General features: G+C 42.2%; 1 protein-coding gene across 1 annotated transcript; it reads left to right on the top strand.

Annotated features, from left to right (window-relative positions):
* Positions 1-19,810: 19,810 nt before the first annotated feature.
* LOC141052183 (uncharacterized) lies at positions 19,811-63,790 on the top strand. Its single transcript, XM_073549406.1, has 6 exons — positions 19,811-19,877; positions 33,331-43,782; positions 43,902-43,967; positions 46,383-46,459; positions 63,507-63,572; positions 63,665-63,790. Exons 1-6 carry the CDS (start codon positions 19,811-19,813, stop codon positions 63,788-63,790), a joined length of 10,854 nt encoding a protein of 3,617 aa, XP_073405507.1.
* The last annotated feature ends 8,299 nt before the right edge of the window (positions 63,791-72,089 follow it).

The following is a 72,089-nucleotide window of genomic DNA, read 5'->3' as shown; positions in this document are numbered from 1 at the left end:
GGGATTGAACACATCCTCCTGACACCAAGGATTGCGGACCCTACGTCAGTCAGAGTTGCCCCCCATAATCTACAGCTCCGGCACCTCTTCCTCCTCCTCCTCCTCTTTAGCCTCCATCTCCAAAATGACCACATCAGTCACAAGTTGGAAGCACTGTATCACTGCCTCAGCTAAGCGGCAACAGGCTGTACTGAAGCTCATATGCTTAGATGACAAACCACGCAAAGCTGAAGAGTTATGGACTGCTCTGAAAGAGCAGACAGATCAGTGGCTGACACTGCTGACCCTACAGCCAGGCAAGGTCGTGTGTGACAATGGCTGGAACCTGGTGGTGGCTTTGAAGCAATGTGAGCTCACACACATACCATGCCTGGCCCATGTGCTTAACCTCATTGTTCATTGGTTTCTCATAAGCTACCCGGAGCTGCCGGATCTGCTTGTGAAAGTACGCCACCTTTGTGCCCATTTTAGAAAGTCAGCTACAGCTTCCGCCACCATTGCCGTGCTTCAGCAGGATTTGCCCACTTATATATGTTTTCAAATGCTCTCTGCTCACAATCAAAGAGTATACATTGCAGGCGGAGCATAAGGAGACGGAGCAAGGAACCATACAAGGTGATTACACACAGCCCAGCCTCATCTCATCCCAACATGGATTGGGTGACAATGAGGAAAAGGAGGAGGAGGAAGAACAGGAGCTAGTTTCATGCACTATGGATGGTACTACCAGCACAACTGTCATACCATCTGTTCAGCGTGGATGGCCTGAGGACAGGGAGGAGGAAGAGGAGGAGAGCATGGTCAGTTGTCCTCTTGGTGATGACACAGAAGTCTTAACTGTTAGCAGTCTGACACGCATGGCTGAGTTTATGTTACGCTGCCTTGACCGTGACCGTCGCATTCTCAAAATTTTGAGTGACAGTTAAAACTGATTGGTGACACTTCTAGACCCATGCTACAAGGAGAACTTTCAATCTCTTATTCCAGAGGCAGACAGGTGTACTAAAATGGTGCAATACCAGAGGGCACTTATGGGGGAATTATTAAAAAAATTCCCATCTGAAAATGCTGTTAGCAGAGGTCACAGTTTATTGGAAAACCAAGGAGTACAGGTGAGAGAGACACAACTCCAATCCAGCAGAAGCAGGGTAGCACTGGCATAGTTCTGGGAAACTTTTCTCGGACCCTCCCATCATACAGGCCCTGAGGCGTGCGGGGTACTCTCACAAGGAGTGCAAAGTTTTGGAAGATGCTGAGGGAGTACCTTGCTGACCGTACCAATGTCCTCCATGATTCCTCTGTGCCTTATAATTATTGGGTATCCATGCTGGACACGTGGCATGAACTGGCTCTCTATGCCTTGGAGGTCCTGGTCTGCCCTGTTGCTAGTGTTTTGTCAGAGCGGGTATTTAGTGCCGCTGGTGGAATTATGACTGATAAGCGCATCCGCCTGTCAACTGAAAATGCTAACACACTGACTCTTATAAAAATGAACAAGGGCTGTATTGGGCCAGACTTCTCTACGCCACCGCATGATAGCAGCGTGTCATAAACTTAAATCCAGTGCCTTTTTTTGGGAGGTCTATTCCCATGCACCTCTTCACACCCACACAGGGGAATATGCTTCCTGATTTTGCCTATTTGCTGTTGTCCTCCTCCTTCTCCTCATCCTCATCATCCACCACCACAATACCATGAGGGTGACCATCGTCCGTGATGCAACACCCATATAATGTTGTTAAAAGGTTGTTTATGATGCCCGTAACCCAAATTTTTATACAGTATGTTGATGTATAGCCCCCGGGGAAAATGTTTTTCAGCACATATACTTACTGCTGGGCATTACAAGTATAGGAGACCCACTCCTTTGTAATGGGAAGGAACAGATGTTTATGAGGCCCTTCTCCACGTCTCTTCATCTACCATCACTATACCACAAGAGTGACTGTGGTCCATGATGCAATACCCACATAATGTTGTTAAAAGGGTGTTTATGATGCCCGCAACACAAATTTTTATACAGTATGTTGATGTATACCCTTCAGGTGGAAATGTTTGTCATCCCATACACTTACCGCATGGGCATTACAAGTATAGGAGACTCGCTCCTTTGTAATGGGAAGGAACAGATGTTTATGAGGCTCTCCTCGATTTCACTTCCAAGGGGTATTGGGGTGTGTCCAAATTTGGGGCAGGTCTTGCATTCACTGCAAAGGCAAACAGTATGGGAGACCCACTTCCTAATAATGTGAACTTTGTTGGTTGATCAGCTTCAACAATGCAATTCTCCACTGCCAGTTCTTAAGCCTCAACACTTCAATGCTCCACTGCGGTGGGTTCAGCCTCAACACTGCAATACTCCACTGTCGGGCCTTCAAACTCAACACTGCAATTCTCTACTGCCGGGTCTTCAGTCTCAACACTGCAAATCTTCACTGCTGGTTCTTCAACCTCAACACTGAAATGCTCAACTGCCGGGTGTTCTTCCACAACACTGCATTGCTACAATGCAGGTTCTTCAGGCTCAACAATGCAATTCTCCACTGCTGGGTGTTCAGCCTCAACACTGCAATGCTCCACTGTCAGGTCTTCATCCTCAGCAATCCAATTTTCCAGTGCTGGGTCTTCAGCCTCAACACTGCAATCGTCCACTGCAATTGTCCACTGCAGTTTCTTCAGGCTCACCACTGCAATTCACCAATGCAGGTTCTTCAGCCTCAGCACTGCAATTCTCCACTGCTGGTTCTTCAGGCTCAACACTGAAATGCTCCACTGCCGGGTGTTCTTCCTAAACACAGCAATGCTACAATGCAGGTTCTTCGGGCTAAACACTGCAATGCTCCACTGACGGGTGTTCAACCTCAACATTGCAATGCTTCACAGTCGTGTCTTCATCCTTCAACACTGCAGTTCTCCACTGCTGGATCTTCAGCCTCGACACTGCAAATGTCAACTGCAGGTTCTTCAGGCTCACCACAGCAATTCACCACTGCATGTTCTTCAACCTCAACACTGCAATTCTCCACTGCTGGTTCTTCAGGCTCAACACTGAAATGCTCCACTGTTGGGTGTTCTTGCTCAACACTGCAATTCTCCACTGCAGTTTCTTCAGCCTCAACACTGAATTTCTCCACTGCAGGTTTTTCAGCCTCAACACTGACATGCTCCACTGCCGGGTTTTCATCCTCAACACTGCAATTCTCCACTGCTCGCTCTTCAGGCTCAACACTGAAATGCTCCACTGCTGGGTATTCAGCCTCAGCACTGTAATGCTCCAATGCAGGTTATTGAGCCTCAACACTGCAATGCTTCACTGCCGGGTCTTCATCCTCAAGACTGCAACTCTCCACTGCTGGTTCTTCAGGCTCAACACTGAATTGCTCCACTGCCGGGTGGTCAGCCCCAACACTGTAATGCTCCAATGCAGGTTCTTCAGCCTCAACCCTACAATTCTCCACTGCTGGTCCTGCATCCTCAACACGGACATTCTCTAATGCAAGTTCTTCAGGCTCAAAACTGCAATTCACTCCATAGGAAAACAGTATGGGAGTACCAAATGAGTAACAATTGGAGCTTTGGTTTTATGTTGCCATCCAGGATATCTGTTCAATGGGTTACTGGGGTGCATCCAAATTTGGAGCAGGCCTTGCATTCACTTCATGGGCAAACAGTATGGGAGTACCAAATGAGTAATAATGGGAGCTTTGGTTTCAGGTGTCCATCCAAGATATCTGTTCAATGCGTTATTAGGGTGCATCCAAATTTGGAGCTAGGCCTTGCATTCACTTCATGGGCAAACATTATGGGAGTACCAAATGAGTAATAATGGGAACTTTGGTTTCAGGTGGCTATCCAGGATGTCTGTTGAAAGGGTTATTGGGGTGATGTGTTACTTTGTTTCAGGGCAGGCTTTGCATTCCAGTCATAGGCAAACAGTATGGGAGTACCAAATGAGTAATAATGGGAACTTTGGTTTCATGTGGCCATCCAGGATGCCTGTTCAAAGGGTTATTTGGGTGCTGTCATGAACTGGGGGTGTGAGGTTGCCCCCAGTTGTCAGGTATTTATTATATCCCACCAATTTTCACAAATGTACTATTTATTAGTGGTCGTGGGCCATGTAACCACCCACAACTTTTGTTTCCACCTTTAGTTCCGATTTAGAAATTTGCAGCTCTCTTGCCCCTCCCTTACCCTCAGGTCAGTCAGGGAGCTACACCTAGGATAAGTAGTCACCAGAAAGGCTGCCTTGCCATGTACTGGCTATTGGGCACTCTGCAGTGAGGGTCATATTAATGCTCCCAGATCCTGGGCATGTAATACACACATAAAACCTCTGCTCCGTTACTGCCAGAGGCTCCCAAATCATGAGAACACTTTGCTGCCACCAGCTCCTTGTTCTACATAAAAATCAATATCGGGTCAGGAGCCAACCCACTAGGTAGCGTAACTTTAGCACGGAGGATGTGGCGGTACATTATAAAGCAAGGAAAACAAAACTAGTACATTTTTATAGATTTACTCCAGAAAATATAAGCAGTGTTATAAAAATATAAAAAATGTTACAAACAAGACAAGATAGAGTATATACAGACAGCTACAAAATAAAATGGAATAAAGTATGAAACTTACATATCTCAGTCAATGGCATGCCATGTGGAGGAGGGGGAGAGGTGCCTTCCCCAAGGGAAAATGGTCTATCAACACAGCTTTTCTAGCTGGCACCCCGTGTAAATGACCCCTTCCTAATTGGGCATCATAGCCTTCTACTTTCTGTTCGCTGACCTCACTGGGTGGGTGGAGCTAGGGAGCGTACTCCCCGTTTGAAAAGTACTAGAAAACTCATAAGTGCCATAAGTCTGGCCTAGAGGCTCACAGAGTGAGGGCAGGACTATAATTTTCCATATTATGAAATTACCGTTCTTTTGATACCAAGTATCATATACCTATGCATTACACTGAGGCATATACCCTTTTCTTGGGTTCCGGTGGCCGCCCAATCTCCAAAACGCTTCTGTGAATAGCTTTTATGATGTAGATTCCAAAAATATAGGTTTCCTGCATTTATGACCATTCTGTGTTATTATATTCACGTTGGAATAGACAAAGAAGACATGTGCTCTAAGAACTGCTTTTAGCTAGTTAGGGTCATAAATGGCTCCTTGTGTTGCTGGCATACCACAGTCTCACATTACACCAGCTCATATAGCAGGAGGGAGGGGTGAAGAGAGTGCAGCTGCGAGGTGGGGGATGAGGCAGCATGTCAAACCCAGTAGATGCAGCAGAAAGTTCTAGAGCTGTAGTCAAAACCATGGAAAATGGTTCGTATTTCCTGACAGGTGCATCCAAATTTGGGGCAGGGCTTGCATTCAATGCATTGGCAATAACAGTATAGGAGACCCACTGTTTAATAATGGGAACAACAAAGCATAGCCGGTTGAGGCTCTCTAAGAATAGTGAGGACCGACTGCTGGACCTTTAAGAATAGTAAAGGCTGCCTGATGGCCCTATAAAAATAGGCTTTCTGACTTTCAGAGTCCCTCCTTCATAAATGAAACAGGATGTGTCAGATGATGTGTCACCAACTACATGATCATATAAGGTTGTAAAATGTTAAATTGACATTTCCCAGTGACTGGTTTTGTCTTGGTTGAAAGCGATGCTAAAGTTGAAAAACGCATCAAAAACGCTATATGTGAACTTAGCTCAAGTGGAGGAGGAACATTTTTGTTTTGGGTTATTTATTTTGCCTTACATACAAAATCATTACTCTGAAAAGGATGTTCCTTAACATATTTCCCAGGAAAATCCATTTTGGTTTCATTTTTGTATGTGCGCCTGTAAAAGTGGCGTAAGACTTTGACAACTTTGTTCACAGCAGTGACCTGGGAGTCAGAAATGCTTCCGGGGGTCTTGCCCATGATCTTGCCATGTCATTTGAGCACTGTTCCCATCGACTTCTGCCGGGGGGGGCTGCAAAAATGGTTGAGTTTCCCATAGACTTACATTGGGGTCTTTGCTCAGGAAGAGTACCCGAGTAGAGCATTCCAATTTGCTCGACCTGAGCAACGAGCACCCGAGCATTTTAGTGCTCGCCCATCACTAGTAATAAGTCTACAAAAAACTCTTTAGAAAAGACCCTTCCGAACACTTCAAAAACCATTTCAGATGAAATCTTCTAAAACTCCCCTAAGAAGGAGCATTTCCTGAAGTGATATTCAATAGAAGACTTGTCATTTTTGACTGCCTCAAAAATACTCCATGCGCCATAGCCATAAGGATTTTGAATGCTTTAACCCAGCAGCACTGAGTCCCTAAAAAATTTAATTGCTGGAGGTGTGGATTTTTTTTTGGCATAGAAATAAGTACAAGACTTAGATAATCTTTCTTACATAGTTTACAAGTGGTTGGTTAGGTAAGCCAAGACTGTGCAGATTTACGGCACTTCCTACTTGGATTGCAGCCAGAGATATGATATCTACAGACACTCATTCTGTCCTTGGCATTATTTTTTACGTAAGGGAGAGTTCAACCATAATTCAGGGTTTCCCAAGCAACTGAAGATGTTAACTATTGAAAGATGTAAACTATTGAAAAAGGTATGAACTGCTGTGCGAAAAGAGCCAAACCTTCTCTTCTCATGTTTTTACGTGCCGTGGTGGGGCTTCTACATTTCTTGGCTTGGGTCTTTTTCTCTACCCAATATGCTTTTCTAGTCTTTGTGCACTTGTTGAGCTATGGAGACATCAAGATCAAGTACCAGAACTCTCTTGAAATAAATAAACCTCTCTTAAATGTACGGTCCCTTGAAATGGTGGAGCTCATCGAATCACATGTCCAGATCTGCCAGGTAAAGTATATATATATAGATCCATACATTTTCAAAACTAATAATACAGTTATGGGATTGTCCACTGCTTTAAAACATGTTCTAAATGGACCTAGATTGGTAGGAGAATAAAAAATCAATATACATCTCTTGCACCAGTGCCACTTGTCTGTACTCTGCACTATGTCCCCTGCTGTTCTGCTGGCTTCTTTTTCTAGCAGGGGTTGTCCCTTGATGGCTACAGTCAATCAGAGGTCTGATCTGCTGCAGCCTTTATACTCATTCCATGTCAGAAGAAAGAATCTTGGAAAAATTATGAAGGCCGTGGATAAGAAGCGGACGCTAATTGGCTGCAGCTGTCATTTTATACTTCCCCACTGGAAGAAGTGAGGAGACTGTCAAGGGACACAATGATGCAGGGCAGGTAGATGTGCATTGTTTTTTTGTATCCAACCACCCTTTAATGTGTTTTAAAGTAGTGGGCACAGTTTTTACTTACCATAATGCCGCTTATAATGTCTATATATATATATATATATATATACTGTATATATAATGTATATGAGTGTATGTTTCAGTATTTGCATCTACGAGTGATTAAGTTTGTATAAAGTTAATTTTAAAAAGACCTTTCATTGGCTTTTTCTTTAATATAAACTGAGTATAATTTCCAATTGCAGCTGATCCTGAAACAGTTTTCCTTTTTTTTTTCTGTGCCCCTCCATTCCAAGGAAATAAAAATACAAACTTACCCTTCAACTAACTGGGTATATACCACAGAACTTTTCTGTGGCTTTTTGCTTCTTTTCCTCTATAACGCTGGACAATCATAAAACAGAAGTTCTGTTGTGTACGTCCAATTAGTTGATGGGAAAGTTTGCACCTTTATTAAGGTGGGGGCATGGCTTTGGGACAGTGTACTTTGTCTTTGGCTTTTATGTGGGCATGATGCAGAGACATTTAAGGATTATGCATTGGTATTATTTGAGGTCTCTATATGGCAGTATGGTCATTGTACTGTATAGAGAGTGGTGACAATATACACACGTGGTCAAAATTGTTGGTACCCTCGTTTAATGACAGAAAAACCCACAATGGTGACAGAAATAACTTGAATCTGGCAAAAGTAATAATAAATCAAAAATCTATGAAAATGAACAAATGAAAGTCAGACATTGCTTTTCAACCATGTTTCCACAGAATTTAAAAAAAATAAAACTCATGAAATAGGCCTGGACAGAAATGATGGCACCCTTAACTTAATATTATGTTGCACAACCTTTTGAGGCAATCACTGCAATCAAACGATTCCTGTAACTGTCAATGAGACTTCTCCACCTCTCCACAGGTAATTTGGCCCACTCCTCAAGAGCAAACTGCTCCAGTTGTCTTGTATTTGAAGGTTGCCTTTTCCAGATATCATGTTTCAGCTCTTTCCAAAGATGCTCAATATCAGGGCTCATAGAAAGCCACTTCAGAATAGTCAAATGTTTTCCTCTTAGCCATTCTTGGGTGTTTTTAGCTGTGTGTTTTGGGCCATTGTCCTGTTGCAAGACCCATGATCTGTGACTGAGACCAATCATTCTGACACTGGGCAGCACATTTCTCTCTAGAATCCGTTGATAGTCTTGAGATTTCACTGTACCCTGCACAGATTTTACACACCATGTGCCAGATGCAGCAAAGCAACCCCATAACATAACAGAGCCTCCTTCATGTTTCACAGTAGTGACAGTGTTCTTTTCTTGATATGCTTCATTTTTCCATCTGTGAACATAAAGCTGATGGGCCTTGCTAAAAAAATGTTCAATTTTTGTCTCATCTGTCCATAGAACATTCTCCCAGAAGGTTTGTGGCTTGTCAACATGTAGTTTGGCAAATTCCAATTTGGCTTTTTAATGATTTTTTTCAACAATGGTGTCCTCCTTGGTCATCTCCTATGACGTCCACTTTGGCTCATATAACAACAGATGGTGCGATCTGACATTGATGTTCCTTGAACTTGAAGTTTACCTTTATCCTGTTTAGAAGTTTTTCTGGACTCTTTAGCTACCATTCGTATTATCCGTCTCTTTGACTTGTCATCAATTTTCCTCCTGCTGCCACGTCCAGGGAGGTTGGCTACAGTCCCATGGAGCTTAAATTTCTGAATAATATGTGCAACTGTAGTCACAGAACACCAAGCTGCTTGGAGATAGTCTTATAATCTTTAACATGTTTGTCAATAATTTTCTTTCTAATCTCCTGAGACAACTCTTTCCTTAGCTTCCTCTGGTCCATGTTGAGTGTGATACACACCATGTCACCAAACAGCACAGTGAGTATCTGTAGCCCTCTATACAGGCCCACTCACTGATTCCAAGTTTGTAGACACCTGTTATGCTAATAAGTGGACACACCTTGAAATAACATGTCCCTTTTGTCACATTATTTTCAGGGGTAGCATCATTTCTGTCCAGGCCTATTTCATAAGTTTTATTTTTTGTTAAATTCTGTGGAAGCATGGTTGAAAAGCAATGTCTGACTTTCATTTGTTCATTTTCATTGATTTTTTATTTATTATTACTTTTGTTAGATTCAAGTTATTTCTGTGACCATTGTGGGTTTTCTGTCATTAAATGAGAGGTACCAATAATTTTGACCAAGTGTGTTTGTACTGTATGTTAAAGCATCTTTCTCTATCTTGTGGTGAGAACAGTAGTGATATTGAAGAGCTGGGAGTTATTTATAAACTACTTTACTTCCTTAAAGCCAGATTCTGTGTACATTAGGTATTAAGACTTTGACGTAACTGCTTTTTTAGGAATTCAAATGTTTTCTCATACTAAAGAACGGCTTAGATGAAGAAGGTTACAAAAACAAAACCATGAGTTTTGCAACACTTGTAAAATTAGGACAGCTTAGGCTAATTTTGATGGGCTTATGTCAGGGAATGGTACGATTGCTCTGCCTCTGAACAGCTTTGTGCTATCGGTAGCACATCTTCTGTGCCAGACACTTGATTTTATGCCGGCTTAAAGATGTGTTTCCACAAACTTGTTGAGTGAATGGTGATATATTTACCTTGGTCAATAATAGGCACAAACCTGTTGAGTGAATGGTGATATACAGTATTTACCTTGGTCAATAATAGGCAAAAACATTTATTAGAACTCATTAGTCCATATAAAAGGGCCTTGAGGAAGCTGATAAAGAAAAGAAGAAATCCTTTTTGAATGGCCCAGTTAGCGTCATGAGGTTATGTAACGATTATATCTAAAGACATCCTCTACATTGAGACTTGTTGAATGTCTACCACTGGAACTTCTTCTTGGCTTTGTGATAGCTGGCCCATCCCATGTCAAAATTAAAAATCTTGCTTAAATACTACTAATTTTAGCACTTACTGTCAAACGTTTCTCTCCAGCTGTAACTCCAACAAGCTGAGGTGCTTCACCATTGAGTTTACCTATAGAACTTGAGGCACACCCTCTAGATCAGTGTTTTCCAACTCCAATCCCCATGAGACACCAACAGATCATGTTTTCAGGATTTGCATAGTATTGCATAGGGGATGGAATTTTTACTTGTGTGATACTAAGGACAATTGCATAACATAATCTGTTGGTGGCTCTTGAAGACTGGAGTTGGGAAACACTAGTCTAGATATTCACATAAAGGTAAAAGATTTGTCATATTTGAAACACATAGGAACTCAACATTATTCCACTTGATGTCTTCTACATATACAGTAGCTACCATATGACACATCCAAAATGAACAAGCCACCTCTAACACTAAACACTAAAACCTCAATACACTACAACTTCATGATCCAAAACATTTACTACTTTTTATGCCTTCAATCATATTTTTTTCACATGGAAGGAAATCTGTTTTTTCACACCAGGTAGAATTAACTCATGGGTTAATCAGTGTCTTTATCATGGGGAAGGTCCACTTATTGAACTGATCAGAAATAGAACTGAGAAAAAAGCGTTCCAATGGCCTCAGAAGATAAAACAAGATAGACTTTTAGGCCATATTCTTGGGACTGTGCCATCACTGACCTTACAGGAGTAAGCCTTTGTTGTTAGTTATATGTATCAATAGATATGGAAACGCCTGTTCCTTTCAAACAAGACATGGGAAGCGTTCCAGTGGTCAATCCACAGTCATAGTCCATCATTGTGTATGGTGCTAAAACCCTAAGGGTATGTGCACACAACAGTTGTCAGACACTAGTGCATCAACTACGATTTTCCTGCACAAGATGCTTTAGGAAAATGTTGGTGGAGTTTTCCTGAATGGTCTTTTTTAATTTTTTTTTTTCAGTGGCTTTGCTCCCGGCATCATTTTTAAATATTGTATGTATTAATAGTGAGTAATGATGAGCGAACGTTCTCGACACTACTCGTTACTCTCCCGAGTATCATGGTACTCGGCGAGCACCGAGCATTTCCGGGATTACTCGGCGGGAACTCGGGTCTCCACCCAGCTTTTTTGGCGGACTTTACAGACCCAATCACGATGCAGGGATTGTCTGCCAGGACAGGAGTATAAGAGACCGGACGCCGCCCTGCTCGGCGCATTCAGCTCTGGATTTAGATAGTGTAGGGAGAGCTGCTGCCGAAATAGGGTCAGAATTGGGGATTTATTAGTTAGTGTGGGGTCTACCACCGTAAACTACTCAAATCCAGGTAAACCAACAGTCCTTCTAAGGACTAATTATGGAGTATATAGGTTCCAGTGTTAGGTAGGCAGGGTAGTGTACGTCGCTCTATACACATCAGTGCAAGACCTGCAGGCACTGTATGTGTGTATATAGATCATTGCATACATCAAAAGGGTCCATTCCCTTCCTGTGTTCTGGTGCTGCTGCTACCTGTGGGATATATTAGCCGTATATACCTAGCCCCAGGTGTAATTGGCTTAAAAAAAATTTTTGGCTGGGGCTAATAAAGCTTTTTTTTATTGCAAAGCAATCCAGAGCCTTTTTTCCCCTCCATTTGCTTTTTGACAGTGCACAATACAGCCAGATCTTTTTCCTAGCACAGTGTGAAAATCTAGCAATTTTAAAAGGGTCCCAAACATCCCTTTTAAGTGCGCAGAGAAATATTTAATTTTTATGTGGTACGGTTGAGTAGATTTTTTTGAGTGTCTTACATAATTTCTTAACACTATTTTGCTGAACCCCCCCAAAAAAACATACAGGCCACATATTTTACAGTGTGGTATATCTGTAACACGCCTCATCCATCTGTCTGCTAAACATTTTGGTCTTTTTAGCACATCCAGTATCTGGGTTCAAAAGCATATTGGGTGCATATGACTTTGTAGCAGGGCAGGCAAAAAAACTGCTTTATCATCATGCCGCCGAATAAAAAGTGGAATAACACGCAATCAAAAGGATGGATATAAATAGACAAAAATGAGCCACCATAGAGCATCATCAGCAAAAAAATAAAAAAGTTATAGCTAGGGTTAGGGTTGGGATTAGGGTTAGGGCTAGGTTTAGGGCTAGGGTTAAGGTTGGGATTAGGGTTAGGGGTGTGTTGGGGCTAGGGTTGGAGTTAGAATTGGGGGGTTTCCACTGTTTAGGCACATCAGGGGCTCTACAAACGTCACATGGCGTCTGATCTGAATTCCAACCAGTTCTGCGTTGAAAAAGTCAAACGTTGCTTCTTCTCTTCCGAGCTCTGCCATGTGCCAAAACAGTGGTTTACCCCCACATATGGGGTATCAGCGTACTCAAGACAATTTGCATAATAACTCTTGGGGTCCAATTTCTTCTGTTACCCTTTGGAAAATAAATAATTGGGGTTCAAAGTGCTCACCACACATCTCGATAAGTTCCTTGGGGGGTCTAGTTTCCAAAATGGGGTCACTTGTGGGGGTTTTCACTGTTTAGGCACATCAGGGGCTCTCCAAATGCGACATGGTGTCTGATCTCAATTCCAGCCAATTTTGCGTTGGAAAAAGTCAAACGGCGCTCCTCCCCTTCCATGCTCTGCCATGCGCTGAAACAGCGGTTCCCCCCACATATGGGGTATCAGCGTACTCATAACAAATTGCAAAAAAACTTTTGTGGACCATTTTCTCCTGTTACCCTTGGGAAAATAAAAAAAATTGGACCTGAAATAATTTTTTTGTGAAAAAAAGTTAAATGTTCATTTTTTTTAAACATTCAAAATATTCCTGTGAAGCACCTGAAGGGTTAATAAACTTCTTGAATGTGGTTTTGAGCACCTTGAGGCGTGCAGATTTTAGAATGGTATCTCTTTTGGGTATTTTCTATCAAGCATGTGGTGGATTTTAGTTGCAATAGGGTCCTACCTACCCATAAATTTTGGCTTTGAAGAGAGGTATTCACATCTACCCTGGAATTCAGACTTCAGTCTTAGGCCGGAGTCACACTAGCGAGAAAGACGGACGAGTGCTATGTGACAAAAAATCGCTTAGCACTCGGACCAATGTTAATCTATGGGGCAGCTCCCATCATCCGTTTTTTTTCTCGCCCGTATTATACGTGCGGAGGAAATCGCAGCATGCTGCGATATGCACCATATTATGCCAGAGTCGCCAATGCAAGTCTATGGGTGCAAGAAAATAAACGGATTACACACGGACCATACATGTGACTTGCGAGAAATATGCACCGGTGTCCTTTAGAAAAGCCGGCAATTCAGATCCCTATACTGTAAAATCACACTGGTTAATAAAGAATAGATAGAATACATGTACTCACATAGTGTTTATATATATATATATATATATATCTATATGTCATTGACACACACACACACACACATATATATATTTATTATTGTGCATTTATATAGTGCCATTTATTCCATGGCGCTTTACATGTGAAAAGGAGAAATATAGACAAGTATAATAAACATTGTAAGACAAGGGACACACAAGTACATAAGGAGAGGGGACCCTTCCCGCGAGGGCTCACAGTCTACAGTCTATTTCAGAGAGAGGGATTTCTGTAAAAATCATAAAAGAACCCGACATGACACATGGTTTACATACAGTAAACCATTTCATTTCATTTAGATTTATATATATATTTGACCACTAATTAGATTAATGTACAGTATGTGTGTAAAATTTGGGACATGTAAGTGTTAATTTAACGTGTACATTCATTGAAAAAATTTGTGTGGGCTCCCGCTCAATTTTCTCCACCAGAAAGGGAAAGCCAGTGACTGAGGGCAGATATTAATAGCTTAGGGAGGGACCATGGTTATTGCCCCCCTCCTCTAGCTACAAACATATGCCCCCAGCCGCCCCAGAAAAGGCGCATCTGTAGCCTCTCTATTACCACTGCCTTTAGCGGTGACATGTGGGTTAATAAGGGGTTAATGTCACCTTGCAATTGAAAGGTGACTTTAAGCAGGGTTAATAATGGAGATGTGTCAATAAGACACCTATCCATTATTAATCAAATAGTATTAAAGGGTTAAAAAATACACACAGACATTAATTAGAAAGTATTTTAATGAAATAATGACAGTTTTTTACCAAATTTATTACACAGTCAATCCAACTGAAGCCATCATTCTCCTGTAATAAAATTTTTTAAAAAAGCAACAATATCCATAACTCTCCGCTGTTCAGTCATGTCCCCCGCTGCAATCCATCTGAAGAGGTTAAATAGTTTACAACCGGGAGCATAAGCTAATGCTACTGGCCCAGCTGTAAACCTATGAGAAATGAATGGAAACTTGTCTGCGCAGACGACCCAGCTGACCGGAAATTAACTGATTAGCGTGGGAAAGTTTCAGAACTTTTTCCAAGAAGTATCATTTCTCCTTGCGGAGAATGACGTGCTAAGCATGTCGAGATGAGGAGACTTAAAGGGGTTGTCCAGGCTTTTAACATAATCTCAGTGCATATCTGGGCTGCAGAATGCTGACAATAAGTAATTTACCTTCTGTGGCCAGTTTGCAGCATTTGCTAGATATCATCTCTTGCTTGTAAGAAAAACGTCCAGGGGGGTGTGTTCTGGCATTGAAATGAGAACTGGTCATTTCCTCCTCAATAGTTTCACTTTCCATAGATCACTGTTCAGCGTGTGTCTGGGGGAGGAGCAGCTGGGTGGTTCTGCTCTCTGCACTGAGGCTGCTAGAGGGGGAGGATTTGTTACTGTGTGAGGAGGGATAGGCTTGTTCATGTGGTCGGGGAGGGCCTGTTGCTATGGATGGTGGAGTGGTTGCTATAGAGGGCATGTTTTTAGTAGCGTAGGAGGAAATGACCAGTTCTCATTTCAATACCAGAACACACCACCCCTGGACGTTTTTATTACAAGCAAGAGCTGATATCTAGCAAACCCTGCAAACTGGCCACAGAAAGTAAATTACTTATTGTCACCATTCTGCAGCCCAGATATGCACTAAGATTATGTGAAAAGCCCGGACAACCCCTCCTTTGGGAATTATGCAAATTGTCTCTTCAGAGCTTTGGCTTTTATCCTAAGTCATGTAACAAGGCTCGTTAAAGGGTTGACATTGACTTTTAGGATTTCTACTTCCAATAGGTGGCACTAGAGTTCTAGTCCTCTTCCTCTCTGAAGAGACAATTTGCAGAGAATTTTCACATGCTCCTGATGCCATACGGACATAGCTCTCAACCGTCTATTCTTGCCACACTGCACTGAGCCGCCACCCCCCATGCACCGACCCCATCCTCGCCCTCCCAGCGTAGCCTGCAATGACATCCTAGGCTGTTCTGTGGCTCTGCGCATAGGACCTGTGATGAGGTCACAGGAAGGGAGGAGTTAGGGGTCACATGTTCAGGGGCCTCCGTGTCTGCACTCTGCAGGACTCCGCTGTGCTGGTTGTCATGGTGCTGGATGAGGTGACGTTTCTGTGTTGGGTCAGGCGAGGTTTACAGTGTGGATGTAGCAGAGCTATGTGTATGAGGTGTACGGAGCAGAGCCATGTGTGTACGAGGTGTACAGAGCGGAGCCGTATATGTATTAGGTGTACAGAGTGGAGCCGCGTGTGTACGAGGTGTATGGAACCAGGTGTATATGAAGTGTACGGAGCAGAGCCACGTGTGTACGGAGTGGAGCCATGTGTGTAAGGGATGTACAGAGTGGAACCAAGTGTGTACGAGGCATACAAAGCGGGTTTTTCTCGTGGACCCAGGAGTACACGGCGGAGCCCCGGGGAGCACTTTAAAATTTGCACGTGACATCTCACCGGAAGTGACGTGCTGGAAGCTGACCGGAAATGAGGTAATTTCATGAGGAGATTGTGACAGAATCGTGGAGGCACTTCAGGGAATGCTTCAGATCCATCACCGTGTCCTCTGACAGCGCGGACGGCGGGACCGCCTTGGAATCAGGGATGCCGGCCATGTGAGCGGATCATGATATGTCCTGCAACGGGAGGCTCAGGTGGGCATTACAATGGGAACTGGGCTGCTATAGTATCTTTATAGAATCTTTCTTTCTCTCTCTGTTTCTTTCTCTGTTCTTTCCTTCTCTCTATCTGTTCTTTCTTTCCCTCTCTTTTTCTCTCTCTCTGTTCATTCTTTCCCCGCTTTCTTTCTTTCTTTCTTTCTTATTTTCTTTCTTTCTTTCTTTCTTTTTCTTTCCCACCTTTCTTTCTTTCTTTCTTTCTTTCTCTCTGTTCTTTCTCTTTCTTTAGTTCTTTCTTTCTCTCTCTCTCTTTCCCTCTCATTTTCTCTCTCTCTGTTCTTTCTCTATAATCTTTCTTTTTTTCTCTCTCTCTGTTCTTTCTCTCTCTGTTCTTTCTTTCACCGCTTTCTTCCTTTCTTTCTTTTTCTTTCCCCTCTTTCTTTCTTTCTTTTTTTCTGTTCTTTCTCTTTCTTTCTTTACTTCTTCCTTTCTTTCTCTCTCTCTGTTCTTTGTCTCTCTGTTCTTTCTCCTCTTTCTTTCTCTTTATCTCTCTGTTCTTTCTTTCCCCTCTTTCTTTCTTTCTTTCTTTCTTTCTTTCTCTCTGTTCTTTTTTCCCCTTTCTTTCTCTCTATCACTCTTTTCTTTCTTTCTTTCTTTCTCTCTGTTCTTTCTTTCTCTTTCTTTCTTTCTCTCTCTCTATTCTTCCTTTCTCTCTCTCTATTCTTCCTTTCTTTCCCCTTTCTCTCTCTGTTCTTTCTTTCCCCTCTTTCTTTTTTTGCTCTCCCTCTGTTCTTTTTTTCTGTCCCCTTTCTTTCTCTCTCTGTTCTTTCGTTCCCCTCTCTTTCTTTCTCTCTCTCTGTTCTTTCTTTCTAACTGTTCTCTCTCTCTGTTCTTTCTTTCCCCTCTTTCTTTCTTTCTTTCCTTCTCTCTCTCTGTTCTTTCTAACTGTTCTCTCTCTGTTCTTTCTTTCCCCTCTTTCTTTCTCTCTCTGTTCTTTCTTTCTCTTTCTTACTTTTTCTTTGTTCTTTCTTTCTTTCCTCTCGTTCTCTCTGTTCTTTCTTTCCCCTTTCTTTCTCTCTCTCTGTTCTTTCTTTCCCTCTCTATCTTTCTTTCTCTCTCTAATCTTTCTTTTTTTCATTCTCTCTCTGGTCTTTCTTTCTCTCTCTGTTCTTTCTTTCTCTCTGTTCATTCTTCCCCTCTTTCTTTACCCTCTTTCTTTCTATTTCTTTCCCCTCTTTCTTTCTTTCTTTCTTTCTCTCTGTTTTTTCTCTTTCTTTCTTTACTTCTTTCTCTCTCTTCTTTCTTTCCCCTCTTTCTTTCTTTTGCTCTCACTCTGTTCTTTTTTTTCTGCCCCTCTTTCTTTCTCTCTCTGTTTTTTCTTTCTCTCTGTTTTTTTTTCTTTCCCCTCTTTCTTTCTCTCTGTTCTTTCTTTCCCCTTTCTTTCTCTCTGTTTCTTTCTTCCCCTCTTTCTTTCTTTCTCTCTCTCTGTTCTTCCTTTCTCTTTCTCTCTCTGTTCTTTCTTTCTCTCTCTGTTCTTTCTTTGTATCTGTTCTCTCTCTGTTCTTTCTTTCCCCTCTTTCTTTCTCTCTCTGTTCTTTCTTTCTCTCTCTCTGTTCTCTGTTCCCTCTTTCTTTCTCTCTGTGTTCTTTCTTTTGTTCTTTCTCTTTCTTTATTTTTCTCTGTTCTTTCTTTCCCCTCTTTCTTTCTCTCTGTTCTTTCTTTCTTTCCTCTTTCTTTTCTTTCTTTCACTGTTCTTTTTTTCTTTCCCCTCTTTCTTTCTCTCTCTCTGTTTGTTCTTTCACTCTCTGTTCTTTCTTTCTTTCCCCTCTTTCTTTCTCTCTATTCTTTCTTTTGCTCCCAGTTCTTTCTTTCTTTCTTTCTTTCTTTCTTTCTTTCTTTCTTTCTTTCTTTCTTTCTTTCTTCTTTCTCTCTCTATCCTTTCTTCTCTCTCTGTTCTTCCTCTCTCTGCTCTTTCTTTCTCTCTTGCTCTTCTTTCTTTCTCTTTCTCTGTTTTCTTTTCTCTCTCTCTGTTTTCTTTTTTTCTTTTCCTCAGTACATGTCAGTGTGCCCACATTACCAGCCACTGTGCCCATAATGCTAGCCACTGTGCCCTCAGTACCAGTCAGTGTGATCAGCAGTGCTAAATGGGTGCAGTTGGGCGTGGACATGGGTGTGACTAGTTGTGAAATGGGTGTGGTTGGGGCATGGCCTAAATTTTGCCGCTGCCTTTATCCCTCTTTCCCTTCTTCATAAGTTGAGAGGTATGCATATGGATGTTACACGGATGTCTCACGGATGCTTAGATACGAGAAAATCGCATCCTCGCAATGCACACAGATGACTTATGGACCACTGTTCATAAAACATTTGTGCGATTTTCATCCATGAAAAATGGACCAATTTTTTATACGTTGTGTGTGACTCCAACCTTAGAGAGCTATTCACACTAGACACATAGGACCCAGCAGATCTGAGACCGCCTTGTTGTTGCTGAGCATGCATGAATAAGCCAAATTATGTGCTAAGCGTCTCAGTTTTTCCTATTATCCAGAAGCAGTATTGCTATTCATATTTCATATTGACTTGCTTTAGTACTGCACAGTGCAACTTTTTTTGTTTACGTGGTCACTATGGGGCCTCTGAGTCTGGGGTGGCTCAGTGCCAGCACCTGTTCCCATCTGTATCCGCATCCTGGATACAGTTGAAACCAATGTTGGAAAAGGGAGCCATTAGCTGGCGCACCTTCCTCCATCATTCTCCCTGTGCATCTGATGTCTCAGTCCAGCGGGCATGATGACATCATTACATTGCAACCGCTGTACCTAGCAATGCAGACCAATGCTGCAGAGACCGGAGCAGCAAGGGAATGAGGAAAGGTGAGTTTTGGGGGGCATCATACTTTGCAGGTGGTACTGTATGATCATCATGCTTTGTGCCTGTGGCAGAATTCACTGTGGAGATATCTTACAGTGTTTGGGTTGCATATTTGTTGGCATCATACTTTATGGGGGGCCATGAAAGGGGTTTATAGTGTGTGAGAACACTAAGGGTCTTCAGTAGAGTGAAAATTATTTTGTAAGGGCTGCAATTTTCTAGGATATGCTCTTCCGTGACCCTGCTATGGAACCCCATGATTTCTAGACCCCTGCCTTAAAAAAAAATAACACTAAAGGGATGAGAATAGAAAATCAATTTTCTATTTTTTGCATAATCATCCCCTTGTTCCTGTTTTGTGTAACATTTTTGCACCTGAGTTTTCTTCTTTTAGTGACGATGGTCACACCCTGTCTCCATCTCATCTGTTTGACATGAGACATCTTCCTCGGATCACCACGTAACCTCTCAGCTCTCTGCGCACATTTACTTGGCGGAAAGGCCATAAATATGTGATGTGTCAGAGAATGTCTAAACTTCTAGAAGTAATCATAAATATTTAGCGGAAAGAACAATTGATATAGAAGTAACAAAGGGTGTCGACGCTGAACAATGACACAGATGGGTTGTCACCAGTCCAACACACCCTGACATAAAACCCACCGGCATCAATCCACCTTCAGTAGATCTCTACAGCCAATATGTGCCTGGAGATTAGCACCTGATACTGAAGGACCATGATACGGGCCATCATGAAGACTTCCCTACTTTGTCTCGTGGCCACATTTGTGGTTCTTGTAGCGTTTGCCGGCAGTGCAGGTAAGTCGTGGAGACTTGACATTAGATTTTTAAGGCTATCCTAAGCATGGCTCTTAAATATGAAAAATTAAATTCGCTCAAACAAGGCAATATTGGAACATCTGCCCACCATTTAGAAGACTCCTGACTGTCCCTTAACAGATGAAATGGCCGATCCTTTGGTTTCTGGCAGTCTCTTTCTCTCTCTGGCCAATGAAAACATAAGAATGCTTGACCGAGGCGAGCATGCTCGTGTATGCGAGAGTCAGGAGGACTAGCTGATGGCAGAACAATGGTTTGTCTGACAGGTATCCAAGGTGTGTCTGAGGGTAGGAGCCTCCTGGATTCTCCAAGGGACTTCTAGAAGATCCAATAAGGAAAGATGACAGACCAGTTACGGTATATTATAAGGAGCTGCACAAACTTAAGAAAAAAACAATACATATAGTATCACATAAAAATTTATTGGACAAATGCTGTACTCAGTTTATGTAATGTAGCTCCTAGACAATTACTGTAGAAATGGGATACATGTATGACTCTGTAATCAACAGGAAAATATATTAGTGCTGTGACTAATTCTACATTACATATGAATGAAAATATTATTGCTAATAAATACTGAACATAAAAAGAATAGTACTACTTCTGCTACTAATAATACAGAGTAATAATAATAAGACCATGCGAAAACTACTTGCATAAAAGCGTTATGTGAACATGCTCTAACCTGGACAAAGATATTGTACAGGAGGAGGAGGTGAGCTGTGACATCGTCCATTGTCAAAGGCGAATCCTGTGCTATCAGTCATTATACAGGAGGAGGTGAGCTGTGACATCACCTATTGTGAATAGTTGATCCTGTGTTATCTGCTGTATATAGAGGTGTTACAATTGTACAGGAGGAGGATGTGAGCTGTGACATCATCTACTGTGAATGGTGGATCCTGTGTTATTTACTGTATATAGAGGTGTTATCAGTCATTGTGCAGGAGGAGGAAGTGAGCTGTGACATCACCTTTTGTGAGTGGAGGATCCTGTGTTATCTACTGTATATAGAGGTGTTATCAGTCATTGCACAGGAGGAGGAGGTGAGCTGTGACATCACCTATTGTGAATGGTGGATAATGTGTTATCTACTGTATAGAGAGGTGTTATCAGTCATTGTACAGGAGGAGGAGGAGGTGAGCTGTGATGCCACCTGTGTTATCTGCTGTATATAGAGGTGTTCTAATTGTACAGGAAGAGGACTTGAGCTGTGATATCACCTATTGTGAATAGTGGATCCTGTGTTATCTGCTGTATATAGAGGTGTTATCAGTCATTGTACAGGAGGTGGAGGAGGTGAGCTGTTACATCACCTATTGTGTATGGTGGATCCTATGATATCTACTGTATATAGAGGTGTTATCAGTCATTGTGCAGGAAGAGGAGGTGAGCTGTGACGCCACCTATGGTAAATAGTAGATCCTGTTTTATCTACTGTACATAGAGTGATCAGTCATTGTTCAGGAGGAGGAGGTGATCTGTGACATCCCCTATTGTGAATGGTGGATTCTGTGTTATCTACTGTATATAGAAGTGTTATCATTCATTGTACAGGATGGGAAGGAGGTGAGCTATGACATCACCTATTGTGAATGGTGGATCCTGTGTTACCTACTGTATAGAGAGGTGTTATCAGTCATTGCACTGGAGGAAGAGGAGGTGAGCTGTGATGCCACCTATTGTTAATAGTGGATCCTGTGTTATCTGCTGTATATAAGGTGCTATATAATTGTACAGGAAGAGGACGAGAGCTGTGACATCACCTATAGTGAATGGAAGATCCTGTGTTATTTACTGTATATAGAGGTGTTATCAGTCATTGCACAGGAGGAGGAGGTGAGCTGTGACATCACCTATTGTGAATGGAGGATCCTGTGCTATCTACTGTATATAGAGTGATCAGTCATTGTGCAGGAGGAGGTGAGCTGTGATATCACCTATTGTGAATGGTGGATCCTGTGTTATCTACTGTATATAGAGGTGTTATCAGACATTGTAGAGGAGGAGGTGGTGAGCTGTGACATCACCTATTGTGAATGGTGGATCCTGTGTTATCCACTGTATAGAGAGGTGTTATCAGTCATTTTACAGGAGGAGGAGGAGGTGAGCTGTGATGCCACCTATTGTTAATAGTGGATCCTGTGTTATCTGCTGTATATAGAGGTGTTATAATTGTACAGGAAGAGGACATGAGCTGTGACATCACCTATTGTGAATAGTGGATCCTGTGTTATCTGCTATATACAGAGGTGTTATCACTCTTTGTACAGGAAGAGGAGGTGAGCTGTGACGCCACCTATTGTGAATAGTAGATCCTGTTTTATCTACTGTATATAGAGTGATCAGTCATTGTGCAGGAGGAGGAGGTGAGCTGTGACATCACCTATTGTGAATGGTGGATTCTGTTATCTACTGTATATAGAAGTGTTATCATTCATTGTACAGGATGAGGAGGAGGTGAGCTATGACATCTATTGTGAATGGTGGATCCTGTGTTATCTACTGTATATAGACGTGTTATCAGCCATTGTACAGGAGGAGGAGGGGATGAGCTGTGACATCACCTATTATGAATGGAGGATCCTGTGTTATCTACTTTATATAGAGGTGTTATCAGTCATTTTACAGGAGGAGGTGAGCTGTGACATCACCTATTATGAATGGAGGATCCTGTTATCTACTCTATACAGAGGTGTTATCAGTCATTGTACAGGAGGAGGAGGTGAGTTGTGACATCACCTATTATGAATGGAGAATCGTGTGTTATCTACTCTATATAGAGGTGTTATCGGTCATTGTACAGGAGGAGGAGGTGAGTTGTGACATCACCTATTATGAATGGAGAATCCTGTGTTATCTACTCTATATAGAGGTGTTATCAGTCATTGTACAGGAGGAGGAGGTGAGTTGTGACATCACCTATTATGAATGGAGAATCCTGTGTTATCTACTCTATATAGAGGTGTTATCAGTCATTGTACAGTGTAAACAGACATCTAACAATATAAGAATATTTGGTAAAATTTTAAAATATTTTTGACAAATTTTGACACTTTTGATCTACTTATCTTCTTGGTGCACAGGTGACAACAGGTACAGTAGATGTTTCATTCATTTATTACTGATCTCATTCTTTCCTTTTGCAGGTTCCTTTGTTCCCTGTATATTTTTCCGTCATTTTCTTTTGCACAGAACATAACCTTTTGCTCTAATGTTTGGACAGAAACCAAAGCCGCACCTTCTGTTCTAAGCATGCGCCAAACTCACCGTCTCTCCCAGCTGTTCAGTTTCTGTGAACCAGAAGGAATTAGTAGTGGGTTTAATCTGCAAAATATTATAATGTTTGTGTGTATGCTATGTAATACCATACCAGTAATTGTCGGTGGCATTATTCATTGCCAGGAGCACTCTGCTGATTTTCTGATGGCTGGGGGGAGGGCGCTCCTGATTGATTGACAGCTCGGTATCATTGCTCTGCTGGCGCTGTCAATGGATGCTGCAGTATGAGGAAGTCTCTGTAGCATTGGAGGTGCTGTTCGACTAAAGCTGTTTGGAATTAGTTGACAACATCATGCTCCAACCATTCAAGGAGGCGCTTACAAACTCGAGGAAATAACTAGGAAAGATCTCATAAGAGCAGTGCATGTTTCAGCCACTCCTGCTAGACACCATTGGCAGTGAGCAATAAACAATAAAAGTAGTGATAGGTGGAAGACGGACATATTTTAATAAAAAAAAAAGATTTGCAAAGCTGCTAGTTTTTACAATTCTTAGAGGATGAGAATAACCTGTAATGTACCAAATGTATTCTGTTCACCTTTTGTCATCTGTTGTGCTTAGCTTATCCCACCATTGAATACCATTTTTCCTTATATCTAGAAGGAAAAGTTGAGAAAAGTTAATTTGTTTTGTAAATAGAATTCCATAATTACATAGCACTGTTGCCGTTTATTCTACATCGGAGCTGCAATCATAATTCTGCAGGCTGTATTTGGAAACAGTCAGAATATTCTTGCCAATCAAGCCCTAAGCTGAGCACCTATGATGCAGTAGGGCAGCTAGTATACCATACATGATATTACAGGACAGTGTCTGGTGTGAGAACTAATGAAATTCAGAAATGCAGCTCTGGATTATAAAAAAATAGTGTAGTTCAGCTCCAGCACAAAGCAAAAAATTCAAGATAATTGCATAGAGACTCAAACTCTGCGTATGTTATATCTGTATGTCCATTTTAGCATGTTGGTAGGCATGGACTTTATTGAGACATTGTCTTTAAATGTGTGTATATGCACATGTAATGTAGGGTGAGTATATGTCTGAAGTCACACACAACGTAGAAAAATACGGACCGTATTTTACGTCCGTAATACGCATAAATGGTCCCTAAACAGTGCTCCGTATGTCATCCGTTGTCAGGGTGTGGCCTCGTATTTTTCTCATGTAAGTATCCGTATGTAATCCGTATGGCATCCGTATACCGTTTTTTTCTCGCAGGCTTGCAAAACGGACATATAATGGAGCCCAATGACAGGTTTTCAAATCCAAACGAAAGAATAGAGCTAGACACATAGAATACATATATATATATACAGTATATATATATATATATATATACACGTCATTGAGACACATATATATTTATATATTTATATTTCACAGAGTTTTCCATAGCAGTATAGCCGCTAATTCAATTGCTGGCTTCTGCTAAGTCATTCCCCAACCCGACATGAAAAGACACATGGCTTACATAGAATCATCATAGAATCGTAGAGTTGGAAGGGACCTCCTGGGCCATCTGGTCCAACCCCCTGCTCAAAGCAGGATTCGCTAAATCATCCCAGTCAGATGTCTGTCCAGCCTCTGTTTGAAGACTTCCATTGAAGGAGAACTCACCACTTCTCGTGGCAGCCTGTTCCACTCATTGATCACTCTAACTGTCAAAAAGTTTTTTCTAATATCTAATCTGTGTCTCTTCCCATTCAGTTTCATCCCATTGCTTCTAGTCTTTCCTTGTGCAAATGAGAATAAAGTTGATCCTTCTACAATGTGACAGCCCTTTAGATATTTGTAGACAGCTATTAAGTCTCCTCTCAGTCTTCTCTTTTGCAAACTAAACATTCCCAAATCCTGCAACCTTTCCTCATAAGACAGGGTTTGCAGACCGGTCACCATTCTGGTCGCTCTTTTCTGAACTTGCTCCAGTTTGTTGATGTCTTTTTTAAAATGTGGTGCCCAAAACTGGACACAATATTCCAGATGAGGTCTGACCAAAGAGGAGTAGAGGGAAATAATGACTTCACGTGATCTAGACTGTATGCTTCTGTTAATACATCCTAGAATTGCATTTGCCTTTTTTGCTGCTGCATCACACTGTTGACTCATATTCAGTCTGTGATCTATTAGTATACCCAAGTCTTTTTCACATGTGCTGTCACTTAGCCCTATTCCTCCCATTCTATATATGCTTTTTTCATTTTTATTGCCCAGATGTAGTACTTTGCATTTCTCCCTGTTAAAAACCATTCTGTTAGTTGCTGCCCACTTCTCCAGTTTATTTAAATCTTTTTGAATCCTCTCTCTCTCTTCTCTAGTATTAGCTATCCCTCCTAGCTTTGTGTCATCAGCAAATTTAATCAGTTTACCCTCAATTCCTTCATCTAAATCGTTGATAAAGATGTTGAACAATACAGGGCCCAGGACAGAGCCCTGTGGTACCCCACTTGAGACATTCTTCCAACTGGATGTGCAGCCATTTACGACCACTCTTTGGGTCCGATCACTAAGCCAGTTATGAATCCACCTAACAGTTGCCTTGTCCATTCCATACTTAGTCATTTTTTCAATAAGGATTGTATGAGAGACTTTGTCAAATGCTTTGCTGAAGTCAAGATATACTATATCTACAGCATTTCCTTGATCCACCCAATCAGTGATACCGTCATAGAAGGAAATTGAGTTAGTCTGACATGACTTATTAGTTAGAAACCCATGCTGACTCTGTTTAATCACTTCATTCTTATCCAGGTATTGACATACATGTTGTTTAATAATTTGTTCAAAGATCTTTCCTGGTATAGAAGTCAGACTCACCGGCCTATAGTTGCCTGGGTCCACCTTCTTCCCCTTTTTGAAGATAGGAACAACATTTGCTCTTCTCCAGTCTTCTGGCACTTCTCCTGTTCTCCAAGAATTTTCAAAGATTATGGAGAGGGGTTCAAAAATTTCTTCTGCTATCTCCTTCAGTACTCTGGGGTGTAATTCATCTGGACCTGGAGACTTGAATTCATTTAGGTTAGCTAAGTGTTTCCTCACTATCTTTCTGTTTATAGATATCCTGGATTCTTCTATTCCCTTAATAGGACAGTGAATAACAGTTGATGTTGCATTTCCTTTCTGAGAGAAAACAGATGCAAAATAGGAATTTAAAAGTTCAGCCTTCTCAACATCCTGTCTTACCATTTCATCATTTTCATCCTGTAAAAATCCTATAGCATCTTTGACTTTTCTTTTACTTTTGACATATCCCCAAAATCCTTTATTATTTCTTTTGACATCTCTTGCAAGCCTCAGTTCATTTTCAGCTTTAGCTAATCTGATTTGTGCCCTGCAGGTTCTGCAGACAGCATTATATTCTTCTTTAGATATGCCTCCCTCTTTCCATTTTATAAACATTTTTTTCTTCCTTTTTAGCATGTGCTTAAGTTCTGTGTTCATCCATCCTGGTTTCCTTAAATGCTTCCTATTCTTCCCTCTTTTCGGAATTGTTAACAACTGTGCTTTGAGAATTTCATTTTTCAAGATTTCCCATCCTTCCTGGACATTTTTGTCTTTAAGGATATCCAGCCATTGGATCCCTCCAATTCTCTTTCTGAATCCCTTAAAATCTGCCTTTCTGAAATCTAACCTTGACGTCTGAGTCTTCACAGGTCTTCCACCTCTAGTAATCCAAAATTCTAAAATAGCATGGTCGCTACCTCCTAGGGTCCCAGCCACTTTTACCTCCTCAACCATTTCCTCCCTGTTTATAAGGATTAGATCCAAGGTAGCAGTTCCCCTTGTTTTCTCCCCTACCTTTTGGAAGATAAAGTTGTCAGCAAGAGAGGATAAGAATTTCCTTGACCTGTTAGTTTTGCCTGAGAGAGATTCCCAACAAATGTCTGGATAGTTGAAATCTCCCATGACAACTATGTCATATTTTTTGGAGAACTTGGCCATCTGATGCATAAAGAGTTCATCTATATCTTCGGCTTGCACAGGCGGCCTGTAGTAAATGCCTACAATGGTGTCCTTTCCATTGTTCTGTCCTTGTATTCTTACCCAAACAGTTTCCACAGAACTCCCAGTCTCTGAAGCTTCAATCTCTGTGCAGATATATGCATTTCTAACATACAATGCGACACCCCCTCCTCGTTTATCAAGTCTGTTTCTTGCAAATAAGTTGTATCCTTCTAGTCTTGTATTCCAATCATGTGTATTGTCCCACCAAGTTTCAGTGATTCCAATTACATCATATTTCTGTTCCTGTGTTAGTAGTTCCAATTCTCCTTGTTTGTTGCCCATGCTTTGTGCATTAGTATAGAAACATTTTAGTTTGTGATTGGTTTCTCTTTCTCCAATATTTTTATTAATTAGATTCTTTCGTCTTTGTTCTTCCTTTCCACTTCTAATAGCAGAGTTCTCAATAGCATTTGTCAGGTGTATGGCTTTTTCTGGTCTTTTGCTTCCCTTCCCATGTTGTTCTAGTTTAAAGCTCTCCTTACAAGTGTAGCAAGGCGACTTCCAAATACATGCTTACCAGTCTTCGTAAGGTGCACCCCATCTCTAGCAAGTAGTCCATCGTATAAGTAGTTCACTCCGTGATCCAGAAATCCAAATCGTTGCTGACGGCACCATCGACGTAGCCAGTTGTTCACCTGCAGAATCTTATTCCACCTCCTTGTTCCATGGCCATCCACTGGGAGGATGGAAGAGAAGACTACCTGCGCTCCCAGTTCTTTCACTTTCTTGCCTAAGTCTTCAAAGTCTCTGCAGATGGTTTCCAGGTCGTTTCTTGCGGTGTCATTTGTCCCCACATGTAGTAGCAGGAATGGGTAGTCATCTGTAGGTCTGAAGAGTCCTGATATCCTGTCAGACACATCTTTAATTTTTGCACCTGGAAGACAGCACATTTCTCTTGTAGTTATATCCGGTCTGCAGATAGCGGCCTCTGTTCCTCTCAGCAGGGAATCCCCCATGACCACCACTCTCCGTTTCTTCTTCACAACATTTTTCTTTCTCCATCCAGGAGGACTCTGAGGGCGTACAAGGTTGCTGTTTGTTGGCAAAGTCTTATCCTGATGTATTTCTTCATCGTTTTCCTGCGTGAGAGCCTGGTACTGGTTTCTGAGCAGTATGGGTGCTGACTGCCTCCTGATCCTCCTGCTTCTCTGGGTCACATGTCTCCATTCCTCTGTTTCTTCAGGTGCACTTCGAATTTCTTCTCTTTCTGTAACATGAAGAGATAATTCTGCTCTGTCCAAGAACTCTTCACCTTCCTTAATGATCTTCAACGTAGCTAACCTCTCTTCGAGATTTTGTAACTTTTCCTCCAACAGGGACACAAGCTTGCATTTGTGGCATGTGAAGTTTGGCTTTTCCACTGGTAAGTCTGTGAACATGTAGCAAGAAATGCAGCTCACCAAATGGCTCCTGGCCTCTTCCATCTTGAGATTTCTTAAAAACGATGAAAGATGAGCCAAATTTCGGTTTTTCCGATTTCCTCTTTTCAGCTGCAACCGCCAAAACCCAGTGATCGTTGAGCTCGCGGAGACTCTTCACTTATCCCAGAAGGCACTGGGAATATGCAAATGATCTCCTCAAGACTCTTCCCCTGGTTTTCCAATTTCCTCTTTTCAGCTGCAACCGCCAAAACCCAGTGATCGTTGAGCTCGCGGAGACTCTTCACTTATCCCAGAAGGCACTGGGAATATGCAAATGATCTCCTCAAGACTCTTCCCCTGGTAAACCATTTCATTTCATGTTTTTTTTTATATGTCCCTGACTAATAATTTGATGAGGGTTTGTGTACAAAATTTGGGAGGTGTAGTTGTTAATTTAAGGGGTTAATTCGTTGTAAAAAAATGTGTGGGCTCCCGCGGTAATTTGTCAACCAGAGAGGTAAAGCCGGTGAGTGAGGGCAGATTATAAGAGCCATGAGAGGGACCATTGTTTTTGCCCCCCCCGGCTACAAAAATCTGCCCCTAGACACCCCAGAAAAGGCGCATTTATAAGATGTGTCAATTCTGGCACTTATACTCTCTATTCCCATATTCTTTCGTTTCTTTATTAAACCTGTCAGTGTGAGTTTACTGTATCGTGCACTGAATTGCCGGCTTTTCTAAAAGACACCGGGTGCGTATTTCTCGCAAGTCACACGTGTGGTCCATGTGTAATCCGTATTTTTTGTGCACCCATAGACTTGCATTGGCGTACTACGGGCGTAGTACGCTGACAATCGCAGCATGCTGCGATTGGCACGGACCGTAAAATATACGCAAGAAAAATACAGCTGACGGGAGATGCCCCATAGAGAATCATTGGTCCGTGTGCCATGCGTTTTTTAAATGCCTCTCACTAGAGTTGAGCGATACCGTCCGATACTTCAAAGTATCGGATCGGAATGGATCGGCCGATATTAAAAAAAAGTATCGGTATCGCCGATTCCGATACCGGAAGTCCCATTCAAGTCTATGGGACTTCTGGTATCGGAATAAGAAAAATCCTGTTTTTCCCTTGTACAGCCTCTCTGGGGTCTGTACGGGCCTTTCGGGGGGCTGTGCCGGCCTGCCAGGGGGTCTGTGCAGGCTCCGGTGGTCTGTGCCGGCCTGCCGGGGGGCTGTGCCGGCCTGCCAGGGGGGCTGTGCAGGCTCCGGTGGGCTGTGCCGGCCTGCTGGGGGGCTGTGCAGGCTCCGGGGGGCTGTGCCGGCCTGCCGGGGGGCTGTGCCGGCCTGCCAGGGGGGCTGTGCAGGCTCCGGTGGGCTGTGCAGGCTTCGGGGGTCTGTGCAGGCATCGTCCGATGGGACTACAAGTCCCATCGGGCGATGCCTGCTACCATGACAGTGATTGACACATTAGCCAATGATGGGACAGTAGTAGTCCCATCATCCGGCTAATGTGTTGAATGTACAAAAAAAAAAAAAAATTACATGCTACATACATACAACATGCATACTACATACATGCTACATTCATACTACATACTACATACATGCTACATTCATACTACATATATACTACATGCAACATACATACTACATATATACTACATGCAACATACGTACTACATATATACTACATGCATGCAACATGCATACTACATATATACTACATGCATGCAACATGCATACTACATATATACTACATGCTACATACATACTACATATATGCTACATACATACTACATATATACTACATACATGCTACATACATGCTACATACATACTACATATATACTACATGCATGCTACATACATACTGCATGCTACATACATACTACATATATACTACATGCATGCTACATACATACTACATGCTACATACATACCACATATATACTACATACATACTACATGCATGCTACATGCTACATACATACCACATACATACTACATGCATACTACATACATACTACATGCTACATACATACTACATATATACTACATGCATGCTACATACATACTGCATGCTACATGCATGCTACATACATACTACATACATACTACATACCACATATATACTACATACATACTACATACAATACATTCATACAATACATACATAGACATACAGTACATATAACATAGAGTAACATACTTACCAATACTTGTCACATTGTTCCCCGAAGCCATTGTCTTTTACGGAATAAATATTAACATAACAAACCACAAAAATACTCACCCACGATCCGAAGCAGTCCACGAGTGTGTCCCACGACGATCTTGGGTAGAGAACTGCAGCATCAGCTGTTGCTGCCGTTCTCTACGGGCTGCAGGAATCCAATGACGGAAGGTAGGTATCCTTCCGCACTGTATTCCTCCGCCACTTAAAAAAAAAAAAAGTCCCTAGTCTCACTTTATGCCATTGCTGCGTGGGAATTTCCCACACAGCAATGGCATAAAGTGAGACTAGGGACTTTTTTTTTTTTTAAGTGGTGGAGGAATACAGTGCGGAAGGATACCTACCTTCCGTCATTGGATTCCTGCAGCCCGTAGAGAACGGCAGCAACAGCTGATGCTGCAGTTCTCTACCCAAGATCGTCGTGGGACACACTCGTGGACTGCTTCGGATCGTGGGTGAGTATTTTTGTGGTTTGTTATGTTAATATTTATTCCGTAAAAGACAATGGCTTCGGGGAACAATGTGACAAGTATTGGTAAGTATGTTACTCTATGTTATATGTACTGTATGTCTATGTATGTATTGTATGAATGTATTGTATGTAGTATGCATGTAGTATATATGTGGTATGTATGTAGCATGTAGTATGTATGTAGTATGTATGTAGCATGCATGTAGCATGCAGTATGTATGTAGCATGCATGTAGTATATATGTAGTATGTATGTAGCATGTAGTATGTATGTAGCATGCATGTAGTATGTATGTAGTATGTATGTAGTATGTATGTAGTATATATGTAGCATGTAGTATGTATGTAGTATGTATGTAGCATGCATGTAGTATGTATGTAGTATGTATGTAGCATGCAGTATGTATGTAGCATGCATGTAGTATATATGTAGTATGTATGTAGCATGTATGTAGTATGTATGTAGTATGTATGTAGTATGTATGTAGTATGTATGTTGTATGTAGTATGTATGTAGCATGTAGTATGTATGTAGCATGCAGTATGTATGTAGCATGCATGTAGTATATATGTAGTATGTATGTAGCATGTATGTAGTATGTATGTAGTATGTATGTAGCATGCAGTATGTATGTAGCATGCATGTAGTATATATGTAGTATGTATGTAGCATGCATGTAGTATATATGTAGTATGTATGTAGTGTGTATGTAGTATGTATGTAGCATGTAGTATGTATGTAGCATGCATGTAGTATGTATGTAGTATTTTTTTTTTTTTTTTTTTTTAACATTTAACACATTAGCCGGATGATGGGACTACTACTGTCCCATCATTGGCTAATGTGTCAATCACTGTCATGGTAGCAGGCATCGCCAGATGGGACTTGTAGTCCCATCGGACGATGCTTGCACAGACCCCCGGACATCAGCACAGCCCCCCGGCAGGCCGGCACAGCCCCCTGGCAGGCCGGCACAGACCCCCACAGGGTGCACAGACCACCGGCAGGCCGGCACAGCCCCCCGGCAGGCCGGTACAGACCCCCACAGGGTGCACAGACCACCGGCAGGCCGGCACAGCCCCCCGGCAGGCCGGTACAGACCCCCACAGGGTGCACAGACCACCGGCAGGCCGGCACAGCCCCCCGGCAGGCCGGTACAGACCCCGGGCAGTCCACACAGCCCCCCGGCAGGCCGGTACAGACCCCCACAGGGTGCACAGACCACCGGCAGGCCGGCACAGCCCCCTGGCAGGCCGGTACAGACCCCGGGCAGTCCACACAGCCCCCCGGCAGGCCGGCACAGCCCCCCGGCAGGCCGGCAGAGACCCCCGGAAGGCCCGAAATGACGGCGCATCATGATGCGCACACACCGCGCATCATGATGACGTCAGGCTGTCAATCAACTTTGAACTTCCGATTCCGATGCCGACTTCCGATATTGAAAAAATATCGGAAGTCGGTATCGGAATTCCGATATAGCAAGTATCGGCCGATACCCGATACTTGCGGTATCGGAATGCTCAACACTACCTCTCACTCGTCCGTATTCCTCTCTAGTGTGACGCCGGCCTATTACTCATCTACCTCTGATCTCCGGTGTCCAGTGCTGTTCTTCTCCTCTTCTCCATGATGTCACCACTCTGTAGACTCTCCAGGTCACACTGTTCTGTTCGTGACTCAGAAGTGGCTTTTACGGTATAAGTCTATGGACCATGAGAACCAGTCTCCATAAGCTTTTATTGTAAAAAAATGACTTTGGGCTCATGCATAGAGCATAAAATGATCCAGATAGTTGCCATTGTGGTGACGTCACTGAGAAGAGGAGAAGATTGTCGCTGGACACTGGAAAGAGCGGCAATAGGTGACAATATTAATACCCTCAGACTACATTACATGCACATATACAAACATTTAAGAAAAAAAAAACATGGGAGGCTTTTTTAAGTATCTTTCCTCATAATGACTGTAAATATAACCGCATTTCTAGCAGTCAGAAATTTGTCAAAGATAGATATATTTGAGACCGATTGATATTATATATGACTTTTTGTAATTATTTCATGTGTTTTCCTGTAGATACGTTTACTACATCTACTGTATCAAGCGTTAATATAACAACATCAAGTACAACTGAGTCTACAAGTATGACATCTGCACCCACGAATGTAGAAATAATAACGTCGGAACATTCCATTACCACTCAACTGACCACATTACCAACTTCAGAAGCGAGCAGTTCAACATCAGTCACGACTGCACCTATATCCAGTGTATCTACAACTGCTCTGTCTACTAGTAATACAACAACTACATCTGAAGCTACAACTACAACAGCAGCCCTTACAAGTTCAGTAAAAAGCACCATGGCAACATCAATTACAACTGGACCTGTAACCAATGAACTTACGACTTTATCCACGAGTGATGCAACAACACTGACTTCAACTGAAGCTATATCTGCAACCCTCATCCCAACAAGTACAGAAATTAGCACTTCAGAAACATCAATTTCAATTCTACCTACAACCAGTGAAACTACAACTATTCAATCTACTAGTGATACAAGAACACTATCTTCACCTGAAGCTACAACAACAACACCATCCCTGATAAGTATGGCAACAAGTACTATGGGAGCATCGATTACAATTCAACCTACCACCTCTGAAACCACACCTGCTCTATACACCAGTGAAACAACAACACTAACTTCATCTCAACCCGTAACTACTACACAATCTCTGACAAGCACAGAATTATCAACTTCAGGAACATCACTTACAACTCAACCTATCACAAGTGAGGCCACAACCATTTTATCTAATAGTGACACGACCACACCAACTTCACCTGAATCTACAACTGCAACACCATCATTGACAAGTATAGAAACAAGTACTTCAGCAACATCGATAACTCAACCAACCACCAGTGAAACCACACCTGCTCTATATACCAGTGTCACAACAACACTAACTTCATCTCAACCAGCAACTACTACACCATCTCTGACAAGTACAGAATTATCAACTTCAGGAACATCACCTACAACTCAACCCATCACAAGTGATGCCACAACCATTTTATCTACTAGTGACACAACCACACCAACTTCACCTGAATCTACAACTACAACACCATCATTGACAAGTATAGAAACAAGTACTGCAGCAACATCGATAACTCAACCAACCACCAGTGAAAGCACACCTGCTCTATATACCAGTGTCACAACAACACTAACTTCATCTCAACCCGTAACTACTACACCATCTCTGACAAGTACAGAATTATCAACTTCAGGAACTTCACCTACAGCTCAACCCATCACAAGTGATGCCACAACCATTTTATCTACTAGTGACACAACCACACCAACTTCACCTGAATCTACAACTACAACACCATCATTGACAAGTATGGAAACAAGTACTACAGCAACATCGATAACTCAACCAACCACCAGTGAAACCACACCGGCTCTATATACCAGTGTCACAACAACACTAACTTCATCTCAACCCGTAACTACTACACCATCTCTGACAAGTACAGAATTATCAACTTCAGGAACATCACCTACAACTCAACCCATCACAAGTGATGCCACAACCATTTTATCTACTAGTGACACAACCACACCAACTTCACCTGAATCTACAACTACAACACCATCATTGACAAGTATAGAAACAAGTACTACAGCAACATCGATAACTCAACCAACCACCAGTGAAACCACACCTGCTCTATATTCCAGTGTCACAACAACACTAACTTCATCTCAATCTTTAACTACTACACCATCTCTGACAAGTGCAGAATTATCAACTTCAGGAACTTCACCTACAGCTCAACCCATCACAAGTGATGCCACAACCATTTTATCTACTAGTGACACAACCACACCAACTTCACCTGAATCTACAACTGCAACAACATCATTGACAAGTATGGAAACAAGTACTAGAGCAACATCGATAACTCAACCAACCACCAGTGAAAGCACACCTGCTCTATATACCAGTGTCACAACAACACTAACTTCATCTCAACCCGCAACTACTACACCATCTCTGACAAGTACAGAATTATCAACTTCAGGAACATCACTTACAACTCAACCCATCACAAGTGATGCCACAACCATTTTATCTACTAGTGGCACAACCACACCAACTTCACCTGAATCTACAACTACAACACCATCATTGACAAGTATGGAACCAAGTACTACAGCAACATCGATAACAACTCAACCATCCACCAGTGAAACCACACCTGCTCTATATACCAGTGTCACAACAACATTAACTTCATCTCAACCTGCAACTACTACACCATCTCTGACGAGTACAGAATTATCATCTTCAGGAGCATCACTTACAACTCAACCCATCACAAGTGATGCCACAACCATTTTATCTACTAGTGACACAACCACACCAACTTCACCTGAATCTACAACTACAACACCATCATTGACAAGTATGGAAACAAGTACTATAGCAACATCGATAACTCAACCAACCACCAGTGAAACCACACCTGCTCTATATACCAGTGTCACAACAACACTAAATTCATCTCAACCCGCAACTACTACACCATCTCTGACAAGTACAGAATTATCAACTTCAGGAACATCACCTACAACTCAACCCATCACAAGTGATGCCACAACCATTTTATCTACTAGTGACACAACCACACCAACTTCACCTGAATCTACAACTGCAACAACATCATTGACAAGTATGGAAACAAGTACTACAGCAACATCGATAACTCAACCAACCACCAGTGAAAGCACACCTGCTCTATATACCAGTGTCACAACAACACTAACTTCATCTCAACCTGCAACTACTACACCATCTCTGACGAGTACAGAATTATCAACTTCAGGAACATCACTTACAACTCAACCCATCACAGGTGATGCCAAAACCATTTTATCTACTATTGACACAACCACACCAACTTCACCTGAATCTGCAACTACAACACCATCATTGACAAGTATGGAACCAAGTACTACAGCAACATCGATAACAACTCAACCAACCACCAGTGAAACCACACCTGCTCTATATACCAGTGTCACAACAACACTAACTTCATCTCAACCTGCAACTACTACACCATCTCTGACGAGTACAGAATTATCAACTTCAGGAACATCACTTACAACTCAACCCATCACAAGTGATGCCACAACCATTTTATCTACTAGTGACACAACCACACCAACTTCCCCTGAATCTACAACTACAACACCATCATTGAAAAGTATGGAAACAAGTACTACAGCAACATCGATAACAACTCAACCAACCACCAATGATATCACACCTGCTCTATATACCAGTGTCACAACAACACTAACTTCATCTCAACCCGCAACTACTACACCATCTCTGATGAGTACAGAATTATCAATTTCAGGAACATCACTTACAACTCAACCCATCACAGGTGATGCCAAAACCATTTTATCTACTATTGACACAACCACACCAACTTCACCTGAATCTGCAACTACAACACCATCATTGACAAGTATGGAACCAAGTACTACAGCAACATCGATAACAACTCAACCAACCACCAGTGAAACCACACCTGCTCTATATACCAGTGTCACAACAACACTAACTTCATCTCAACCTGCAACTACTACACCATCTCTGACAAGTACACAATTATCAACTTCAGGAACATCACCTACAACTCAACCCATCACAAGTGATGCCACAACCATTTTATCTACTAGTGACACAACCACACCAACTTCACCTGAATCTGCAACTACAACACCATCATTGACAAGTATGGAACCAAGTACTACAGCAACATCGATAACAACTCAACCAACCACCAGTGAAACCACACCTGCTCTATATACCAGTGTCACAACAACACTAACTTCATCTCAACCTGCAACTACTACACCATCTATGACGAGTACAGAATTATCAACTTCAGGAACATCACTTACAACTCAACCCATCACAGGTGATGCCACAACCATTTTATCTACTATTGACACAACCACACCAACTTCACCTGAATCTGCAACTACAACACCATCATTGACAAGTATGGAACCAAGTACTACAGCAACATCGATAACAACTCAATCAACCACCAGTCAAACCACACCTGCTCTATATACCAGTGTCACAACAACACTAACTTCATCTCAACCTGCAACTACTACACCATCTCTGACGAGTACAGAATTATCAACTTCAGGAACATCACTTACAACTCAACCCATCACAAGTGATGCCACAACCATTTTATCTACTAGTGACACAACCACACCAACTTCCCCTGAATCTACAACTACAACACCATCATTGAAAAGTATGGAAACAAGTACTACAGCAACATCGATAACAACTCAACCAACCACCAATGATATCACACCTGCTCTATATACCAGTGTCACAACAACACTAACTTCATCTCAACCCGCAACTACTACACCATCTCTGATGAGTACAGAATTATCAACTTCAGGAACATCACTTACAACTCAAACCATCACAGGTGATGCCAAAACCATTTTATCTACTATTGACACTACCACACCAACTTCACCTGAATCTGCAACTACAACACCATCATTGACAAGTATGGAACCAAGTACTACAGCAACATCGATAACAACTCAACCAACCACCAGTGAAACCACACCTGCTCTATATACCAGTGTCACAACAACACTAACTTCATCTCAACCTGCAACTACTACACCATCTCTGATGAGTACAGAATTATCAACTTCAGGAACATCACTTACAACTCAACCCATCACAAGTGATGCCACAACCATTTTATCTACTAGTGACACAACCACACCAACTTCACCTAAATTTACAACTACAACACCATCACTGACAAGTATGGAAATAATTACTGTAGCAACATCGATTATAACTCAACCTACCACCAGTGAAACCACATCGACTCGGTATGCCAGTGATGCAACAACACTAATATCATCTCAACCAGCAGCTACAACACCATCTCTGACAAGTACAGAATTATCAACTTCAGGAACATCACTTTCAACTCAACCCATCACAAGTGATGCCACAACCTTTTTATCTACTAGTGACACAACCACACCAACTTCACCTGAATCTACAGCTACAACACCATCATTGACAAGTATGGAAACAAGTACTACATCAACATCGATAACTCAACCAACCACCAGTGAAACCACACCTGCTCTATATACCACTGTCACAACAACACTAACTTCATCTCAACCCGCAACTACTACACCATCTCTGACAAGTGCAGAATTATCAACTTCAGGAACATCACTTACAACTCAACCCATCACAAGTGATGCCAGAACCATTTTATCTACTAGTGACACAACCACACCAACTTCACCTGAATCTACAACTACAACACCATTATTGAAAAGTATGGAAACAAGTACTACAGCAACATCGATAACAACTCAACCAACCACCAATGAAACCACACCTGCTCTATATACCAGTGTCACAACAACACTAACTTCATCTCAACCTGCAACTACTACACCATCTATGACGAGTACAGAATTATCAACTTCAGGAACATCACTTACAACTCAACCCATCACAGGTGATGCCACAACCATTTTATCTACTAGTGACACAACCACACCAACTTCACCTGAATTTACAACTACAACACCATCACTGACAAGTATGGAAATAAGTACTGTAGCAACATCGATTACAACTCAACCTACCACCAGTGCAGCCACATTGACTCTGTATGCCAGTGAGGCAACAACACTAATATCATCTCAACCAGCAGCTACAACACCATCTCTGACAAATACAGAATTATCAACTTCAGGAACATCACTTACAACTCAACCCATCACAAGTGATGCCACAACCATTTCATCTACTAGTGACACAACCACACCAACTTCACCTGAATCTACAACTGCAACACCATCATTGACAAGTATGGAAACAAGTACTACAGCAACATCGATAAATCAACCAACCACCAGTGAAACCACACCTGCTCTACATACCAGTGTCACAACAACACTAACTTCATCTCAACCCATAACTACTACACCATCTCTGGCAAGTACAGAATTATCAACATCAGGAACATCACTTACAACTCAACCCATCACAAGTGATGCCACAACCATTTTATCTACTAGTGACACAGCCACACCAACTTCACCTGAATTTACAACTACAACACCATCACTGACAAGTATGGAAATAAGTACTGTAGCAACATCAATTACAACTCAACCTACCACCAGTGAAACCACATCGACTCGGTATGCCAGTGACGCAACAACACTGATATCATCTCAACCAGCAGCTTCAATACCATCTCTGACAAGTACAGAATTATCAACTTCAGGAACATCACTTACAACTCAACCCATCACCAGTGATGCCTCAACCATTTTATCTACTTGTGACACAACCACACCAACTTCAACTGAATCTGCAACACCATCATTGACAAGTATGGAAACAAGTACTACAGCAACATCGATAACAACTCAACCAACCACCAGTGAAACCATACCTGCTCTTTATACCAGTGTCACAACAACACTAACTTCATCTCAACCTGCAACTACTACACCATCTCTGACAAGTACAGAATTATCAACTTCAGGAACATCACTTACAACTCAACCCATCACAAGTGATGCCACAACCCTTTTATCAACTAGTGACACAACCACACCAACTTCACCTGAATCTACAACTACAACACCATCACTGACAAGTATGGAAATAAGTACTGTAGCAACATCGATTACAACTCAACCTACCACCAGTGAAACCACATCGACTCGATATACCAGTGACACAACAACACTAATATCATCTCAACCAGCAGCTACAACACCATCTCTGACAACTGCAGAATTATCAACTTTAGGAACATCACTTACAACTCAACCCATCACCAGTGAGGCAACAACCATTTTATCTACTAGTGATACAACCACACCTGCCCTTTTTACCAGTATCACAAAAGCACTAACTTCATCTCAACCTGCAACTACTACACCATCTCTGACAAGTACAGAATTATCAAGTTCAGCAACATCACTTACAACTCAACCCATCACCAGTGATGCCACAACCATTTTATCTACTAATGATATGACCACACCGACTTCACCTGAATTTACAACTCCATCACTGACAGGTATGAAAACAAGTACCACAGCAACATTGATTACAACTCCAATTGCTATCAGTGAATCTATGCCTACTTCTAACAACAGTGATAAAATAACACAAAATTCATTGGAAGCTACAACTACTACACCATCTCTGACAAGTACAGAATTATCAACTTCAGGAACATCACTTTTATCTCAACCAATTACAAATCAATGGATAACTGCTCAATCTGCTAGTGATACAACACCAACTTTACTTGAAACTAGACCCACTACAGCATTACCAACAAGTATGTATGCAGTTGCAAGTACCAAAATAATTATACCACCATTATCGAATACAACTCAAATTATTATCATCAGTGGTGCAACAACATCAACTTTACCTGAATTGACAATTAATACGACATCACTAACAACTACAGAAACAAATACCACAGCAACATCGTTTATAACTCAGCATTCCACGAGTGAATCTACAACCACTCTGGCCATGAATGATATAACAAAACTCACTTCATCTGATGCTACAGCTACAATGGCATCCCTGACAAGTGCAGACGCAAATTCTCCAGTTACATCAGTTACAACTCATGCCATTACTGGTCAATCTACTAATGTATCTACCAGTGATACAACACCAACTTCACCTGAATCTAAATCTACTGCTACATCCCTGACAAGTACAGAAACAAACACTTCAGGTACTCTACTTACAACGCAATCTGTGACCAGTGAATCTACGAGTACTTTGTCAACCACTGATTTTACAACATCAACTTCATCTGAAGATTCAGCTACTACACCATCCCTTACAAGTGTAGAAACAAGTACAAGAGCAGCATCAATTACAACTCGGCTCATGGCTAGTAGTGAATCAACAATTCCTTTTTCCACCATTGACTCAAAAACTCAGACTTCACTTGAATCTACAACCCCATCTTTAAGTGCAGCTAGATCAATTACAACATTATCGAGTGTATCATCAAGCAGTTTAGCAACATCATTTTCAACTCAGCCTGTAACTAATGAATCTACATCTACTCTATCCCACCATGATGCAACAGCACAGACATTTCCTGAAGTTACAACTCTTTTAAACTCCTCAATTGAATCTTCAACTAGTGTATTATCTACAAGTACAGGAACAAATACATCAGCAACTGCAACTCAATCTACCGGCAGTGACTCTACAACTCCTCTGTCCACCAATGCAATAACGCAAAAAATTTCTAGTGAATTTACGATAATGCAATCATCCAGTATTCCAACTTCTACTGAGGCTATGACTGGTACAGTGTCAGCAAGTATAGAGACAAGTACTTCAGTAACATCAACAACAACTAAACCTACCACCTATGAATCTACAACTACGCTTTCTACAACTTCAGCAACTATTGCATCTTTAATAGAATCTTCATCTAGTGTCTTGTCTAAAAGTACAGGAACAAGTGTATCAGCAACTACTCCCCAATCTATCATTAGTGAATCACCAAGTATTCTGTTAACAAAAGCTGAAACAACCAAAACTTCAACTAATATTTCATCCCTGACAAGCACAGTTCCATTTACTTCTGCAGCATCTATTACTTCACAGGGTACTATGAGTGAATCTAGTACTTCCATGTGGCCTACTGTGGCAACAACACCCATATCAGATGGTTCTTTAACTACTACAACTGTACCCATAAACACAGGACCCTCAGCAACAGCCATTAATACTCAACATACTAGTGGTGAATTTACAACTTTTAAATTCACAATGGCAGCAACTGCATCAGAATCTACAACAATTTCTACTGTACTGACAGCTCAGTCCTCGACTGGTAATGTAACAACCGTCTCTTCAAGTGAACTTACTACTGGTACACCCATAAATACAGGAGCAAGCACTTCATTAACATCAATTATGACCCAACCTGCTAGTGAAATGTCAGCCTCTACAGCAAGCACTATTGGTACAACACCCAGTTTTATTGGTAGTGCAAGGTCATCTCCGGGTACTAATGAAACTACTGGAGCAGACACCTTACAAACAAAATCTACTACAAGTGAATCTATGACTGCTTTGTTGACTAGCACTTCAACAGTACCTATTATACAAGAGACTGTTAATATGATAACTGTACCCACAAATATGGCAATATTCAACATTACTCAGTCTTCCTCTAGCGAACCTACTACTTCTGTGCCACCTGGTGAACCAATAACATCTGATGTTTCCTCAACCAGTACTTCTTTGTCTTCTGCTTCTTCTACTCCATTTATAAGTATTCAACAAAATAGTAATAATTCTAGTGCTGTCTCATCTGTACTCCCAGTAATTTCTAGTACCAATACTGGAGAAACAGTCAACTCTACAGGTAATAGTTTGACTGGTACTACCACACTGGGAGAAACCAACAGTATTATTTCCACTATTACTGGATTTACTACTAAAGAGATTACTAATAATACTATTGGCACCGAAACCACCAGTAATGGGGCTATTATCAGTTCTATTTCTCAGACAGCAGCCGTTACAGCACAAGTTACCACGAATGGTACTAATACTGGACAACCTGCTGCTACCTTGACCGGAACAAGTGGATCTGTTACCCCTACCACCTCTATAGTTACTGGGGTTGTTGTTTCTAACATCACAGGTTCCAGTGTTAAAGAAAGTACACTTATCACTACAACAGTGTCTGGTGGCATCAATAACAGTACCATGAGTACTACTGAATTTTCTGTTTTGGGAATTGTTACCACTAATACTTCAGGGCCAAGTACTATGACTGGTACTGTTAGTACTACCACGTCAATAAATATTACATCCACATCTGGATCCAATACCGCCATAACTTCTTCTGGAAGCTCAAGTTCTACTGGGAATGCTTTTAGTAACACCACAGGTTCCAACACAGGAGGGGACATAGCTATTGCTTCTACAACAGTATCTGGTACCATTAATAACAGTACCATGACTACTAGTGTTTTGTCTGTTTCCCAGACTAACATAAGTACCATAAGCACAGTAAGTGTAAGTACTTTAGGCACTGGTGCCTCATCCGATTTAACTAGTACCACAATCAATACTACTGGTACCACCACAACTGGATCTAGTACTTCTATAATTACTGGAAGCTCTAATTCAACAATTACTGCCCTCAATGGATCCATTTCTTCTACAGCCACTAACAGTTCCATTGCTACCACAAAATCTGTCGGAACTATTGCAATTAATAATGACACTATTGTGACTTCTGGATCAAGCACAACGGGAATGAATTCTGCAGCTACAAGTTCTAATCCTGGATCCAACTTCCTCTCATCAAGTGCAGCAATTGCAAGTAAGTTACAAAAACGTTGAACACAGTAAAGGTATTGTGGGTGATGGGGTGATTTGGTTACAGGATATTGTGAGTCAGTGCTGTTGTGTTCGTAAACAAGTTGGCTTTATTTCTTACAGCCATGAATGGAGGAATGTCTACCCAAAATATCACCTCCACTCAAACAACCTCTGACCAATCAGCAAGTAAGTACTCAAATAACAATAATAAGGCCGGTGTCACACTAACGAGGAATATGGACAAGTTGGACCGCTGTTAATCTATAGGGCAGCTCCCATCACTGTTTTTTTTCTCGGCCGTATTATACGTGTAAGTGAAATCGCAGCATGCTTCGATTTGCTGCATATATCGGCCGAGATTCGCCAATGCAAGTCTATGAGTGCAAGAAAAAAATCGCACACTACTCGGACCATCCATGTAACTTGCGAGAATATGCACCGGTGTGGATCTGGCTAAAAACATCAAGCCGCCACAGAAAAGGTGCATCTCTAAGATATACATACAGAACCGTACGAGAGTCTGATTATTTCATCTATGAATATATATGAACTTGGTTTGCAGCTACCTATGTGGAACACCACATGTGGACAAATAAGTACAGCTATATTGTCAGGACATTTTTGTCCTAATGGCTTATCTATCATGATCCTTATTATCTGTGAGCAAGTTTGTTGTTCTCTATAGGCATTGCATGTGGTCGATTTTAATATGTATTCCCGTTTTTTTCTGCGTTGATTTTTTCTTTGGGGGTGACGGTTATGTATGGTGCTCTGCTGGATCTGAATATCGACAGTCTATGACCCCTATTATCATCAGTGGCTATTGCATATATATTATATGCCTTATGAGTATATCTGAGTGACTTTGTATGTAGCTGTGTGGACTGTTTCCTTTCCTCATATATTTATATTTTTACTCTGATCATGTATGGTACATGTGTTCTTACCCATATCATATAACATTTACTGAACAGTATATACAGGCCATCTAGCTTTCTATTTCTAATTATCATCTTATAGAGTGAGATAGAAGAGGAGGGATAGCCGTCGGACGAGCTGGGGCACCATTCTTGTAGGTGCCAACCTCCGCATCTAGGTAGGCGCACAGATAGTTTATTGTTTCTAGGGTCAGATCTCTCATTTATGCACACTGGCTGAGTGAGACTGTTGGTCCTGCTGAGTACTTTGTGTCACTGTTTTAGAGAAAACTTTTCTGGTGCCAAGGTTTTTTTGAGGTTTCTTTAGGCATTATCTCTGCATTTATTCATCTTTTAAGCAGGGGTGATAATTAGCCAGATGGTGTCTTCACTGGCATATTTAACAGACTAGCGGGTGATACTTTGTCTTCCCTGTTATATTCTACAGCCCTTCTCTACACATCTGTTATGCATTTAGGCATCTTTATGAAGGGGTTATCTATGTATTGAGTTTTAATATACTTAATAAAAGTTACATTTTAATAGGGTTTTTTTGAGTTAGCTGTCAATGACAGAGAACTGCATTGCATACGGATTGCATACGGATGTCATACGGATACTAGATGCGAGAAAATCCCATCATCGCATTGCAAATGGATCACATACGGGATCACCATACGGAGAACACTCTTGCAATTCTCGTCCGAGAGAATCAGACCGATTTTTCATATGGCAAGTGTGACTCCGGCCTAAGTCTAAGAGTAAATCAGTGAGAGTAAATCAGTGAATCAAACCTCGGGGTTTAATACATCAATGAGACTTTTTATAGGTGACCAGGATTTCATATACAAACATGAGGCATTCAACGATTTTGGGAGACCATGGCATCAATCATGATTCACCAATGAGGAAATATTTAGCATTTTTTTTTGAGAACCTAGTTAAATTAATTAATGGGATACTCAACCTTTTTCTCATGGGAGAGCAGGACTGGGTTCACTGATGTGGAGGCAGTCAACAATATTGTGAGACATTTGAGATGAGGGTACAGGACTTGAATTCTAAAATTTTCCCAAAAAGTCAGGTTTGACTATTCCTCTGTGCAGCTCCCTCTAGGCTTTTTTTTAAATAATGAGGCAAATTTCTCTTCCTGCATCCTCTTTGCTACAGAATCGTAGCTCACGGACAAAGCTTTCAGTGCCTAAGGAAAAAAAAGGTTGGGGGGAGTTGTTCGGAGGACAAGACGTGAGGCTCCGGCACAAGGATAGTGTCAATGACAGTACCATGAACAGGACAGCATGATTATTTCATTTTCACCCTACATTTACTAATTTATTTTGCCTTGGGATCTGGAGAACCCTAAATTGTAATAAGGGAAATTTGTTTTGCATAGAATAATTTTAATGTAACTCGAATTTTCTGGCCAAGTTCGAGGAAACTGTTGAAATAAAATTTTGCAGTTTCACTCAACATTATAATGTATAGCCGGGAGGCATTCTACATTTTAAGTGAAACCAGGGATTGATTTACTAACAGGGAGGCAGTTAAGTTTGGCAGATTTTTAAAAAACTAGTAATGATTTTTTGATGTTCATGTATCATTGGATGTCGGATATATGAATTGAAAATTAAAAAATACAAAAAAAGACCAATAATAGCCACATTTCATTATGTCTCTTTTGCAGTGCAATACTGGGAAATCATTCTGTTAGGACTGGTTGCTGTCTTGGGTGCTGTCTTACTTGCAGGATTAATGTGTGGGGTAAGTACTTCTATGATAAATCCTTATTGAAGTTGCGTGGATTGTATATATGAGGCAAAAACCAATTATTACCCCTTCACTCCATGGCCATTTTCAGTTTTTTCATTCTTGTTTTTTCTTCCCGTTCTTTCAAAAGCCAGAATTTTTATATTTTTCATTCAGTATAACCAAATGAAGGCTTATTTTTTGAGGGACGAGTTGTACTTTTGAATGGCACGAGTCATTTTACCACATAGTGTACTGGAAAACAGAAAAAAAATTCCAAATGCTGTGAAATTGCAAAAAAGTGCAATTTCACAATTTTTTTTTCTTTTTTTCTTTACCATGTTCACTATATGATTAGGCTGACCTGGCAGTAGGATTTTCCAAGTAAGTACAAGTACACAGATACCAAACATGTTTAGTTATTTTTTTTATTTAAGTGGTGAAAACAATTTTAAAAATTTGTATCAAAAACGTTTTTCCATTTGTCGCCATTTCTAAGACCCCTACTATTTCCATTTTTCGTGATCTGGTGTCGGGTGAGGGCTTATTTTATCTGCCCTGAGATGATGTTTTTATTGATGCCATTTTGAGGTAGATACAATGTTTTGATTGCTTCTTATTGCATTTCATTGTTACAGCAGCCAAAAAAACAAATTCTAGTGTTTCGATCTATTTATTTTTTTTTATTACGCTGTTTACCAATTGGATTAATTTATTTAAGATTTTGATAGATCAGACTTTTCCAAATGCAGCGATACCAAATATGTGTATATATATTTTTTGTAATTGTTTTATTTTTAATGTGGGGTGAATTTAACTTTTGTGTTTTTTTTTATTCTTTTCATATTATTTAAAGCTTTTTTTCTCGCTTTTTACTTTATGTAATAGCCCCTTTAGGAGACTTGAAGCTGTGATCAACCAATCGCCTGTGCTATACATAGGGCTTCAGCACTTCTATGTATAGCAGAAAATATAATCTCTTATGGCTTGCGTTCATAGGAAGATCATAATTACAGGTGCAAGGGTCATCAGCAGACCCCTGCTGTCATGAACACCCATCACGATCATGTGATAAGGGCATTGATGGGCGGCTGAATTGTGCACTTCCTGGTGGCATGTATTAAATCCCACTGTCAGAGATTGACAGCAGGATTTAACTGCTTTATAGCCGCCAGTGGAGCTCCAATCCACCTGCGGCTGTTAAATGCACATGATGGTTAATTGTGTGGGGAAAGTCAGGGACACCACTTATGACAGGAATATACATTATATTTCGTGAAGGGGTAAAAGGGGTTGTCCAATACTTTTATATTGATGACCTATCCTCAGGATAAGTGGTTGCAGTGCAATGCCCAGCATCCTGGCAGATCAGTTGTGACAGCTATTGCAGGATGTGCTTAGTTGCGGAGCCAAGCTGCACAACTCGGTTAACTGTATGGTGGTAGCAGTAAGATACTACAGATCCACTCCCATTCTTTTGAATAGAGGCGGATGTGCGGTACCCGGGCAACGATGTTGATGAAGGTGTGCTGTCCAGCTACTCAATTGAACAAATTTAATTCATGTTTAATGCAGATGTGATATGACTATGCTTCTTCTTGCAGATTTTGGCCTGTTTCCGTTCCACTACCACATACGCTGTGACCAGTTATCCAGGATATTTCACTCATTACGGTTGGTTAAATTCTACGCGTCTATCCTTTCCTGCAGACCTTGAAAAAGGAATAGAACATCAGAGAAGACCATCGGCCCCAAGAGGAGATCGGTACCTACAATACAGGCAATCCCATCAGGGGCAACACCACAAGTAAAAATACAGAAACACGTTGCCATAGATAAATGACACCTATGTGAAGACTATTGAGCATACCCTAGAAAGTTCTTTCAATGAAACAGTATGATTGATTTCAGTATTGATGATTTTGTATTATATGTGTAGACAAGAACTTATAACTACTTCAGCTATGGTGGAAACCCTTTTTTCCATAATTAACTACACATAACAAGCTGTATCCATGTACTGTATATATACATTGTTTTACTATGCTGTATGCCAGGTCGTACAGCACCTTGAGGTTTCTATATATTTTTCTATTTCTATTATATTATATGATAAATATGCTGAGCATTACTTGTATATTTGTATATTTCCTAGAAGCTTATATTTATTACCATGTTTGTGTTATGGAATATTTAAATGCACAAAATAAAGCTGGTCTTCCTGTATTGTGTTATTTTATTATCATCATCTTATCTTTATGCCATTGCCATTATAGGATTACTCTCATTTTATTAAATTGCTTTAGACACCATAAAAAAAGCAAATTTGCATTTACTTGCTTTTACTATCTGCTGTTTTTTTCTGCTACAAGAGGTTTTTTTTACATTGTGTACAGCTGGTTTCCAAGAAGCTCAGCCACCAAAGTTTGTCCAACTGTGCGCAGTAGTTACATTGCTTTTAGAGACATGCTGCTCCATCTCACAGCTGCTCCTGACCTGCTCATTTTCTGTCTCTATAACACCTGGTCAGACCTTCTCATCCCTGTCTGTGAAATTTCACTTCCTGGCTTGCTGGAGTTGGTGTGCAGAAGTTGAAGTTCATAGTTGCTATCCTATTCCCATTTGATTTGTACCTACCTATCCTTCTACTTATTCCACTCTACCCTTTGTGAGTGTTTTTGTATGTAAGTTGTTATTTGTTATCCCTGTTTGTCTAACATGTTTATGCATTAACATATCTGTTCCAGGCCTCCTGAGGGAAAGGGAGAAGACAGCTTAGGACATTAACAGGAGCATAGTAAGGTCGGAGACTCGGACTTCTCTACTAGAGATGAGCGAACATCGTCAGCTCCCTCCTTATTCAGCAAGCTACATTGCTTACCGAAGAAGCTGCAGCAGGAACCCAGATACCAGGAGCGCTCCCTATGATGAGCTGTTCGGCGCTGCAGCTGCATGTGTCATGGTTGTCTGACAGTCACAACACATGCATGGAGAGCCTGTGTGTTGTGACTGTCACACAGCTGCGATGCCGATCAGCTGATCATTGGAAGCGCTCCAGGTATCCGGGTTCCTGATGCAGCTTCTTAGGTAAGTGCTGTAGCTTGCCGAATAAGGAGGAAGCTGATGATGTTTGCTCATCTCTACTCTCTACCTTCAAGAGTGTTCCCGAAACAGGGATGTTAGGGTCCCAGTTCCAGGGACAGTTTGAGGCTCCCTTCCTTACCAAATACCCTCATAATGTGACATTTTCACAGGCCTCACATTTTTTGATCTTGACCTGGATCCCATCGTTAGCCTTGGGAGGCAGCTGCCGGGTTTGTCTTGTGAGCTATCATACCTACGATCTAAGGTTTCTTCACACCAGAGAGTTGGACCAGAACCCAAAGTGGCACTATCGGATAGGTTTTTTGGGGTCAGGACAAATTTGCCGTGTTTCGGGAAGCCTCTAAGCTCTATATCAGGCTTTATCCAAGGTAATCTGGGAGTGAGAAACAGAGGGTGGGATTATTGTCTCCCTCCTTCAAGGAGACCCTCAATCCTGGGCCTTCTCATTTCCATCTGACTCATTGCCACTCAAGTCGGTGGACAGATATTCCGAGGCTCTTGGCCTCGTTTATGATGACCCGAACAAAAGTTTGTTGAAAGGCTGCAACACAGCCAATTAACAAGCATTTACTTTGTTTGTACTTTAGGTCCCATCACATTCATGTCAAATATTGGCATAGTTACAATGTCCCATGGCGCACTGTGCAAAAAAATGAATAAATTAAAAAAAATTTGTGTGTCCCCTCTATTTTTGACAACCAGGGCAGGTAAAACTGACAGCTGCGGGCTGCAGCCCTCAGCTGTCAGCTTTTTCTTGTCTGGTTATCAAGACTAAAGAGATCTCCACATTTTAAAATTATTTAAATACATTTTTAATAGCCAGCCATTTTTGACAACAAACCGCCAAGCTAAATCAGACATCTAGGGGCTGGTATTCTCAGTCTGGGAAGGGACCATGGATATTGGCCATCTCCAGCATAAAATTAGCAGCCCATAGCCACCCTAGAAAAGGCGAATTATTAGATGCGCCATTTCTGGAGCTTTTCCCAGCTCTTACCACATGCCCTGGTGTGGAGGACAGTGGGGTAATAAATTGGGGTTGATGTCAGCTTTGTAATGTCAGCTGACATCCAGCCCATGTGTTAGAAATGGAAATGGAGAGGCATCTATAAGATGCCCCCATTACTAACCTTGTAATCAAAAGTAATAAAGACACACAGAAAAAAGTTGTTTAATTGGAAAGAAAAACCTTCTCAACCCCCTTTCACAGATTCATTAATCTAATATATAAAGCTCAAAGTGTGTATGTATGTGTGTATGTATGTGTGTGTGTGTATGTTTGTATGTCTGGGATAGGCATCCGCACCGTCGCAGCTACAGACACAAAATTTGGCACAGTCACACGTCTGGACCCCGAGAGCGTCCTAAGCTATGTTGTGAGGCGAAATTTTAACCCCGCGCGTTCCAATTCACCAAACAATTTTGCCCCTATCTACATACTGGGGGAAAAAGTGTGTGCGCGTCAAGCCCCGCCCCTCATTGTGATGTCAAAATGCCCCTATTTGCATACTGGGGAAGCAGTGTGTGCGTATCAAGCCCCACCTCTCATTATGATGTCACAATGGTTGCCATGGCGACGCTGATGTCATCAAAGGTTGCAAGCCCTGCCGCCGCTCATTATGATGTCATAATAGTTGACTATGGAATGACGGATGTGTGATGAGTATATGTGCACTGGACTATGGGATGGTGGATATGTGTGATGGGTATATGGGCACCGGACTATGGGATGGAGGATATGTATGACAGGTATATGGACACGGGACTATGGGATGGAGGATATGTATATGGGCACGGTACTATGGGATGGAGGATATGTATGATGGGTATATGGGCACGGGACTATGGGATGGCGGATATGTAAATGGGCATGGGACCATGGGATGGAGGATGTGTGATAGGTATATGGGCACTGGACTATGGGATGGAGGATATGTATGACGGGTATATGGGCACGGGACTATGGGATGGCGGATATGTATATGGGCACGGGACTATGGGATGGAGGATGTGTGATGGGTATATGGGCACTGGACTATGGGATGGAGCATATGTTTGACAGGTATATGGGCATGGGACTATGGGATGGAGGATGTGTGATGGGTATATGGGCACTCGACTATGGGATGGAGGATATGTATGATGGGTATATGGACACGGGCCTATGGGATCGTGGATATGTATGATGGGTATATGGGCACGGGACTATTTGATGGAGGATAATTATAATTTTCTATAACTAACCACAGTTAGTTACTATGCCCGGGCAGCGCCGGGCTCTTCAGCTAGTCTAATATATAAAGCTCAAAGTGTGTATGTATGTGTGTGTATGTTTGTATGTCCGGGATAGGCATCCGCACCGTCGCAGCTACAGCCACAAAATTTGGCACAGTCACACTTCTGGACCCCGAGAGCGTCCTAAGCTATGTTGTGAGGTGAAATTTTAACCCCGCGCGTTCCAATTCACCAAACAATTTTGCCCCATCTACATACTGGGGGAAAAAGTGTGTGCGCGTCAAGCCCCGCCCCTCATTGTGATGTCACAATGCCCCTATTTGCATACTGGGGAAGCAGTGTGTGCGTATCAAGCCCCGCCGCTCATTATGATGTCATAATGGTTGACTATGGGAAGGAGGATGTGTGATGGGTATATGGGCACTGGACTATGGGATGGAGGATGTGTGATGGGTATATGGGGACTGGACTATGGGATGGAGGATATGTATGACTGGTATATGGGCATGGGACTATGGGATGGCAGATATGTATGATGGGTATATGAGCACGGGACTATGGGATGGAAGATATGTATGATGGGTATATGGGCATGGGACTATGAGATGAAGGATGTGTGATGGGTATATGGGCACTCGACTATGGGATGGCGAATATGTATGATGGGTCTATGGGCATGGGACTATGGGATGGATGATGTGTGATGGCTATATGGGCATGGGACTATAGGATGGAGGATGTGTGATGGGTATATGGGCACTCGACTATGGGATGGTGAATATGTATGATGGGTATATGGGCATGGGACTATGGGATGGAGAATATGTATGATGGGTATATGGGCATGGGACTATGGGATGGAGGATGTGTGATGGGTATATGGGCACTCGACTATGCGATGGAGGATATGTATGATGGGTATATGGGCACGGGCCTATAGGATCGTGGATATGTATGATGGGTATATGGGCACGGGACAATGGGATGGAGGATAATTATGATTTGCTGTAACTAACCACAGTTAAGTACTATGCCCGGGCAGCGCCGGGCTCTTCAGCTAGTGTAAAAATAAAAATAAAAGTTAGACTCACCTTTCCGCTGATAATACGCTAACTCTGCTAAATCTAGTTGCATTGCTGTGGGCAACCAGATGACACTGAGCTGAGTATGAGATATGCGGTGATATCATTAAAGTTACCGTCGGTCACACGCAGCCTCATTCTCACTCTCAGTGTGTCGTGGTTGCCAGGCTGAGTGTTCAAATCATACCATCGCTCAGCAATGCATCCAGATATAGCAGAGTGGGACCTCGTCATGAGAGATATGGTTTATCGGCGAACAGGTGAGTATAAGTTTGCTTTTTTATTTATATTTTTGCTGAATAAATGGTTAAAATAGAATCAGGGATATTTTTTTCAAATAAAGGACTTTGCTCTGGCTATGCCTTTATTAAATTTGACTATGTAGTTAGTAATGGGGAGATCTGATAGACATAAAACAGCTGACATCACCCTCAAAACCATTACCCCACTTGCCACTGCACCAGGGCAAGTAAGAAGAGCTGAGACTCTCTGTGTAGCCTTTGCTGGTTATTGAATATAGGGGGATCCCATGTCCTTTTTTGGGAAGGATCCCCATTTTAATAACCAGTAGAGGCTATGCAGACCACTGTGAGCTGATATTAATAGGCTGGAAAATGTTAGTGACTATGGTCCCTTGCCATAATAATAATGCCATTCCCCAGCTGTCCGCTTTCCCCTGGCAGGCTATTAAAATAGGAGGGACCCCTCACTGTTTTTTTCAGTTTTTTTTATTTATTAACAAGTACAGTAAAATGCACACCCAAAGTAACCTTATTTCACAACCTCCAGATGTTTCAGCAGCTATAAACTCCAGTAACCTTAAAGTGTCCATCAAAGTTTCCAATAAGGTTTCCAGTCCTTGCCGCTGTCGAGAGACTCAGTGGCTGTGAGCTTTAGGATACCTGAGTTCACAGCCACCAGGTCTCACGGTAGCTCACGTACCGGACTGATGAATGCTGGAGTGCCAAATGCCAGACTTGCGGTTGTTCATCAATCTGGCACTTGCAAAGCAAAAGAAACCGTTGCTATGAACTCAGATGACCTTACAGTAAGGTTATCTCAGTTCACAGCGACCATGCCCCCGGAGAACCAGGCTCTGTGGACTGAGATAACCTTACTAAAGTCACCTTACTTACCAGCAGCTGGGTCTTCCAGAGTGCAGCGTGACACCCAGCAGTTGATGCAGCTCCAGTGTATTTAAATAAGTAATTTTAAAAATGGCGTGGGGTCCCCCCATGTTTGATAACCAGCCAATCTAAAGCATAGAGCTGGGCGCTAGTATTCTCAGACTGGGAAGGGGGCATGAATATTGTCCCCCCTGGCCTAAAAATAGCAGCCCGCAGCTGCCCTAGAAAAGGCATTAGATGCACCAATTCTGGCACTTTACCTGGCTCTTCCCACTTGCCCTGGTGTGATGGCAAGTGGAGTAACAGTTTTGGGGTTGATGTCAGCTGTTTTATGTCTGCTGACATCAAGCCCAGGGGTTAGCAAATAAGAGGCATCTTTAAGACATCCCCATTACTAACCTCATAGTCAAATTTAATAGAGACACAGCCAGAGTAAAGTCCTTTATTTGAAATAAAACTCAACAACCCTCTTTTACAAATTTATTCAGAAAAAAATAAAAATTAAAAAGCAAATTTATGATATTTTCATCTTTTATATTTTCAAAATTATAAAAAGGAAAATGGGCTGATGCAAAAATGTGGGCATCCTTGGAGATTTGTGTGCTCAGATAACTTTGACCAAGGTTTCAGATCCTAATTAGCCTGTTGGGGTTATGGCTTGTTTACTTTTATTATTTGGTAAGGCCAGGTGATGCAAATGTCCCAGCTTTATAAAAGCTCAGCCTCCTCTTATCTTGTGCCAAAAAACAGCAACCATTGGTTCTTCTAAGCAGCTGTCTAGCACTCAGAAAATGAAAATGGTAGTGGCCCACATAGCAGGAGAAAGCTATAAGAAGATTGCAATGCGTTTTGTTTTCAAGTTGCCCTTTCCTCAGCTCCAAAATATAACTAAGAAAGGGTAGTTAACAAAAACAGGGGAGGTCAAGATAAGGTATGGAAGACCAAGCAAAATTTCAATGAGAGCTGCTCGTAGGATTGATATAGACATAAATCAGAACCCCCCCGCATGCCTGGTGTTCACAGACACCTATGTAAACCCTACTGAGTCCAAAGAGAGATAGTGGGATACAAAATTTACAAAACCAATATCAAATTTTGTTTACAAATAATACATGCAATGGTATACCTAAACAGGTAACCACATAAATTGTTTGCAGATAGTAGTAGACAAAAACAAAGCAGGAAATACTATATACCTCACTAATATGTAAGCATATATCTGTACAGATATGGCCTTAATGGAAGAGTCATCAAAATAAATCCTCTCCTGCATCCTCACCATAAAATTCAGTGTCAGAAGTATGCAAAATAACGTGTAAACAAGCTTGATGCAGTTTGGAAACAAGTCCTGTGGACAGATGAGGTTAAAATAGGACTCTTTGGCCACAGTGATTAACAGGGACGTGTGGAGAAAAACGGCACAGAATTTCAGGATAAAAACATCTCGCCAAACCATTAAGCATTAGGGTGGATCAATCTAGCTTTTGGGTTGTGTTGCAGCCAATGGCATGAGGAACATTTCACTGGTAGAGTGAAGTATGTATTCAATGAAATTTCAGCAAATTCTTGATGCAAACATAACACCATCTGTAAAAAAGCTGAAGGTGGAAAGAGATTGGCTTCTACAAATGGATAATGATCCTAAACACATGTCAAAATCCAAAATAGATGACCGCAAAAGGCACAAGATGAAGGTTTTACAGTGGTTCTCACAGTCTCCTGGTCTGAATATCAATGAAAATCTGTGGCTAGACCGCAAAAGAGCAGTGCATCCAAGATGACCCAGAAATCTCACAGAACTGGAAGAATTTTCCAAGAAAGAATGGATGAAAATCCCTCAAACAAAAATTGAAATACTCTTGGCTGACTACAAAAAGCGTTTTCAAGCTGTGATACTTGCAAAAGGGGGTGTTACGAAGTCCAAAGAATGCAGGGTGCCTAAACATTTGCATTGGCCCATTTTCCTTTATGCAATTTTTAAAATATAAAAGATGAAAATATATATATATTTTAACCTAAAATACAAAGGAAATGCGTCATCTTTAACTTTAGGCCTTTTAGAAATCATTTCGTTTTCAACTTACTTAAAGGTAATCTGTCACCTATTTTTACCCCTATCAGCTGCCAGCACCGCCATCAGGGATTTATCTACAGCATTCTGTAATGCGGTAGATAAGCCTCCGATGTAACCTGAAAGATAAGAAAAACGAGTTAGATTATACTCACCGGGGGGCGTGGTCGGGTGCGATGGGTGTCGTGGTCCGGTCCGGCGCCTCCCATCTTCTAGCGATGACGTCCTCCTTCTTAGTTCTGCCTCGGCTCCAGCGCAGGCGTACTATACTGTATCTGCCCTGTTGAGGGCAGAGTAAAGTACTGCAATGCGCAGGCGACGGGAAAGGTCAGAGCGCTCCGGTGCCTGCGCACTGCAGTACTTTACTCTGCCCTCAACAGGGCAGATAAAGCAGCCTGCGCTGAAGCAGCGGCACAAGTAAGAAGGAGGATGGCATCACTAGAAGATGGGAGGCGCCGGACCGCGACACCCATCAGACCTGACCAGATGCCCGGGTGAGTATAATATAACTCTTTTTCTTATCTTTCAGGTTACATCTGGGGCTTATCTACAGCATAACTGTTCACAATAACGGTATTTTTGACCTGAGGTGCCCACTGTGTATAAGTATGTGTATAGATATATATACAGCTCTGGAAAAAATTACAAAACCACTTTCAAATGTTCAGTTTGTCATTTTTCTCTTTATTGGTATATTTTTGAGTAAAATGTAAATTGTTCTTTTAGTCTATAAACTTCTGACAACATGTCTCTGAATTTCCAAGCAATAAATTTTGTATGTTTTTTCTGACAAAGAAAAATGGTCAAAATTAAAAAAACAAAACAAAAAAAACAGTGCTTTCAGACCTCAAATAATGCAAAAAAAACAAGTTCATAATCATTTAGAAACAACAATTCTAATGTTTTAACTCTGGAAGAGTTCAGAAATCAATATTTTATGGAATAACCATGATTTTTAAAAACAACTTTCATGTGTCTTGGCATGCTTTCCACCAGTCTTTCACACTGCTTCTGGCGCACAAATGTAAGCAGTTCTTCTTTGTTTTATGGCTTGTGACTATCCGTCATCCTCTTCATTACATACCAGAGGTTTTTAATGGGGTTCAGGTCTGGAGAATGGGCTGCACATGACAGGGTTTTGATGCTCTTAATTTTTGCCAGAGCTGTGTGTGTATATAAAAATATATATCTAATATATAAAGCTCAATGTGTGTGTATGTATGTGTTTATGTATGTATGTATGTATGTGTATCCGGAATTGGCATCCGCACTGTCGCAGCTACAGCCACAAATTTGGCACAGTCACACGTCTGGACCCCAAGAGCGTCATAGCCTATGTTGTGAGGTGAAATTTTAACCCCACATGTTCCAATTCACCAAACAATTTTGCCCCATCTACATAATGGGGAAAAAGTATATGTATGTATTGGCATCTGCACTGTCGTAGCTACAGCCACAACATTTTGCACAGTCACACGTCTGGACCCTGAGAGCGTCATAGGCTATGTTGTGAGGCAAAATTTTAACTCAGCGCGTTTCAATTCACCAAACAATTTTGCCCCTATCTACATAATGGGGAAAACATGTATGTATGTATTGGCATCTGCACCGTCATAGCTACAGCCACAAAATTTAGCACAGTCACACGTCTGGACTCCGAGAGTGTCATAGGGTATGTTGTGAGGCAAAATTTTAACCCCGCGAGTTCCACTTCACCAAACAATTTTGCCCCTATCTACATAATGGGGAAAAAGTGAAAGGAAAAGTGTTGGAGGCAAATTGACAGCTGCCAGATGTGAACAAGGGGGACTTAAAGAATGAGAGCGATGGCACCAAACAGTATATACCGTGCAGTTGCTAAGGTGGGGCCCTGACATGGGATACTCACCACACACGGGGATATGAACACACACACAAAATGCACCACACACTACCACGTGCTTCAACACATATACCACCCTCAGCACACATTTCACCACACATACACCAACCTCGCCACATAAAATTCAAAACACAAAAGTCGCCACTCAAAACTCGCCATGCTGTCCCAGAGCTGTATAAAATATGAAAAATGAGCTGTGATTGGTTGCTATCAGCAACAGTTTTCTTTGTAGACAGTTGTGATAACTGAGGTCTATTATTCTTATCATTTCTATGGTGTTATCGTCCTTCTGTAAAGCTGGAAATAACACAATTTATTACCATGCCAACACAGACCACCCTCTGACACAGACTGCAGGGGGAGCCCAGTATCACACAGGATATGATTAGATACACAGCTCTGAAGTCAGTATCACACAGGATAGGATTAGATACATGGTTCAGCAGACTGTATCACACAGGATAGGATTAGATACACAGCTGAGCAGACTGTATCACACAGGATAGGATTAGATACACAGCTCAGCAGTCAGTATCACACAGGATAGGATTAGATACACAGCTCAGCAGCCAGTATCACACAGGATAGGAATAGATACACGGCTCAGCAGGCAGTATCACACAGGATAGGATTAGATACACAGCTCAGCAGCCAGTATCACACAGGATAGGATTAGATACACGGCTCAGCAGTCAGTATCACACAGGATAGGATTAGATACATGGCTCAGCAGTCAGTATCACACAGGATAGGATTAGATACACAGCTCAGCAGTCAGTATCACACAGGATAGGATTAGATACACAGCTCAGCAGTCAGTATCACACAGGATAGGATTAGATACACAGCTCAGCAGTCAGTATCACACAGGATAGGAATAGATACACGGCTCAGCAGGCAGTATCACACAGGATAGGATTAGATACACAGCTCAGCAGTCAGTATCACACAGAATAGTATTAGATACACGGCTCAGCAGACAGTATCACACAGAATAGTATTAGATACAAGGTTCAGCAGTCAGTGTCACACAGGATAGGATTAGATGCACGTTTTTTATGTGCAATGTAATCATTATAATTTGTTATAACTAACCTCAGTTGGTTACTATGCCCAGGCAACGCTGGGTTCTTCAGCGAGTATATATATATATATATATATATATATATATATATATATATGTACAGTTGTGCTCAGAAGTTTACATACCCCAACAGAATTTTTGCTTTCTTGGCCTTTTCTCAGAGAATATGAATGATAAGACCAAAACTATTTCTCCATTCATGGTTAGTGGTTGGGTGAAGCCATTTATTGTCAAACTACTGTGTTTTCTCTTTTTAAATCATAATAACAACCCAAAATATCCAAATGACCCTGATCAAAATGTCACATACCCTGGTGATTTTGGCCTGATAACATGCATAGAAGTTGACACTAATGGGTTTGACTGTCTACTAAAGGTAATATCCTCACCTGAGATCTGTTTGCTGAGTTTCTGGGATCCAGACAGACTCTTGCATCTTTCATCCAGCCACTGACATTTCTGGATTGTGAGTCTTGGGGAAAGCAAAAGAATTGTCAATGGATCTATTGGAAAAGGTAATTGAACTGTATAAAACATGAAGTTGCGACGCCCGCTAGGGCCGGGGGACTCAGTACCGGGCTGGTCAGTTCTTCAGGGGATGTCACAGCAGCAGCAGTGACCAGGTCTGTGGCCCTGGGCATGCAATAAAATGAAAGGGGAAAGTTTATAGGGGAAAGTTTGTGATGCCACCCGTGGTATTAGGCAAATAAGATGGCCAACTCTGCTATTCAGATTCACTGGGGTAGTTGGTGATGCAGCAAAGATATTACAGCTCTCCACGGGTAGAGTTAGGCTCCAGGGCAGATAGAAGATATTAGATGATGGTAACTGATGTAGTGCAGGGCAAATGACGCAGTAAATAAATCTGAGGACACAGCGGGGTGCAGTCTTCATACTTTTACTCACGGTCTTTCAAGTTACAATCCCCAGCCACGGTGCTATGTGGTCCAGTCAACTCTCAGGTAGTTTGGGGTACACTTTGCCAGAACCCCCTTCTTATGTTCTTTCTCTGGTCGTATCACTGCGCTTGCTTCCACCTCTCCTGCCCTGTGCCTCACACACAGTATCCCAAGCCAGCAGCCTTGGATCCTGTCGGGCGACGATCTCCTGGTCCCCTTCATCCTATGTGGCTGCCTTTTCAGTGAATGTGTGTGGATTTGGCCGTCGCACATACAGATACTCCAGCCTCCGGTTTGCTAACTGAGTCTTGCAGACTCTCCACTAGCCTGGGGCCGGTCCCCAACTGTGACCTGGTCCTTCCATCTGACTACAATCAGCGTGGATTCGGGAGCCATGGCTGGATTCTTCACTTCCCTGTCCCTAGGACCCCTGCTTCACTCCACTCTACTCTCCAGTCCTGGGTCGAGCTCCTTCAGTCCCTTCCACCATCTCACTTCTCCTGACTCCTTCTGACTCCTCCTTCAACTGTCACTCCCGTTACCATGACAGCTCTCCTACTCTATCCACTTCCTCCACCCACACCCTCTACTTAGTTCCTCCTTGGCCTAAAGAGGTGTTGTGTTGGGTGCTAGTGTGTGTGGGTCCTTGGTAGTGCCCCCTCCTTACCCCAGAGTGGGGTACCACACCTCTGGCTGAGGTGCAGAACCTCTGTGGCGACTGGACCCTCAGGGGTGCCACAAAAGGGATACAAAAAGATATCCAAGGAATGGATAATGCCTGTCAGCAGTGTTTAAACTGAGATTAACAAATGGAAAATCAGGGGTTCTGTAACAATAAAACGACGGTCAGGTAGACCAGCAAAAAAATTTGTCGACAACTGCCAGGAAAATTGTTCGTGATGCAAAGAAAAACCCACAAATAACATCAGCTGAAATACTGGACTCTCTGAAAACTAGCAATGTGGCTGTTTCAAGATACACAATAAGGAGGCACTTGAAGAAAAATGGGCTGCATGGTCAAGTCGTCAGAAGAAAACCATTACTGTGCAAATGCCACAAAGTATCTTGCCTACAATGTGCAAAACAGCACAGAGACAAGCCTCAAAACTTCTAGAACAAGGTAATTTGAAGTGATGAGTCCAAAACTGAACTTTTTGGCCACAGCCATAAACATTACATTTAGAGAGAGGTCAACAAGGCCTATGATGAAAGGAACACCATTCCTACTTTAAAACACGGAGGTGGATCGCTGATGTTTTTGGGATGTGTGAGCTACAAAGGCACAGGAAACTTGGTCAAAGTTGAAGGAAAGATGAATGCAGTACATTATCAGCGAATACTGGAGGCAAATTTGCAATCATCAGCCTAGAAGCTGCGCATGGGATGTACTTGGATGCTCCAATATGACAATAATCCAAAACACAAAGCCAAGTCGACCTGTCATTGGCTACAGCAGAGCAAAGTGAAGGTTCTGGAGTGGCCATCTCAGCCTCCTGACCTCAACATCATTAAGCCACTCTGGGAAGATCTCAAGCATGCAGTTCATGCTAGACAGCACAGGAATTTACAGGAACTGGAGGCTTTCTTACAAGAAGAGTGGGCAGCTTTACCATCTGAGAAAATAAAGAACATCATCCACAACTGTCACAAAAGACTTCAAGCTGTCATTGGTTTTAGAGGGGGCAATACACGTTTTTAAGAACTAGGGTATGTAAACTCTTGATCCGGCTCATTTGGATGTTTTGGGATGTCATTATGATTTAAAAAGAGAAAACACAGTAGTTTGACAATAAGTGGCTTCACCCAACCACTATGTATGAGTGGAGAAAAAGTTTTGGCGTTATCATTCATATTCTCTGAAAAAAGGTCAAGAAAGCAAAAATTCTGCTGGGGTATGCAAACTTTTGAGTACAACTGTATAGCGTGAATTAGTACAGAGATCCATCTAATCATCTATTTAGATACCTAACAAGGAGATCAATATAAGAAACACCTACCCCATTTAGAAAAAACAAAGACTTAACTATCAGCATGTATAAGATTCTTTACTGTGAGAGTAGTGATATTATGGAACTCTAAGCTAGAGGATATTCTAATGTTTAATTTTCTTAAAAATGTGACCTTTGGCCATCCTATCACAATTTATAATATAAATTTGGATGTTTCTCAGATTTTTTGATCATTTCTAGATTCAGTTTCATATTCAGAAAAGAATGGAAGCGAAAGCAATATTTGCCCTCTGATAAGATGTCAGGCATTGACAGTCAGGAGAGATTTTTTTGTGTCCCCTCATCCCAAGCCTTTTCCATGACCATGTGGCCAGTTCTCCAGCCCCTTATTTGACACCAATGCAGTATCAGTCTTCACAGTTCTCCTACCGAGTGGCAATTGGGTTTAGGCAAGCCCCTCTTTTCCCACAAGCCCCAAAGAAGTCACATGGGCTGCTTTTACAGGTCTACACTGATCTTATATTGAACTTAAATATTTTGTTTACTTTTCTAACTATATGACTTCTACATAGTATTCATATGATGTGTTGAGTTTTGTTCTGAAAATGGGTGGCCCAGTGTCAGCATTGACGTAGGAGTGTCAGTGGCAATTAAAGAAACTCTAAGTTTAGTAACTGCGCACTGTAGTTTTACAAGTTTACTTTTGAGTCAATTAAGAGATTAAGGAATGAATTACTTTTAAATCTGTCAAAGCATTAAATCCTACCGGTTCTCAAGCTTCCCTTTGTTTATGTGTCCCAGCATAAATTTGTAATGAGTCGCTGATAGAAATGATCGAATCTTTTGAAATTCGAACTCGCCAGGTTTCAAGAATATTTAAAAAATACTTGATTCATAGCAAATCAATTCACTACAAATAAAAATACTGCTAAGCCTGCAATTGTTCTAGAAAGACATAAGTAGCATTTTGAGATCTCCTGGAAATGTATAAAACCCATTTTAAGCTCTTTATTGCAAGCACCGTCTTTGTAATGTCAAAGTGACCTTAGCTTAATAACGGATGGTAACCCTGTAGGAACCAAAAGCCCATTTAACTATAAAACACACTGCTAGATTTTCAAAAGGGTCCAAAAATTATCCCTCTTAGGCTGGTTTCACATTTGCTTCTGTGTACGCAGGGTTTCATCCGCATACATCCGAATGCATCATGCGTACATATCTTTAACATGGTGTATACAGGGACATGCGTTTGCAAGCATTCGCCTGCAGATGAGTACGTATGTGTCATTTCGTGGTGTGCGGCGGGGGGTGGCTAATGCAACATGTTGCATTTTTTGAGGCATCAAATATGTGCAACCATATGCATGCGGACGCTTGCGGATGGAGTGCATCAAAACAACGCATTACATTCTATGGGAACGCATAGCTACGCAAGGACATGCGTACACCTGTTTTTCTCCCTGCAGTCTGTGATCACTTCTGTCTCTCTTGCAGCATTCCTCATAATGTCCTCCAGTGCAGAGCAAACCTCACGGAGTGGACAGGAGACTGAAGTGAGAACATTTGCTACTGATTGGTATTGACTGTCAATATGACACATGTGGTATAATCATGTATTTTTATTACAGAACCATTCCAGTGCAGATGAGCAGGAGCTGCAGACTCGGGCCCAAGTTCCGGTGGGAAGACGGCATGTAAGTATTCTTGACTGTTTTTTGTTATTCTTGACTGTTTTTGGCTTTATTGTTTTATCTTTACAACATTAAAGTCTTTCTTTCATTTCTAGGCTCCACAGCGGGAGGAAGAAGCCATTGACAATGACCTCCTCATCACATTGGTGGAGAAGCGAGTTCCGTTGTGGGACACCTGGGATCAGCAGCACTCGGACGCTGTGGTGATTAGGTGGCTGTAGAATGAAGTGGCCCAATCACTGATGGATGACTGGGACAATGCCACGCCACAAGTCCAAAAGGATTTTCATAAGTACTGCAATGTGGTTTAACGTGGCAGTGAACCTGTAATGCTGGGATCACACAACCGTGTGTGATGCAAGAAGCTCCTGTAAGTTTCTCGCATCACACACAGTTGTGTGATCCCAGCCTAAAGTGCATTGTTTAACAATTTCTTTTTTGTCACCCTTCACAGTGAACAAACATGGTCTCCTCCCCACAGAGAGCGGCACAACCCACACGCCGAGAGAGACAGCATCCGAGTGCAATACCAGAAGCGACGAGGTCGCCATACCTACAGCGCTACATACACCAGAAGATTTATCACTCCAGTGCAATACCATAGCGACGTACGTCGCCTATTACCCGCACTGCAAAATTACATTGATATATACCGCAGGCCGGCAGAGCCAAGCTATACAGGGTATAATGAAAACAAAAGCAACAGTCAGTCGCCTCACTAATAATGCTATCTAGCTTATTACAAGCATATACAGCATCCAGTAATCTTTAAGAGATTGTCTGATGAAGGTGCTATGCTGGACCGAAAACATTTAGAATTTAAACTTCACGTGGATGCAAAATAAAAATGAAATTTATTTTCAGCAAATATTGAGTGCCAAGTTCATTATCATTTTTTTTTTCACAGTGAACAAAGTCAGAACCCGTTGTCGTTCGATGAAGGATCGCTTCAAAAAGGACCTGGGACAGGAGATCCAAGTTCGAAGTGGTGCTGCTCCAAAGATCAGGAAATACAAGTACCATAGGATGCTGTCTTTCCTGAGGCCTTTGCTTGCTCAGCGAACATAAGTATTTTTGTGTTGTATTCCATTGTGTTTTATTCCATAATCTGAATTTTTCTATTCCACAGGATATGTTGGCGCTTTTACAATTGTTATTTTTTTGCAGTAATGTTTTCATTTCTTTTCCACACAAAATCCGGTGCAGCACCATCAAAATGGGATCATCTTCGGTTGGAGCGGCCCCTCATCGAACAGCCACCGAACAGTCCCAGTCATAGACGATGCAGCAAGTGGGCAGGCTTCACAGGCTGGAGAACAGGCAGCTGATCCTTCAGGTGTTCCCCTGTCTCTGTCCTCTGCCACTGCTTTTTTGGGTCTTTCTACCAGTGGCAGAAGGCCTTGGACAGGTCACTCACGCCCGAGTTTGTTCAGTTGAGCTCGGTCTTCCAGAATGGCCTGAAGGCCCTCGAAGATAGACTGGAAAGTGGTTTTGCCCATATAAACACACTTTTCCATGATGTCAACCGACGCCTTGACCACCTGGAAGACGACCTTCAGAGACCCACACAACATTTTTTTAATGCTATAGAGCGGGGTAGAGTTGAGCGAAACGGGTCGGTCAAATTCAAAAGTCGCCAACTTTTGCTAAAGTCGGGCCATAGAGTGAGGTCGGCCATGCGGTCGCTGACCCGAGCGCCAAAGTCGCGTTTCCCATAATGCTTTCAGGTGCCTTTTCTCTGCCAATGAGCAAGGACGCACACTATGGGCAACGCGATGATATGGGCAGGGGCCACCACCATCTTAGAGAAGGGCATTGCAGTGATTGGCTTGCTTTGTGTGGTGTCACAGTGGCTATAAAAGCCCTGACCGCTGACCGCCATTTTACTTCTGCTGATCTTAGCATAGGGAGAGGTTGCTGGCTGCCGCTGCTTCTCAATAGGGAGAGTGTTAGGCAGGAAAGAAAACAGATAGGCAGGGAAGAAAAAAGAAACTGCTTCTGCTGATAGCAATTGTGCTGTACAGTTAGTGTGCAGTGACAGGGGAGGATTTATTTGTGTGCAGCAGCGCTGGATATTAGGCTGCCTTATTAGGCTACCTGATAGCTGCATTGCTGTGTGCACACTGCTGTGCAGACTGCTTTTTACACAGCACTCCTACTTTTATTCTTTTTTTCTGAACAGTTAAAGAGCGTTCATTTTTTCCCACACCGTATTGGGGTTGTACGCTCCTCACACACTACCGTGTACCGGCTGGTATCACGGACAAATACATGCTATCTGTGTGTGACTCCAGAAAAAAATAGACTGAGATTTACATTTTTCCATACATACACCGTATAGAGCTGTCCTCTTCTGATACAGTACCGTATACCTGCTGTTTGGATTATGGTCAAATCCATACTGAGACAGCGTCTGTGTGTGACTCCAGAAAAAAATAGACAGAGAGTTACATTTTTCCATACATACACCGTATAGAGCTGTCCGCTTGTGATACAGTACCGTATATCTGCTGTTTGGATTACGGTCAAATCCATACTGAGACAGCGTCTTTGTGTGACTATGGAAAAAAATAGACGGAGATTTACATTTTTCCATACGTACACCATATAGAGCTGTCCGCTTCTGATACAGTACCGTATACCTGCTGTTTGGATTATGGTCAAATCCATACTGAGACAGCGTCTGTGTGTGACTCCAGAAAAAAATAGACAGAGAGTTACATTTTTCCATACATACACCGTATAGAGCTGTCCGCTTCTGATACAGTACCGTATATCTGCTGTTTGGATTACGGTCAAATCCATACTGAGACAGCGTCTTTGTGTGACTACGGAAAAAAATAGATGGAGATTTACATTTTTCCATACGTACACCATATAGAGCTGTCCGCTTCTGATACAGTACCGTATATCTGCTGTTTGGATTATGGTCAAATCCATACTGAGACAGCGTGTGTGTGTGTGACTCTGGAAATAAATATACATAGATTTACATTTTTCTATACACCGTATGGAGCTGTCCGCTTCTGATGCAGTACCATATATCTGCTGTTTGGATTATGGTCAAATCTATACTGAGACAGCGTGTGTGTGTGACTCCGGAAATAAATATACATAGATTTACATTTTTCCATACACCGTATAGAGCTGTCTGCTTCTGATACAGTACCGTATATCTGCTGGTTGGATTACGGTCAAATACATACTGGGAGAGCATCTGGGTGTGAGTAAGGGAATGTATAAAAGGAGATTTAAAATTTCCCCTACACTTTATACAGCTGTCCGCTTCCGATACAGTACCGTATATCTGCTGGTTGGATTACGGTCAAATACGTACTGGGAGAGTGTCTGGGTGTGACTCCGGAAATAAATATACATAGATTTACATTTTTCCATACACCGTATAGAGCTGTCTGCTTCTGATATCTGCTGGTTTGATTACAGTCAAATACATACTGGGAGAGCATCTGGGTGTGAGTAAGGGAATATATAAAAGGAGATATAAAATTTCCCCTACACTTTATACAGCTGTCGGCTTCTGATACAGTAGCGTATATCTGCTGGTTGGATTATGGTCAAAAACATACTTGGAGAGCGTCTGGGTGTCAGTAAGGGAATATATAAAAGGAGATTTAAAATTTCCCCTACACTTTATACAGCTGTCCGCTTCTGATACAGTACTGTATATCTGTTGATTGGATTACAGTGAAATACATACTGGGAGAGCGTCTGGGTATGAGTAAGGGAATATGTAAAAGGAGATTTAAAATTTCCCCTACACTTTAGACAGTTATCCGCTTCTGAAACAGTACCGTATATCTGCTGGTTGGATTACGGTCAAAAACATACTGGGGAAGCGTCTGGATGTGAGTAAGGGAATATATAAAAGGAGATTTAAAATTTCCCCTACACTTTTTACAGCTGTCCGCTTCTGATACAATACCATATATCTGCTGGTTGGATTACGGTGAAATACATACTGGTAGAGCGTCTGGGTGTGAGTAAGGGAATATATAAAAGGAGATTTACATTTTTCCATACACTTTATACAGCTGTACGCTCCTCATACAGTACAATATATATCTGCTGGTATTTTTGGTACATTTTCCCAAACATGAGGATGTATGGTGGAAGAGGCCACGGACGTGGGCAGGGGGATGCAGCTGGTACTGATGGTGGTGGTGGTGCATCTGCTGGTTATGCCAAAAGCACAATAGCAGCAAAGGCAGGAGGTGTCGAGCCTGCATCATCATCTGGCTCAAGAAGGCCTGGAAGGTTCCTTTTTCTGGGAGTAGGTAAACCGCTTACATTGCCGAAACAGCCTCCAACTCTATCGCCTCCTCTTCTGAAGTTTAAAAAACTGCATGCACTGAGTCGTCAGTGCTGGCTTCTTGTCAGGAACAACACCTTTCCTTGTGTCCTTCACCCACACCAAACGTGAAGGATGCGGCAGGCCACACTTCAGAATACTCCATAGAGTCCTTTTCACATACCATGCCTGGGTTATCAAGTCAAATCCTGAATTCCCCAGTTCAAGATGAATCTGACATGGAGTGCACTGATGCACAGCCACTGGTAGATGAATCTGCTGGTACATTGACCCAGAGCACTACATTGCCCTCGCATTCTACTGAGCCAGAATCTGACCCTGATGAAACTCAGGTGCCCCTTCCCGCTTACTATACCACCTTACACGGTGACCCAGTGGAAGGTGCACATGAAATGGAGGAGGTGATGGATGACCCAGTTGTAGACCCGGATTGACATCCATTGGGGGAAGAGGGTGCCGCTGGCGATAGCTCAGAAGAGGAGAAGGATCCGCAGCAGGCATCGACATCGCAGCAGCGGTTATCTGGCAGGCCCGTAGCTGTTCACAAACGTGCTAAAAAACCAAAAAGAGTTGCAGGACAGCTTGGCCAGACGATCAAATTAGCACAGCGTGCAAGCCCTGAAATTTATACCAATTTATATAGTAGGAAGAGTGCAGTGTGGCACTTTTTTGACCAAAATCCTATTGATGAGGCAAAGGTTATCTGTAAGAAGTGCGGAAGGACCTTTAGGCGAGGGAAAAATCTCCAAAATTTGAATACAAGTTGCATGTTTAGACATTTAAACACCATGAACTTCCAAGCGTAGATGGACTACAAAACCTCAGGTAGCACATGTGCACCTTCTCCGACTGAAGGTAGCCAGCAACGCTCCATCGCTTCCCCCACTGTAAGCCCACACACCACCACCAAGAAATGTTGAGGTGTCGTCGCAAAGTCAACGCAGTCAGGGAATCACAATGTTTTTGCAACGATAGACTGAATGTAGGCCATCACCACCACCACCATCACCAACTCCCTGTCAGTTCGTCAGGTCCACCGCTAGTTCCCCCATATGCAGCTCTCAAGTCCAGCTCACCCTACCAGACACTCTGAGTAGGACAAGAATGTACTCATCCTCTCATCCGCGTACACTGGCTTTGAATGCCTACATTGCCAAACTGATCTCATTAGTGATGATGCCCTTCCGTTTGGTTGAAAGCGAAGCGTTCCAAGAGCTCCTGGCCTACGCTGTCCCATGCTATGACCTACCCAGGCGGCACTTCTTTTCTAGAAAAGCCATCCCTGCCCTCCACCTGCATGTGAAAGACCACATTGTCCATGCACTCAAACAATCAGTGAGTGGAAAAGTGCACCTCACAACAGATGCATGGGCCAGTAGGCATGGCCAGGGCCGTTACGTGTCCATCACTGCGCACTGGGTTAATGTGGTGGATGCAGGGTCCACAGGGGACTGCGACGTTTGGACAGTGCTGCCTAGCCCATGGTATAGGAAACAGTTTGCTGTAGGTGTTCGACCATCCTCCTCCTCCAGAAGTGAAAGCTCGTTGACAGAGCGCAGTCGCATGAGCACTCCATCCGCAGCTGCCAGTGTTGCACATGAGGTGTCCCCCTATCGAACAGCTAGAGGTAAGCGTCAACAGGCTGGTTTAAAGATGATGACTTTGGGCGACAACAAGCACACCGCGGAGGTACTGGCAGACTACTTGCAGCGAGAAACTGAGTCATGGCTGGGCTGTCTAGATCTTGAGCCAGGCAAGGTAGTCAGTGATAATGGTCATAATTTTGTGGCGGCCATAGCCCTTGCAAAACTCAGACACATACCTCGCCTGGCTCACACCTTGAACCTGGTGGTGCAGTGCTTCCTAAATAATTATTCGGAGTTAACAGCCCTGCTCCATAAGGTGCGAAGACTGTGCTCACACATTCGTCGCTCACCCGTAGACTCCAGTTGTTTGCAGATGGGTCGCCCTCCCAGGGCTGTGGGGTACTCGGTACCGGGCCGGTCTCTCAAAGGGGGTTGTCACAGCAGCGGTGACCCGGTCCGTGGCCCTGGGCGCCCAATGTAAAAGGGATTGTTTCAGTGTGCTTGTGGTGATGAAAGTTTATATGTGATTCGTGAAGCCACCTGTGGTGTTCGGCAATGAAGATACAAGCCGACGCTGCAGACAGATCCTCTGGGACAGATTGTGTGGCGCAGCAATGATGTTATAGCCTTCCACAGGCAGGGCTGTAGTCCCAGGGCAGAGTAAATGGAGTGACACGTAAATGGTGTAGTGTCAGGTGCAAGGGATGTAGCAGTGTTGGGCAGGTTGGCACAGGAATAAGTGGAGGACACCAGGGCATGTAGTTCCAAAGCTTTACTCACAGTCTGTTGTGCAAACAGGTGCCTGCCTCCGTGCCATGTCCTCCGGGTCAGGGACTCAGTCAACCTCCAGGCCCTATGGAATACTCCTTTTCAACACTCCGCCAACATGTACCTTTCTGAACGTCTCCTCTTATAGCGACTTTAGGTGAAGTACTCCTAGTACTGAGTTACACTGGAGTTCCTCCTGTCCGATGTTCTTATGAACTCTACTTGTATGGCAGACAGCTGTAGCCTGCTTCGGGGACTCCTTGCTACAAAGTCCCGGCTCACTATTATGTTGCTGTTGTGCCCCCAAGTCTTGTGTGGGAATAAAGTGGTCACTACTTCTATTCCTCCGGTGTCTGCTGCAGGACCATTAGTATCCATACAACCTCGGGGACCGGGCCCCGGCCTTGCGCTTAGAACTTCTAGGAAGGGTTCTCTTCTAACCCACGTCCTCTATTCTCTTTTACTCCTCACGTTCCATACTGCTCTTCCTCTCTATGGAGAGCCAGACTTCCAGTCTACGTTGCTTTCTCTCTCTTCCTTTCCCGTGCCAGCAGACCCAGGTCACTGGGATCTGCTGCAGCACTTCCATTCATCTATCACTCTCTCCGGAGATCTTCTTCTCTCCAACTTTCTAGCCAACTCACTGAATGACTAATCCTAAACTCTTCCCGCTCTTTGTAATGTCATCTAACTCCACCCACCTCCCAGCACGTTTCGTGTTCCAAGCAGGGAGCCACCCATGGGTGCTTTGCTATACTCCAAGCAGGGAGCCGCCGAAGGTGCTACACTACTTTGCGGTATGGGGTGCAGGGGTTGGAGCGTGGTTAGGAGTCTCCACCTTACCTGGATGGTGGGATACCACACCACAGGAGGAGGTGCAGTACCTCTGTGGTGACTGAGCCTCAGGGGCACCACATACCCCCCGCTAAACACAGCACATCTGTGGGCTGCAAGGCAAACACAGTTGACAATACAGGAATATACAAAATTTTTATATTGCATAATAAACATGTCTTATACTAAACTTCCCAATGTGGGAGGCACTGTTTCTTGAACATTGCAAACAATTTTACTGTCTATCTATATTTAAAGTTATGCTACCTAATTTAAAGTGCTATGGAAGCAAATTCACTATCAGAACACATTTTCTAGTGACACATTTATTTTCTGTTATCTGTTACACTTTCCACTTTCTTAATGAGTGACACCTGGTTCGTCACCTGCATACTTTTACTCAATTTTCACATCTTTATTCATGCATTATAAAACATTCTCTATATCTCTTTCTCAATTGGACCCTATAAACTCTGTCATTAATACTGTTACTACACATTATCACTTTCTAGTTTCCTGTTCAAAAATACTAAGCATTATTCATAAGTGCAAAGAATAGACATTGGTCCGGCCATCATGTCTGGAAATGTCCTTATAACGAGGTAGTCCTTGTTCAAGGGAAGGTTCCTATGTAAAACCAAGAGAAAGCACCTAAAGAGGTGCAAACTATTCACAATGACAGTTCCGGATCACTCAGCGTCCATGACCTCCACAGTTCCAGTATGCAAAACGCTGCCAATAAAACTGGGCAACAACGGGATCAACAAATAAACATCATAATTAGAGTTGAGCGAAACAGGTAGAAAAAATTCAAAAGTCGACGACTTTCGCCAAAATCGGGTTTCATGAAATGAAACACGACCTTAGCGTGAGGTCGGCCACGAGGTCGGCGACCATTGCGCCAAAGTCGCGTTTCAAAAGATGCTTTAGCGCCCTTTTTCAGCCAATCAGGAAGAACGGACACTGTGGGCAACGTGATGACATAGGCAGCCGTCACCACCA

The sequence above is a fragment of the Dendrobates tinctorius genome, unplaced genomic scaffold (assembly GCF_039654945.1).
Source record: "Dendrobates tinctorius isolate UK_male_01 unplaced genomic scaffold, ASM3965494v1 ptg000158l, whole genome shotgun sequence".
NCBI lineage: Eukaryota > Metazoa > Chordata > Amphibia > Anura > Dendrobatidae > Dendrobates > Dendrobates tinctorius.
This window is presented reverse-complemented; position numbering and strand designations above follow the sequence as displayed.

Coding starts and splice junctions, on each gene's coding strand:
- LOC141052183 (XM_073549406.1), top strand. CDS start 19,811: ATGAAGACTTCCCTACTTTGTCTCGTGGCCACATTTGTGGTTCTTGTA. Junction 19,878..33,330: donor AGCGTTTGCCGGCAGTGCAG/GTAAGTCGTGGA, acceptor GTTTTCCTGTAG/ATACGTTTACTACATCTACT. Junction 63,573..63,664: donor TTCCGGTGGGAAGACGGCAT/GTAAGTATTCTT, acceptor TTTCATTTCTAG/GCTCCACAGCGGGAGGAAGA.